The 67,038-nt window shown below is 53.0% G+C and overlaps 7 protein-coding genes across 10 annotated transcripts in view; 2 read left to right on the top strand and 5 right to left on the bottom strand.

Moving 5' to 3' along the window:
• The first annotated feature begins 9,570 nt into the window (after positions 1 to 9,570).
• Positions 9,571 to 12,485, top strand: GSTP1 (glutathione S-transferase pi 1). The gene is given in 7 exon segments (NM_001133999.1): positions 9,571 to 9,603; positions 9,892 to 9,927; positions 10,224 to 10,330; positions 10,445 to 10,532; positions 10,898 to 11,001; positions 11,936 to 12,043; positions 12,221 to 12,485. Coding segments are annotated over 7 exon segments (633 nt in total). The 5' UTR covers positions 9,571 to 9,602; the 3' UTR covers positions 12,410 to 12,485.
• Positions 12,486 to 33,576: 21,091 nt separating this feature from the next.
• LOC100455678 (uncharacterized protein NDUFV1-DT-like) lies at positions 33,577 to 34,515 on the bottom strand. Its single transcript, XM_009246077.4, is given in 2 exon segments — positions 33,577 to 33,685; positions 33,687 to 34,515. Coding segments are annotated over 2 exon segments (816 nt in total). The 5' UTR covers positions 34,407 to 34,515; the 3' UTR covers positions 33,577 to 33,589.
• A 1,614-nt stretch (positions 34,516 to 36,129) lies between these two features.
• Positions 36,130 to 41,843, top strand: NDUFV1 (NADH:ubiquinone oxidoreductase core subunit V1). Of its 2 annotated transcripts, XM_024255999.3 has the most exons (10): positions 36,130 to 36,372; positions 37,702 to 37,784; positions 37,858 to 38,028; positions 38,757 to 38,940; positions 39,681 to 39,870; positions 40,297 to 40,509; positions 40,705 to 40,871; positions 41,199 to 41,280; positions 41,422 to 41,567; positions 41,674 to 41,843. In XM_024255999.3, the coding sequence occupies exons 1-10, from the start codon at positions 36,301 to 36,303 to the stop codon at positions 41,758 to 41,760; spliced, it is 1,395 nt and encodes a 464-aa protein (XP_024111767.2). In that variant the 5' UTR covers positions 36,130 to 36,300; the 3' UTR covers positions 41,761 to 41,843. The 2 variants fall into 2 exon arrangements, with proteins under 2 accessions (XP_024111767.2, XP_024111768.2); XM_024256000.3 differs by lacking the exons at positions 40,705 to 40,871; positions 41,199 to 41,280 and having other exon boundaries at positions 36,194 to 36,372.
• Positions 39,756 to 46,492, bottom strand: LOC100454217 (double C2-like domain-containing protein gamma). Of its 2 annotated transcripts, XM_054525529.2 has the most exons (8): positions 46,416 to 46,492; positions 45,316 to 45,676; positions 44,918 to 45,147; positions 44,589 to 44,698; positions 44,371 to 44,506; positions 42,757 to 42,914; positions 42,578 to 42,659; positions 39,756 to 42,442 (listed from the first exon to the last, which is right to left on the bottom strand). In XM_054525529.2, the coding sequence occupies exons 1-8, from the start codon at positions 46,464 to 46,466 to the stop codon at positions 42,140 to 42,142; spliced, it is 1,431 nt and encodes a 476-aa protein (XP_054381504.1). In that variant the 5' UTR covers positions 46,467 to 46,492; the 3' UTR covers positions 39,756 to 42,139. The 2 variants fall into 2 exon arrangements, with proteins under 2 accessions (XP_054381504.1, XP_054381505.1); XM_054525530.2 differs by lacking the exons at positions 45,316 to 45,676; positions 46,416 to 46,492 and having other exon boundaries at positions 44,918 to 44,990; positions 45,068 to 45,309.
• A 1,040-nt stretch (positions 46,493 to 47,532) lies between these two features.
• NUDT8 (nudix hydrolase 8) lies at positions 47,533 to 51,531 on the bottom strand. 2 transcript variants are annotated; one of them, XM_002821437.4, is made up of 4 exons: positions 50,872 to 51,531; positions 50,049 to 50,181; positions 49,453 to 49,530; positions 47,533 to 49,381 (listed from the first exon to the last, which is right to left on the bottom strand). In XM_002821437.4, exons 1-4 carry the CDS (start codon positions 51,063 to 51,065, stop codon positions 49,076 to 49,078), a joined length of 711 nt encoding a protein of 236 aa, XP_002821483.2. In that variant the 5' UTR covers positions 51,066 to 51,531; the 3' UTR covers positions 47,533 to 49,075. The 2 variants fall into 2 exon arrangements, with proteins under 2 accessions (XP_002821483.2, XP_054381506.1); XM_054525531.2 differs by lacking the exon at positions 49,453 to 49,530 and having other exon boundaries at positions 50,872 to 51,395.
• Positions 51,532 to 52,516: 985 nt separating this feature from the next.
• Positions 52,517 to 56,727, bottom strand: TBX10 (T-box transcription factor 10). Its single transcript, XM_054524979.2, has 8 exons — positions 56,658 to 56,727; positions 56,318 to 56,585; positions 56,138 to 56,239; positions 55,401 to 55,572; positions 54,160 to 54,315; positions 53,815 to 53,882; positions 53,527 to 53,621; positions 52,517 to 53,098 (listed from the first exon to the last, which is right to left on the bottom strand). Exons 1-8 carry the CDS (start codon positions 56,725 to 56,727, stop codon positions 52,809 to 52,811), a joined length of 1,221 nt encoding a protein of 406 aa, XP_054380954.1. The 3' UTR covers positions 52,517 to 52,808.
• A 7,031-nt stretch (positions 56,728 to 63,758) lies between these two features.
• The window catches only part of ACY3 (aminoacylase 3), a 4,505-nt gene continuing 1,225 nt past the window's right edge, over positions 63,759 to 67,038 (bottom strand). The window contains exons 2-6 of the mRNA XM_024255666.2: positions 66,916 to 67,038; positions 66,511 to 66,604; positions 66,269 to 66,376; positions 65,984 to 66,093; positions 63,759 to 64,161 (exon numbers count right to left, since the gene is read on the bottom strand). The exon at positions 66,916 to 67,038 is cut by the window's right edge and continues 73 nt beyond it. Of these exons, the coding sequence (XP_024111434.1) occupies positions 63,946 to 64,161; positions 65,984 to 66,093; positions 66,269 to 66,376; positions 66,511 to 66,604; positions 66,916 to 67,038 (651 nt within the window). The 3' untranslated portion in view covers positions 63,759 to 63,945. The remainder of the gene's footprint in view (positions 64,162 to 65,983; positions 66,094 to 66,268; positions 66,377 to 66,510; positions 66,605 to 66,915) is intronic.

Below are 67,038 nucleotides of genomic sequence, written 5' to 3'. Positions count from 1 at the left end.
AAATCTTGAATTATTTCCTGGCCACAAGCCTCTAAAGAAGGACTGGGTTTTAATTTTCTTCCTGATGTTTTTAGTTGATTCCCTGATGGAATAGGTTTTTGTTGTCATTCTGACATACAAATTCTTTGGTTGTGATTCTTTTTTTGTTTTTGAGATGGAGTTTTGCTCTGTCACCCAGGCTGGAGTGCAGTGCAGTGGTACGATCTCAGCTCACTGCAACCTCCGCTTCCCTGGTTCAAGCGATTCTCCTGCCTCAGCCTCCTGAGTAGCGGGGACTACAGGTGTCCACCACCACACCTGGCTAATTTTTGTACTTTTAGTAGAGATGGAGTTTCACCATGTTGGCCAGGCTGATCTCGAATTCCTGACCTTAGGTGATCTGCCTGCCTCAGCCTCCCAAAGTGCTGGGATTACAGACATGAGCCACCGCGTCTGGCAGGTTGTGATTTTTATATACACCCCTCCTTTTTTATTTATTTTTATTTTTTTTTTAGAGACAGGGTCTGGCTCTGTCACCCAGGCTGGAGTGCAGTGGTGTGATCTTGGCTTACTGTAGCCTCTGCCTCCTGAGCTCAAGGGATCTTCCTACCTCAGCCTCCCAAGTAGCTGAGACTACAGGCACACATCACAACTCCCGGCTAATTTTTGTACTTTTTTTGTAAAGACAGGATTTCACTATGTTGCCCAGGCTGGTCTCGAACTCCTGAGCCCAAACAATCCATCCACCTTGGCCTCCCTAAGTCCTGGGATTACAGGTGTGAGCCACCACACCTGGCCCGTTTTACTCCCGAGAAAACTACGCTCATTGTATTCTGAACACTAGAGACGAAGTGACAGCAGGTATATAAATCAGACGGAGGTCTCATTTTTGCCACCCTGCAATGCCATCCTAATTTGGCTTTTGGTGCTCTTAAAATTCCTCTTTGAGACGTATTCTCCCCTGGCACTCCACGGCGTCAGACGGGATCAGCCAGGGAGGAGCCTTCCTGGAGATACAAGGCTAAGACTAAGGAGTGAAAATGAGTTCACTTGAGATGGTTTTTTTGAAAGATCTTGATGAAAAGGAGGGAGATGAGCAAAGAAAAGTAGCTCAGAGAAGTCTTAGCTGTGTGAAGTCTGAAAAATTCATCAGGCTTAGGGAGATGTGAGCATGAAACTCCAGCGACCTTCCTGCCTGCAGCCACACCCTACCCACGCAATTGTTTAAAGGCATTTCATTCCTGTTTCCTGTCTCACTCATTATGTTCATGTTCCTGGGATTTGTGACACAAAGAACAATATACAGCCAGTTGATAACTTATGTTATTTTATTGTAAATTCTTGGTAAACAACTTAGGAACTGCCTCTGTCTTTTTAACTTAGAAACCTGGGCCTCCTAGCCTGGGCAACACAGCAAGACCCTGTCTCTATGGAAAAGTTTTATTTATTTATTTATTTTTTTTGAGACGGAGTCTCGCTCTGTTGCCCAGACTGAAGTGCAATGGCACAATCTTGGCTCACTGCAACCTCTGCCTCCTGGGTTCAAGCGATTCTCCCGCCTCATCCTCTGGAGTAGCTGGGATTACAGGCACCCGCGATCATGCCTGACTAATTTTTTTTATATTTTTGTAGAGACGGGGTTTCACCATGTTGGCCTGGCTGGTCTTAAACTCCTGACCTCAGGTGATCCAACTGCCTTGGCCTCCCAAAGTGCTGGGATTACAGGCGTGAACCATCCCACCAGGACAAAAAGTTTTAAAAATTAGCCGAATGTGGCTGTGCATGCCTGTGGTCCCAACAACTCAGGAGGCTGAGGTGGGAAGATCACTTGAGCCCGAGAGGTAGAGGCTGCAGTGAGCCGTGATTGTGCCACTGCACCCCATCCTAGGCAACAGAGCAAGATTTTGTCTCCGAAAAGAAATAAACAGGCTGAATGCGGTGGCTCACACCTGTAATCTCAGCATTTTGGGAGGCTGAGGTGTATGGATCACTTAAGGTCCGGAGTTCGAGACCCACCTGGCCAGCATGATGAAACCCTATCTCTACTAAAAATACAAGTTAGCTGGGCATGGTGGCAAGTGTCAGCTACTCAGGAGGCTCAGGCAGGAGAATCGCTTTGAACCCAGGAGGTGGAGGTTGCAGTGAGCTGAGATTGTGCCACTGCACTCCAGCCTGGGTGGCAGAGACTCCGTCTCAAAAAAAAAAGGAAGGAGGAACATCAGGAAGATGGGGCGTGTGGAGACCCCGGGCCTGCCGCCCCCTGACACACCCCGCGCTCTCTGCCCGCCTGGTCTCCAGCCACAGCTGCCACAATCAGCTTCCCACTGGTGACACTTGACAGTCCCTGCCTCAGAGCACTTGTGGCTATCAGTTTCTGCCCTGAGGCCTCTCTAGCACAGATCACCTGCTGGAACCTCCCCGGTGGCCTCAGATGAGACCTGGAGGGCAGGGCGTCAGTGATCATGAGCCCTTGAGTGATGGGGTGGGAGGCAGGACATACAGTCCCCCCTCCTCTGTCCCACCTGGCTCCTCAGAAGTCCCTAGAGGACAGCAGCCCCAGGTGCTGCCGCAGTGCCAGCCCGATGACGCACCTCGGAGGGGCTCATCCTCCTGCCCTGTCCCACTCTCCGTGGTCCTCCACTCCTGTGCCCTGGAACCACTCCCCAAAACAAGCCACTGCATACAAGCCCCGTCTTGGGCTCTGCCTTTTGAGAGACCCAGCCTAAGACAGCAGGGGGTGATTATAGAAATAATTCTGGGTAGTTTTTCCAACACAGAGAGAGGGACTGACACCCTTTTTCCTGTGAACACTTATTGACAGTCTTCCTCCGCATGGAGTAGATAAAACACAAGCTCCAAAGCGTGGGGACTTTGTCTTCTTCCCTCTGCGTCCCCAGTGCCTTCAGCCATGCCTGGCACATAGTAGGTGCCCAGGAAACCTGTGTTCAAGGAGGAAGGTGGGGAGGGGCAGCTCTGCTGCTCTGGGTCCCCTCCAGGCTGGAACTGCGCGTCTCTTTCTTAAGGGGAGCTGTCCTGGCTTCTGCACTCTTTGGTGTTGCCTCAGGAGGGTGCTAGAACCTTGGAGACTGGGTCTGGGACAGGCAGGACTGGGTCTGAGATGGATGATGCCTGGGGCTTAGCCTGGAGGGGAGGGGCGAGGTGGGTAGGGCCCCTGGTGGGTATCCTAAGACACATGTTGGGAGCAGGGAGGAAAAAGCCTCCTCTGGGCCTGAGTCCTGAGGCCGGGTGCTTCTCCCACTCTGGGATGAAGCTCATTGGCCCCTGGTAGGTGTAGGAAGGCTCTCGCGGGTGCTTTGGGATTGAACCCAGAGCATGTCAGGGCCCTCAGTCCCTGGAGCCAGCCTTGGCGGGGGGGGGGGGGGGGGGGGGGCGGAGATCCTGGCAGCAGAACTGGCATTTGGAAATATTCAGGAGAGGACCAGAGGTATGGGGCCTGAGCTCAGCCCAGGGGACTCTGAGCCCCCACCCTCTGCAGAGTCCCCTCAGGCAGGAGGAGGGGAAGCTGAGGGTCTCCTTCGGGAAGGCTCAGCAGGATGGGGCCATGCAGCCCCAGGGGATCAGGCAGGCAGAGTATGAGTGACTGCTGCTGGCACTTACCATGCACTCGCTGTGTGAAGCATCGTCTTGTTGAACCTTCAGCTTGTCCTCACTGCAAGTGAGGAAAGGGAGCATGAGGTTGCAAGTAGCAAGGCCAAGGTTGCAGAGGGTGAGGGAGGAGGCAGGAATTGATCCCAGACCGCCCGGCCTAGAGGATGCGCTCTCGCCCCTGAGGCCATGGATGGAAGATGATATTGTAAGTGTCAAGGGCAGGGCGCTTATCTTCTTTATTGCTTGATTTGTTGAAGAGCTGTTCTGCTAACTGCATCTTTCCAGGCTTTCAGGAAAGCAGGCAGGACACTGGCCGCCAGCCCTCGAGAGTCAGTGCAGAGGTGAGGGTTGGTCTATCTGGATGACAAGGTTACTTTTAGATGCAGTCTGAAGGAATGTGACTGTCAGTGGGGTCCAAGGCTGTCCCCACCATCCCCGAAGCACCATCAACACCAGCTTCCTGGCACCGAGTAGACACACCCTGGAAAAGGCTCACTGCTACCCATGGGCCCTGCTCCAGCAAGGACAGAAGATGAACTGGGCTTCCAGTTACTCTGGGAGGTTTGGGGAGGATGACTATGAGTGCTAAGCCACTAAATGCAGCCCCGGTTAGTCAGGTTTGCCTGGGACACCGCAAATGATGTGGGCAAAGGCCTGGAGCACTGGCCATCCCGCCCCCACGCCGCTAGCTGCCTCTGGAAAAGTGTTGGACTGAAGCCCAAGCCTGCTTCCGTGCCCTGCTGAGCTAGGCGGTCAACCCCGGCTTAGCCTTTGCTGCCCTGATGGAGCCCCAGCCCTTGGTCAGGCTGCACATGGCAGCTTGGTGGGCACAGGGCAGCCGTGGATCAAGACCAAGAAAGAGACAGACGCCAAGGGCTTTCCCAGCTTGAGTCCACCTGCTCAGGACAACTGGTGCTCCAAGCACCACGTAGAGCTCCCAGCTCTGAGATGAGCGTCCTCAACTCCTTTCAGGGAAGCATGAGCCAATGCCTGTGGCTCATCCATCCCTGCACCTGGGCTCAGTGAGGTCACTGGGGCACCTTCCCCTTGGACAAGAGTTCAGAACTTTGAAGATTAAGCTGGACCAGATCTGCTCATCCTCACAGTACATTTCAGGAGCATCTCAATGGCTCCCACCCCGGCCTGGAACCCTCCTGTGCTGCCAAGGTATCAGGGAGGCGCTGGGCACTGCAAGGGGAAGATGGCATTGCTATGGAGCCACTCTTGGTGAAAGTTGAATGGGTGACATTGGAAGTCTAGCTTTTCCTGAGGCTGGGGTCTGGACCTTGGTCTAGATCAGGGGTCAGCAAATTTTTCTTGAAAATGCTGATAGAAAGTATCTTAAGCTTTGAGGACCACATAGTCTCTGTTGCAATCACTCATTTGGGCCATTGTAGGACAAAAACAAACATAGAAAACACACACATGAGTGAGCATGGCTGGGGCCCAATAAAACTTTATTTACACAAGCAGGTGATGAACCAAAGTCCATAGTGTCCCAACCCTTGATTTAGATGGTGAACTATCATGAGCTTTCAGTTCCCTCTCCAGTAGGAATATGGGAGAAATCACAGAGAGAAACAGAGATTTCAGGAAAACAGTAAAATTAAACAAATAAAGTGAGATGTAGCCCCTCCTGGAGGCTGCAGGCTGTGTTGAACCTGTGTGTGTCTGGGTGTACAGGGATGTGAGTAGATGTGCGTGGAGATGTGTGTGGGGGTGGAGGCTGAGCGTGGCTGGAGGTGGCCATCATAGGATGCCAGAAGGAAGGGGTTTGCATTCAGTTCCTTTCTTACTACTCTCTGGAGTTGTTGAGGGGATGTCACTGCTGAACACTGACGCTGGTGCAGGCTAAACCGAAGTTAGCCTCTGCTACCCTCTGCTGGGTGAGGCACTGGGGAGAACAGTGGGACTGAATGGGTGGGCTTTCTCCCTCCCACACTTCTGCTGGAAACACCCAGCACCACCAGCACATTAGAACACGGGGAGCCACCTTCCCCAGCGCTGCTTCCCAAGGTTCGGAAGGGGAATCTCTGACCTCAAGCTCTGTTTGAAGAGCGATAGCAAAGGGGAGACGTTGGCTGTGGTCTGGTGGTGCTTATCTCCTTCCTTTGATACTGGTATATTACCCGAGAGAATGACTGGTCCCACCAGGGGAAGGGCACAAGCTCACCGGTTCCAGGGGAGACATCTCAGGGGACAAGGACATCCCCTGACGCTGAATGAGCGGAGCACACAGAGAATACACACAAGAGAAATCACAAGGACATGAGAAAAGGCACTGGCAATAGCAAGTTACAAAAAACAACAAAAAGAAAGAGTAGATATAAAAACAATAATCGAAGAAAGCCAACAACAGATGGGATGAATCATATGAGGTATGCGGCTCATGGATGAAGAGGTGAGTGACGAGATCAGCTGGTGAACTCTCTCCCAGGAAAGACAAACCAGAAGAAACACAAATGACATCGAAGTAGCCAGGCGCAGTGGTTCACGCCTGTAATCCCAGCACTTTGGGAGCCCGAGGCAGGTGGATACTTGAGGTCAGGAGTTTGAGACCAGCCTGGCCAACATGGTGATACCCTGTCTCTACTAAAAATACAAAAATTAGCCGGGCGTGGTGGCAGGCGCCTGTGATCCCAGCTACTCAGGAGGCTGAGGCAGGAGAATCGCTTGAACTCGGGAAGCAGAGCTTGCAGTGAGCTGAGATGGTGCCAGTGCACTGCAGTCTGGGCAGTAGAGCGACACCCTGTCTAAAAAAATAAGGCAGTAAAGTGATAGGACGATAGATTAGAAGGGCCATTATCCAGATAGTGCAAGTTGAAGAAGAAGAGGAGGAGGAGGAGGAGGAAGAGGAAGAAGACAGAGAAGAGGGAATCTCAGAAGAAACAATGCAGATACATTTCTCAAAACTGAAGAAAGATGACCAACCTCAGACCAAAGGGCCAAGAGGCCAAACCAGAGAGACAGCTTGGCAAGCCAAGAAGAGCACCAAAGCTAGACAATTAGAGTGAAATTAAAGAAAACCCAAGGTGACAAAAATTTAAAAAGCTTCCTTGTGACCTCAGTCCATTGGTGAAAATTAAAAAAAAAAAAAAAAAAGGACAGCCTGGGCAACATGGTGAAACCCCATCTCTACAAAAAATACAAAAATTAGCTGGGTGTGGTGGCACATGCCTGTAGTCCCAGCTATTCGAGAGGCTGAGGCAGGAGGATCACTTGAGGCCAAGAGTTCCAGACCAGCTGGGGCAACATACGTGTTGTGGGAAGTCAGGCACCCCGAATGGAGGGACTGGATGAAGCCATGGCAGAAGAACATAAATTGTGAAGATTTCGTGGATATTTATCACTTCCCCAATCAATACTCTTGTGATTTCCTCTGCCTGTCTTTACTTTAATCTCTTAATCCTGTCATCTTCGTAAACTGAGGATGTATGTCGCCTCAGGACCCTGTGATGATTGCATTAACTGCACAAATTGTTTGTAGAGGACAATTGTTGTGTGTTTGAACAATATGAAATCTGGGTATCTTAAGAACAGGATAACAGCGATTTTCAGAGAACAAGGGAGATATCCTTAAAATCTGGCTGCCTGTGGGCCGGGCAGGACAGAGCCATATTTCTCTTATTACCGAAAACAGGTAAGAGAAATATCGCTGAATTCTTTCCCCAGTAAGGAATATTAATAATTAACAGCCCTGAGAAAAGAATGCATTCCCAGGGCCGGGCCACTGAAATGGCCGCCCCGAGAGTGCCTGCCTTTATGCAGAAGTAGAAAGGGATGAAACACGCCCTAGTCTCCTGCAGCGCCCCCAGACTTGATAGGATTAGGAAATTCCAGCCTGGCAAATTCTAGTCAGACCAGTTCTCTGCTCTTGAACCCTGAAAATGCGTGCACAGTGGGACCTGGAAGTTCATTAGTGATTCTAGTTTCGCCCTGACCTTCTGCCTTGTGATCTTTTGTCGCCCTTGAAGCACATGACCTCTGTGACCGACACCCTATTCGTACACTCCCTCCTCTTTGAAAACTGCTAATAAAAACTTGCTGGCTTTACGGCTCAGGGGGCATCACGGAACCTGCGGACATGTGATGTCTCCCCCAGACACTCAGCTTTAAAATGTCTCTCTTTTGTACTCTGTCCCTTTATTTCTCAGGCCAGCTGACACTTAGGGAAAATAGAAAAGGACCCACGTGAAATATTGGGGGCTGAATTTCCCCCGATAATACGTCTCTTAAAAAAGACTTTTAAATGAAATTTCTTTGTTTTTTTAACTTTTATTTCAGTTTTGGGGGTACATGTGAAGGTTTGCTACATAAGTAAACTCGTGTCATGGGTGTTTGTTGTACAGAATATTTCATCACCCAGGTATTATGCCCAGTACCCAATAGTTCTCTTTTCTGCTCCTCTCCTTCCTCCATCCTGCACCCTAGAGTAAACCACAGCGTCTGTTGTTTCCTTCTTTGTGTTATAAGTTCTCATCATTTAGCTCCCACTTACAAGTGAGAACATGCAGTATTTGGTTTTCTGTTCCTGCATTAGTTTGCTAAGGATAATAGCCTCTAGCTCCATCCATGTTCCCACAAAAGACATGATCTTGTTCTTTTTAATGGCTGCATTAAATGAAGTTTTAAAGGCACAACATAAACACCAACCTCTTCCCCACCACAAAAATCCCTTGCTGAATTTGATTACACTTAAATTAAGGAGTTTTGTTTCATGAAAGACTCCTTGGACAAACTTGACAGTTGATGGAATAGGAGAAGCTGTCTGTCATGTCTAAAGCCAACAAGAGATCGATATCTAGAATAAATGGAGATCTGCAAATCAACAGAAAGTAGGCAGCAAAGCCAAAGAAAATAGCCAAAGAAAATAGCAGAGCCACTAAAAGGAACGTGATCATGTCCTTTGCAGGGACATGGGTGGAGCTGGAAGCCGTTAGCCTCGGCAAACTCACACAGGAACAGAAAACCAGTGAGACCGCATGGTCTCACTCATAAGCGGGAGCTGAACAATGAGAACACATGGTCACATGGCTGGGATCAACACACACTGGTGCCTGTTGAGCGGGGTGCTGGGGAGGGAGACTACCAGGAAGAATAGCTAAGGGATACTGGGCTTAATACCTGGGTGATGGGATGATCTGTACAGCAAACCATCATGGCACACGCTTACCTATGTAACAAACCTGCACATCCTGCACATGTACCCCAGAACTTCAAATAAAAGTTGAAGGAGGGCCAGGCGCGGTGGCTCACGCCTGTAATCCCAGCTTTGGGAAGCCGAGGCGTGCGGATCACCTAAGGTCAGGAGTCCGAGACCAGCCCGGCCAACATGGTGAAACCCTGTCTCTACTAAAAATACAAAAATCAGCCAGATGTGGCGTGCACCTATAATTCCACCTACTCGGGAGGCTGAAGCAGGAGAATTGCTTGAACTCGAGAGGCGGAGGTTGCAGTGAGCCGCCGAGATCGCGCCACTGCACTCCAGCCTGGGCCACAGCGTGAGCCTACGTAATAAAATAAAGTAAATAAAATAAAATAATAAAATAAAATAACACAACAACAAAAAAAAGCCATTTCCTCTCCTCTAAGCGGCCTCCACCCCTCTCCCCTGCCCTGCGAAGCGGGTGTGCAAGCTCCGGGATCGCAGCGGTCTTAGGGAATTTCCCCCCGCGATGTCCCGGCGCGCCAGTAGCTGTGCACACTTCGCTGCGGTCCTCTTCCTGCTGTCGGTTTACTCCCTAGGCCCCGCTGGGGACCTGGGGAAGAGGGAAAGGCTTCCCCGGCCAGCTGCGCGGCGACTCCGGGGGCTCCAGGGCGCCCCTCTGCGGCCGACGCCCGGGGTGCAGCGGCCGCCGGGGCTGGGGCCGGCGGGAGCCCGCGGGACCCTCCAGAAGAGCGGCCGGCGCCGTGACTCAGCACTGGGGCGGGGCGGAGTGGGGTGGGACCACCCTTATAAGGCTCGGAGGCCGCGAGGCCTGCGCTGGAGTTTCGCCGTCGCAGTCTGCGCCACCAGTGAGTCCGCGCGTCTCGCGTCCCCGGGGATGCGGCTCAGAGCTCCCAGCATGGGGCCAACCCGCAGCATCAGGCCCGGGCTCCCGGCAGGGCCCCTCGCCCACATGGAGACCCGGGACGGGGTCCCAGGGGACCCAGGACGTCCGCAGTGCCGTTAGCGGCTCTCAGGGGGCCCGGAGCGCCTCGGGCAGGGATGGGACTCCGGGGGCGGGGAGGGGGGCAGGCTGCGCGCACCGCGCCTTGGCATCCTCCCCCAGGCTCCAGCAAACTTTTCTTTGTTCGCTGCAGTGCCGCCCTACACCGTGGTCTATTTCCCAGTTCGAGGTAGGAGCATGTGTCTGGCAGGGAAGGGAGGCAGGGGCTGGGGCTGCAGCCCACAGCCCCTCGCCAACCCGGCGAGATCCGAACCCCCTTATCCCTCCGTCGTGTGGCTTTTACCCCGGGCCTCCTTCCTGTTCCCCGCCTCTCCCGCCATGCCTGCTCCCCGCCCCAGTGTTGTGTTAAGTCTTCGGAGGAAGCTCTGTTTCCCTGTTCCCTCCCTGCACTCCTGACCCCTCCCCGGGTTGCTGCGAGGCGGAGTCGGCCCGGTCCCCACATCTCGTACTTCTCCCTCCCCGCAGGCCGCTGCGCGGCCCTGCGCATGCTGCTGGCAGACCAGGGCCAGAGCTGGAAGGAGGAGGTGGTGTCCATGGAGACGTGGCAGGAGGGCTCACTCAAAGCCTCCTGCGTAAGTGACCATGCCCGGGCAAGGGGAGGGGGTGCTGGGCCTTAGGGGGCTGTGACTAGGATCGGGGGACGCCCAAGCTCAGTGCCCCTCCCTGAGCCATGCCTCCCCCAACAGCTATACGGGCAGCTCCCCAAGTTCCAGGACGGAGACCTCACCCTGTACCAGTCCAATACCATCCTGCGTCACCTGGGCCGCACCCTTGGTGAGTCTTGAACCTCCAAGTCCAGGGCAGGGATGGGCAAGCCTCTGCCCCCGGAGCCCTTTTATTTAAATCAGCTGCCCCGCAGCCCTCTGGAGTGGAGGAAACTGAGACCCACTGAGGTTATGTAGCTTGCCCAAGGTCAAGCCTGGGTGCCTGCAATCCTTGCCCTGTGCCAGGCTGCCTCTCAGGTGTCAGGTGAGCTCTGAGCACCTGCTGTGTGGCAGTCTCTCATCCTTCCACGCACATCCTCTTCCCCTCCTCCCAGTCTGGGGCTCACAGACAGCCCCCTGGTTGGCCCATCCCCAGTGATTGTGTGTTGATCAGGCGCCCAGTCACGCGGCCTGCTCCCCCCCACCCAACCCCAGGGCTCTATGGGAAGGACCAGCGGGAGGCAGCCCTGGTGGACATGGTGAATGACGGCGTGGAGGACCTCCGCTGCAAATACCTCTCCCTCATCTACACCAACTATGTGAGCATCTGCACCAGGGTTGGGCACTGGGGGCCGAACAAAGAAAGGAGCTTCTTGTGCCCTCACCCCCCCACCCCTCAGGTGGCTCGGGCTGACCCCTCCTTGGGTCAGGGTGCAGGGGCTGGGTCAGCTCTGGGCCAGGGGCCCAGGGGCCTGGGACAAGACACAACCTGCACCCTTATTGCCTGGGACATCAACCAGCCAAGTAACGGGTCATGGGGGAGACTGCAAGGACAGAGACCTCTAGCAACTGGTGGTTTCTGATCTCCTGGGGTGGCGAGGGCTTCCTGGAGTTGCCAGAGGTGGAGGAGGATTTGTCACCAGTTTCTGGATGGAGGTGCTGGCACTTTTAGCTGAGGAAAGTATGCAGACACAGAGCACATTTGGGGACCTGGGACCAGTTTAGCAGAGGCAGCGTGTGTGTGTGCGCGCGTGTGTGTGCACGTGTGTGCGCGCGTGTGTGTGCACGTGTGTGCGCGCGTGTGTGCGCGCGTGTGTGTGCACGTGTGTGCGTGTGTATGTACGCTTGCATGTGTGTCAGGGGTGGGTAAGGAGATAGAGATGGGCGGGCAGTAGGCCCAGGTCCCGAAGGCCTTGAACCCACTGGTTTGGAGTCTCCTAAGGGCAATGGGGGCCATTGAGAAGTCTGAACAGGGCTGTGTCTGAATGTGAGGTCTAGAAGGATCCTCCGGAGAAGCCAGCTCTAAAGCTTTTGCAATCATCTGGTGAGAGATCCCAGCAAGGATGGACAGGCAGAATGGAATAGAGATGAATTGGCAGCTGAAGTGGACAGGATTTGGTACTAGCCTGGTTGTGGGGAGCAAGCAGAGCAGAATCTGGGACTCTGGTGTCTGGCCTGGGGCAGACAGAAGGGGGTGTCTCAGGGGCTGGGAGGGATGAGAGTAGGAGGATGATACATGGTCGTGTCTGGCAGGAGGCGGGCAAGGATGACTATGTGAAGGCATTGCCCGGGCAACTGAAGCCTTTTGAGACCCTGCTGTCCCAGAACCAGGGAGGCAAGACCTTCATTGTGGGAGACCAGGTGAGCATCTGGCCCCATCCTGTTCCTTCCTCGCCACCCTCTGCTTCCACATGGACACAGGTGTGAGCCATTTGTTTAGCAAAGCAGGGCAGACCTATGGGATGGGCTTAGGCCCTCTGCCCGCAATTCCCCTAGCCTGCTTCCGCCAGCTGAGTCCCTGGCCCCCCTGCCCTGCAGATCTCCTTCGCTGACTACAACCTGCTGGATTTGCTGCTGATCCATGAGGTCCTGGCCCCCGGCTGCCTGGATGCGTTCCCCCTGCTCTCAGCGTATGTGGCACGCCTCAGCGCCCGGCCCAAGCTCAAGGCCTTCCTGGCCTCCCCTGAGCACGTGAACCTCCCCATCAATGGCAACGGGAAACAGTGAGGGTTGGGGGGACTCTGAGCGGGAGGCAGGGGCTGTTTGCCTTCCTTTCCCCAGGACCAATAAAATTTCTAAGAGAGCTGCTATGAGCACTGTGTTTCCTGGGAAGGGGCTTAGGGGTTCTCAGCTCTCAGCTTCGAGGTCGGCGGGAGAGCAGAGCAGAGGACTAGAAAACGGTTCCTCTAGCACAGTCGATGGATTCCTGGAGCCCTCAGCCTGGCTGTGTTTACTGAACCTCACAAACTGGAAGAGGAAGAAAAAAAAGAGAGAGAGAAACAAAGAGAAATAACCATGGTCACTGTCCTGGAGCACCACACGGTGTATAGAGAAGGAGAAAAGTCTCTTAGAAACATGCTTTCTAGGCACAGCAGGCGCCTGTCAGATGGACAGACTGCAGGACAGGGAAATGAGGGATTCTGGGAAGGAGGGATGTGAGGAGTTCCCTGTCCTGGGAGATTAGCTGAGTAGCTCCGAGTAGCCCAGGTTGGTGGGAGGGTCATTCTGCTTGGTTGGGGGCTCTCCTGGCTTCCTGCTGACTTGTGAGTTTTGGTGCATCCTAGGCAAGCAATGACACTACTGTATTAGGATTCTCCAGAGAAGCTAAGCCAGTACACTCAGATACTAATACAGTATCTGTATTAGTACTGTAGGGCAGGCAAAATTTTCTCTCTGTCCTTTTAGGGTTTTTTGGCTGGGCCTGAGAACTAAAGACATGAGCAAGAGAAAAGCATTCAAATTTATCTAGGCTGGGCATGGTAGCTCATGCCTGTAATCCCAGCACTTTGGGAGACTGAGGCAGGTGAATCACTTGAGGTCAGGAGTTCAAGACCAGCCTGACCAACATGGTGAAACCCCATCTCTACTAAAAATACAAAAAGTAGCCAGGCATGGTGGCGGGTACCTGTAGTCCCAGCTACTTGGGAGGCTGAGGCAGGAGAATCGCTCTCTCTCTCTCCTGCCACCTTGTAAAGATGTGCCTGCTTCCCCTTCACCTTCCACCCTGATTGTAAGTTTCCTGAGGCTTCCCAGTCATGCTTCCTGTTAAGCCTGCAAAGCTGTGAGTCAGTTAAACCTCTTTTCTTCATAAATTACTCAGTCTCTGATAGTTCTTTATAGCAGTGTGAGAATGGACTAATACACTGTTTTGTTTTGTTTTTGAGATGGAGTCTCACTCTGGTGCCTAGGCTGGAGTACAGTGGTGTAATCTCTGCTCACTGTAACCTCTGCCTCTCAGGCTCAAGCAATTCTCCTGCCTCAGCCCCCTGAGTAGCTGGGATTACAGGTGCCCATGACCATTCCCGGCTAATTTTTGTATTTTTAGTAGAGATGGGCTTTCATCATGTTGGCCAGGCTGGTTTCAGACTTTTAACCTCAGGTGATCCACTCGCCTTGGGCTCCCAAAGTGCTGGGATTACAGGCGTGAGCCACCACACCCAGCCTAATACACTATATTAATCAGAAACTGCCAACTAACCTCTAACTTGGGACTTTTCACTCTAACCAGTCAAAATTGTTTTGTCTGGCTTCCGCAAATACATGATTAAGTTTCACTTCCCCTCTAATAGAAGCACTAGCTGCTTTGGTCTGGTGCTATCTTAATTCATGTGTCACTGAATGCTCAAATAAACTGTTTAAAATGTAAATGGGCTTAAGTTTATCTTTTAGCAGATCTGATGTTAGAAGTGGGATCCTTCAGAAGGACATCAGAAGGATCTGAAGGATTTCTCCCCATCCCGGGCCCAACGATGGCCTCCAGGAGCAATGAGCAAACAGGTGTAGGCATTTCACTGAGCCCCCTGCATGCTGCTTCCCACAGCATATTTGAAGGTCATCACTGGTAAGTCCCACTCAGATACTGTTTAGTCCCTTCTCACACTGCTATAAAGAACTACCTGAGACTGGGTAATTTATAAAGAAAAGAGGCTAAGCCAGGTGTGGTGGCTCATACCTGTAATCCCAACACTTTGGTTTTTTTTTTGGTTGTTGTTGTTGTTTGAATCAGAGTCTCACTCTGTCGCCCAGGCTGGAGTGCAGTGGCACGATCTCAGCTCACTGCAACCTCCACTTTCTGGGTTCAAGTGATTCTCCTGCCTCTGCCTCCCAAGTAGCTAGGATTACAGGCACATGCCCCCACGCCTGGCTAATTTTTGTATTTTTAGTAGAGACAGGGTTTCACCATGTTGGCCTGGCTGGTGTCAAAACTCCTGATCTCAGGTGATCCACTTGCCTCAGCCTCTCAAAGTGCTGGGATTACAGGCATAAGCCACTGCACCCGGCCAATCCCAGCACTTCGGGAGGCCGAGGCGAGCAGATCACTTGAGGTCAGGAGTTGGAGACCGGCCTGGCCAACATGGTGAAACTAAAAATACAAAAAAAATTAGCTGGGCATGGTGGCACGTGCCCGTAATCACAGCTACTCGGGAGGCTGAGGTAGGAGAATCCCTTGAACCCGGGAGGCAGAGGCTGCAGTGAGCTGAGATCACGCCTCTGCACTCCAGCCTGGGTGATAGAGGCTTGATTGACTCACAGTTCTGCATGGCTGGGGAGGCCTCAGGAAACTTACAATCGTGGCAGAAGGTGAATGGGAAGCAAGGCACGTCTTACATGGTGGCAGGGGAGGTAAGGGGGGAAGTTCCACACCCTTTTATACCAACAGAGCACGTGAGAACTCACTGTCACGAGAACAGCAAGGGGGAAATTCGTCCCCATGATCCAACCACCTCCCACTAAGTCCCTCCCTCAACACGTGGAGATTACAATTCAAGATAAGATCTGGGTGGGGACACAGCCAAACCATATCACATACAAACTCCAGAACTTAAATTGAGTTCTCTGAGTTTAGCTGATCTGGACTGGGTTTGGAAGTTGTGATAGAAGTTTAATGAATCCTGTAGGGAGGCTTCAGGTATCTGACTGGGTCAGACAGAAACAGAAATGGTTTTAGTGAAAGACCTCTAATAGGTAAGGTTCCAGGAAAACAAACAATTCTGGGCTCATTTAAATCCGGGGGGTCTGGGACTCCATCGCAGGACTTGTGCTCTTCTAGAGAAATGAGTGAATCTTACCAAAAATAATTTAGAATTTTGGTGGCCACAGTGGGGAAGTTTTAACCTGAATAAAACTGCTCATCTCCAGACTGCATTGGAAAAAAAGAGGGGGGATCCCAAATACCCCAGAAATAATGGGATGTCTTTTTGGTTGGCAAGCCAGACGGTTCTAAGTTCCCCATCTTTCTCACTAGCCTCCTCTGCCTCCTCTGAATCTGCTGACTTCTTTGCTTGGTTACTTTCCCACCTTGACGATGCAATGAAAAAAAACCCAGCTAGATAAGTTATACAAGTTAGGCTGTCAAATCAACCATGTCTGCTTCTTTAGCCTTATGCCATGGTTAAAATCTTAAGCTCAGAGCAATAATGAAAGGTATCCCTGTCCGGCATAGAAAATGCTTTGTCTGCCCTATTTGTTAATGGGTTCCACCCTGACCTCAGTAATCTAGTTACACATATGTTGATAGGACCTGAGGAAGCTCAAAATTGGATGCAAGAGGCAGAATGGTATTGCTCTGAGGACAATATCCAAGGTCCACAAGCCCCTACTTGGTCCATATATAGGCCAGAAAAAACACAAACTCTTGGCTGGGCGCAGTGGCTCACGCCTGTAATCCCAGCACTTTGGGAGGCCGAGGCGGGCAGATCACGAGACCAGGAGATCAAGACCATCCTGGCTAACATGGTGAAACCCCGTCTCTACTAAAAATACAAAAAAATTAGCCAGGTGTGGTGGCGCACACCTGTAGTCCCAGCTACTCGGGAGGCTGAGGCAGGAGAATGGCGTGAACCCTGGAGGTGGAGCTTACAGTGAGCCGAGATCGCACCACTGCACTCCAGCCTGGGCGACAGTGCGAGACTCCGTCTCAGAAAAAAAAAAAAAGACTTTTGAGATCGCGCCACTGCACTCCAGCCTGGGTGACAGAGCAAGACTCCGTCTCAAAAAAAAAAAATTAATGCCTGATAGCATTTTAATTTATCAGTTAGTCTGGAAACTACATGAGAAGAAAGAACAAAATACCCTTAAACAACTACCCCTGGGCAGGGAGACTCATTTTCATGTCTCTCCGGGCCTGATAACATTTTGCACAGCTCGCATTCCTCACACTGCTCTAAGCTACTTTTCTTTCTCATTTCCCCCTTTTGATAGATATTTTTCTCTTCTGAAAGCATTGATGATCGACATTTCATTTATATGTATGATTTTTGTTCACTGTCACATAAGATTCAGGAATCAACGTTTTAGATGCAAATTTGTCCCATGTCACTGGGAAGGCGTATTCCCAGGTCATCTGTCCTACTTCAGAGGGAAAGAGGAGAGGTACCTATGATTTAAGAATTTAGTGAAGGTGCCAGGCACGGTGGCTCATGCCTGTAATCCCAGTACTTTGGGAGGCCGAGGCAGGTGGATCACCTGAAGTCAGGAGTTTGAGACCAGCCCGGCCAACATGGTGAAACCCATCTCTACTAAAAATACAAACATTACCTGGGCGTGGTGGTGCACTCCTGTAATCCCAGCTACTTGGGAGGCTGAGGCAGGAGAATCGCTTGAACCTGGGAAGCAGAGGTTGCAGTGAGCCAAGGTCGCACCATTGCACTCCAGCCTGGGCGACAAGAGCGAGACTTTCTTTCAAAAAAAAAAAGAATTTAGTGAAGTCTCAAGGCCAAATTGATTGGAAACACAGAGGGACAAAGCAATGGGAACTCAGTTGAGCCCTCCTCTTACAAAGGAGCCGTGACATGTGAGAGCATTTCTAAACATCTAGCTATCATGATTTTATTTTTTGTTGTTGACTTAAGACATCTAGAAATGCAAAGCATAATCAATTTAAGAATAAAAAGTACTGGCTGGGAACGGTGGCTCCTGCCTGTAATCCTAGCACTTTGGGAGGCCAAGGTGGGCGGATCACCTGAGGTTAGGAGTTCGAGACCAGCCTGGCCAACATGGTGAAACCTGTCTCTACTAAAAACACAAAAATTAGCCAGGTGTGGTGGCAGATGCCTGTAATCCCAGCTACTCAGGAGGCCGAGGCAGGAGAATCGCTTGAACCCTGGAGGCGGAGGTTGCAGTGAGCTGAGATGGCGCCACTGCACTCCAGCCTAGGCGACAAGAGTGAAACTGTATCAAAAAAAAAAAAAAGAATAAAAAATATGATGCAAATAAAGACAGTTATTAACAAAACAAGTTGAAATCCAGATCTGAAAAGTGTTCTTATTTGTGAAGGTAACGAATCAAATAGATCATGTAATGGGTTTGGCTTTTTGACAGCTTGCAGCCGTTCAGCCTTTTGAGTGATCCTTCCAAACCAAGTTTCCACTTCTCATCCAGGTTTGAAGAACAAGGTGACTGGTTGTGGTCAGCTTCGGTGGGAGATCTCTGGTGATGAAAGATGTCCACTCAGCTGGGGCTCCCTTTTTAAAGTGAAAAAAATGTGAATCCATGAGTCAATGCCCCTGATGTTAGCTGCACAAGGACTGGTTGACAATACGTGACATGATCCCTTCCAACATGGTTGGAGGGAGTACTTTATCTGATGATGTTTCCAATAAACAAAATCTCCAGGTTGGAAGCTGTGATCGTTGATGTCTGTCTCCAGGGAGATTGCTTTTTAAAAGAATTCTTCATTAATTAAAACATTTTTTTAAGTGAGAAGCTTTATAAGGCCCTGGCAATCATGAAGTATAGCATTTTTAAGAAGAGCTGGCTCATAGACTTCTGAATTCAGGCACATGGCCTTCCTGTTATTTCAAAGAAAGAAAGCTGATGTTGTTGAAATGGGGTAGAGTGTGAATTAAGCAATACCAATGGAAGACTCTTAGGCCAGAGAAGTTTCAAGTTTCTATAAGCTTGGCCGGGCACGGTGGCTCACGCGTGTAATCCCAGCACTTTGGGAGGCCGAGGCAGACGGATCACCTGAGGCCAGGAGTTCGAGACCAGCCTGGCCAACATGGTGAAACCCGTCTCTACTAAAAAGTACAAAAATTAGCTGGGCATGGTGGTGGGTGCCTGTAGTCCCAGCTACTCAGGAGGCTGCGGCAGGAGAATTGCTTGAACCTGGGAGGCGGAGGTTGCAGTGAGCTGAGATCGCGCCACTGCACTCTAGCCTGAGCGACAAGAGGGAGACTGTCTCAAAAAAAAAAAAAAAAAAAGTTTCTATAAGCTTTGCCAATTTGATTTTTATTATTTGTGCATTTCACAAGTCTGGAAGACTGAGGGTGGTATGGACAATGGAAATGTTGAAAAATCAGCCATACGTTACAAATAAACTGAATTATTTGACCAGCGAAATGGGTTCCTTAGTTTCCATGAAGATTGGAGGGAGCTCTCCAAGAAGGAATAGGGCAAGATTTAAAGTAGTCATGGTCAAAGATGCAATCGACAAAGAAACTTGGTCATTTTATTTTTCTGTGGCCTACTAAACGGGAGGGGTTCCCTTGTCCCCCTCTCAGGGCGTGTGATGGGGGAGTGGCTCGCTTCTTCAGTGCCCCGCTGCTCAGACCTGCAGGGGAGCACACAGATGGGAAGGTTGTGGGGCTCCAACCCACGGCAGCATCTAGGGGTGGATGTTTACAGCTCCTGAAGCCCCAGTGGGCATGTGTTACAGGGTGCTCTTTTAGTTTTGCCATCTATAGGCAGCTTGTGTTAACCAGAAGCTCAATTAGACCCTCTGCTTTGTCACAAGGACAGAGGGATTTCTGTATCCCAGGTTCTTGCCTTGGTGTACTGGAAGAATAGGATCACACCTGGGCTTGGAGAATGAGTGCAAGGTTTTATTGAGTGGAGGTAACTCTCAGCAGTTGGAGGAAGCCAGAAGGGCATGGAGTGGAAAGGTTTTCCCCTGGAGTCAGGCTGCTCAGCAGCCCGGGCTCTCCTTTGACCGCCCGGCCAAACTCTGCCTCGTTCTGCAGGTGGATGGCCTGCCGGCATGCTGGCGTCTGTCGTGTGCTCTTCCACCAGCGTGCTCCCTTCTGTGGAGGATCCATCAGAGAGGTGGGAAAAACTATAGGGAAAGGACGCAAACCTTCTGAAAGGTGGGAAGGTTCTGCAGAGCCCTGGGGGAGAAGAACTGAAGGCAGCTGTTCTATAACCCTGAGGCAGAGGGCAAGGAGTAGGTACAAGGGAGTATGGAGGGATTTTTGTTAAATAGGCTTGTTTACTTATGTTGACTAGGAACTGACCTTTGATCATCTATAACCACCTATGATCATGTTTCAGGGAACATGAGTTTCCCTGAAAGGGGAACAATAAATATTAATTACCTACAGATTGTGTTGGCTCCAGGTTTTCGACATTGTGCCTGCACTGAATAAAAGCAAAGCAGCTCCAGCTTCTTACACTAGAGCCAGGCAGTCACCTAGCTGCTCTTACACTGCATAGCTGTGTCTGGGTACTCATTTCGTCTGTCGGCCAGGGTCTGCGGGACAGACCTGGCACCCCTCAATGACCTCCCAATGTCCAGCCACTTGTGTCTTCTTCTGCCAATGTGTTCCTCTCCACGTCCAGCTGCTTGCGTGTCTGCTTGCTAGGGTCTCTAATTTTTGTACTTTTTAGTAGAGACGGGTTTCATCATGTTGGCCAGGCTGGTCTCGAACTCCTGGCCTCAGGTGATCCGTCTGCCTCGGCCTCCCAAAGTGCTGGGATTACAGGCGTGAGCCACCGTGCCCGGCCAAGGATAGGGGTGTGGTGGGCCAGGGTGCTTTTGGGAAATGCAATATTTAGGCAGAAAAACAAAAATGCCTTTCTTCACCCAGGTCCACGGGCACAGGCCCGGGGGTGGAGCCCCAGCCAGGGACTACACATTCCTCTACCCAGCACTTCCCTGTCCCTCTTCCGTATCACTATAATTCAACATGATACTTACAATAATGACTGATAATATATACCAACACATATCAGATTTTTAGGAATCTCATACATTTTGGAACACATATTAATAACACATTTCACAAATATAACTCAAAGAAAGTTAAATGTCGTTTCTTTTTTGACAATGCTTGCTGTGTAATTTTTACATGCCAAATAATACCAAGTTCTCTTGAAATTACATGGGTTTTTTTTTTCTTTTTCAAATGTTGAAAAGTTAGTTTGAGGTCAAAACGGCTTAATTTAGAATTTGAATTTTCATTTTTGGAAGTTTGTCAAATACCAAAGCTTTAAAACACTTGATATTAAAATAGAAAAGGTTTAAAAGACTTGTTCAAAATAGAATCATGGGGAACTTCAAAATAATAGTCATTCATTTAGCCAAAGTGATAATTGAAAGATTTCAGAAAAGCTGGGTGTGGTGACTCACACCTGTAATCCCAGCACTTTGGGAAACCAAGGTGGGAGGATCACCTGAAGTCAGGAGTTCGAGACCAGCCTGGCCAACATGGTGAAACGCTGTCTCCCCTAAAAATACAAAATTAGTTGGGCATGGTGGCAGGTACCTGTAATCCCCACTACTCAGGAGGCTAAGGCAGGAGAATCGCTTGAACACGGTGGGGTGGAGGTTGCATTGAGCCAAGTTCACACCATTGCACTCTAGCCTGGGCAAAAAGAGCGAAACTCTATCTAAAAAAAAAAAAGATTTCAGAAAGCAAAAACCTTTATTGTTTGATAGAGAGGAGACTCAGTTTTCCAAACAATCAAAAGACCTAATGAAGGAAGCATAAGGCAAACTCTCTCCTCTTTTTTTATTTTTTTCACTTTGCAGTTTACTCAAAACGCAAACAAAAATCTTTTACTATCTCTTATTACTACTACATGAAAATCTTGTTTAAAAGAGAAAACTAAATTCTACCTTTACATTAGTGTATTATTAATGCTACAGCTAATTATAATAATTATCATAAAATCTTGCAAACAGATCCATCTAATCTCAATCACTTTTGACCACTACTCAAGATAAAGTTTCTATATACCTTTCATACTCTCTTACAATATTTTTCTTTTTCTTTTTTCTTTTCTTTTTTTTTTTTTTTTTGAGATGGAGTCTCGCTCTGTCACCCAGGCTAGAGTGCAGTGGCACAACCTCTACTCACTGCAACCTCCATCTCCCGGGTTCAAGCGATTCTCCTGCCTCAGCCTCTGAAGTAGCTGGGACTACAGGCACCCGCCACCATGCTCAGCCAATTTTTGTATTTTTAGTAGAGACAGGGTTTCACCATATTGGCCAGGCTGGTCTTGAACTCCTGACCTTGTGCTCTGCCCACCTCGGCCTCCCAAAGTGCTGGGATTACAGGTGTGAGCCACCATGCCTGGCCACAGTGTTTTTCATTGTCTTTCTTTCTCCAGCTTTGTTTATTCATTTGGCTTTATCTATTTCATATATATGATATGATAATGATAAATACACACACAGATGCATATATATACACACACATACACGAACATATATAATCATATATATTTCTTAATGGAATATATATATATAATTTTAGAGATGGGGTATTGCTCTATTGTCCAGGCTGAAGTGCAGTGGCAAAATCAGAGCTCCTGGGCTCAAGTAATCCTCCTGCCTCAGCCTCCTGAATAGCTGAGACTACAGGTATGAACCACCATGCCCAGCTAATTTAAAAAAAAAATTTATCAGGCCAGACATGGTGGCTCATGCCTGTAATCCCAGCACTTCAGGAGGCTGAGGCAGGTGGATCACTTGAGCTCAGGAGTTTGAGACCAGCCTGAGCAACATGCTGAAACCTCGTTTCTACAAAAAATACAAAAGTTAGCCAGGTGTGGTGGCACAGGCCTGTAGTCCTAGCTAGTTAGGGGGCTGAGGTGGGAGGATTGCTTGAGCCCAAATTCTTTTTGGCTTCTCCAATTTAAGTGTCTCCCACTTTTCTGACTTGTAATCATTAAGAACAAGGATTGCTTTGTTCCTAAAGCCCTACAAGCAGGATATGGACAACTGGATTAAACTTCAGATAAAACCCCTCATGCCTGATGTAGGAGTTTGCTGAAATGCCTTCTGCCATAAACAGAGATATTAAAACCACAAATCAGGAAAATATGCTTCGAGCTTCAATCTAGGAATCTTGATTAACTGACCCCTGGACTCAGAGACTAAATTTATAATTTGTTCTGGTTATCTCCCTGAGTGAGAACCGAGCCCATTCAACCCAGATTCATATGTTTGCAAGGTGTCCTTGAAAAGGAGAGAGAGAGAGAGAGAGAGAGAGAACAAGGTGAAGACACACTTGTTCCTGGCTGCCCAGGCCTGGAAGTGACACACTTCATTGCCCCATTTGGATGCAAGGAGACTGAGAAACAGTTTAGCTCTTTGTCTGAGAAGGGGAAATGAATTTGTGATATCTAGCTAGTCTCTATCACATACAACCAACCCATGCTTTAAAAATGAAAAATAAAATAAAATAAAAAATAAAACAAATCCATGGCTATCCTGGAACTCAGTATGTACCAGCAGTGGTATCATAAATAAGTTTGAAAAGAAGAGTTATTTAGATAGCATTAGTGAAACTGATTCCACCTATTAAGAAAAATTACTGGATCCTTACCTCACACCATATACAATAAAGTCTAAACAGATCAGTGGTTCTTGATAGGAGGCAATGTTGTCACCCAGAGGATATTTGGTAATATCTGGAGACATTTTTGTTGTCCCAACTTGTGGGGTGCTATTGACACCTAGGGATGCTGCTCAACATCCTCCAATGCACAGGGCAGCTAGCAAATAAAGCCCCAAATGGCCATAGTGTCAAGGTTGAGAAGTCCTGCATTAGGGTTCACCTACACGTGAGAGAGAAAAATAAAATACTAACAGAAAAAAATAATTAAAGAAGGTTTCTTATGACCTTCGGCTAGGGATAGATTTCTTAAACAAGGCCCCTAAATGAATGAATTTAACTATATCAAAACAAAAGATTTCTCTTTTTAAATTTTTAATGGATACATTGTACTTGTACATATTTATGGAGTACAATTTGGTGGTTCCATATACATATATGTGTTTTATAATGATCAAATTAGGTAGGCTGGGCATAGTGGCTCACATCTAGCATCCCAGAACTTTGGGAGGCCCAGGCAGAAGAATTGTTTGAGCCCAGGAGTTCAAGGTCCCCCTGGGCAACATTATGAGACCCCATCTCTATAAAAAATTTAAAAATTAGTGGGGTATGGTGGTTCCTGCCTGTGGTCCCAGCTACTTTGAAGCTGAGGCAGGAGGATTGCTTGAGCCCAAGAGGTCAAGGCTGTAGTGAGCTATATTCTCATCACTGCACTCCAGCCTGGGTAATAGAGATCCTCTCAAAAACAAACAAATTAGGATATTTAGTGTGACCATCACCCATGCATTTATCTGAAGTTTTCTCTTGTAGAATGACCATTATTGTTTATCAGATTATCAGATAGATGATAAAGGAAATATTTGCAACATTTGACAGGAAGAGGGAGGACCTGTGGTTTTTAATGGTGGAGCTGGGATTCCCACTAATCCTTCAGAATACCCCAAAAGCTACAAAGACCATGAAAAACCAAAATACACATTCCATCTAAATACACACTTTATCTCTTATGAAAGTAGGAGACTCCCAGCATTTTGGGAGGCTGAGACAGGCGGATCACCTGAGGTCAGGAGATCAAGACCAGCCTGGCCAACATGGTGAAATCCTGTCTCTATTAAAAATACAAAAATTAGCCGGTCCCAGTGGCATGCACCTGTAATCCCAGCTACTCGGGAAGCAGAGGCATGAGAATCACTTGAACCTGGGAGGAGGAGGTTGCAGTGAGCCAAGATCGTGCCACTGTACTCCAGCCTGGGCAACAAAGCGAGACTTTGTCTCAAAAAAAAAAAAAAAAAAAAAGGAAGAAAGAAAGAAAGTAGGAGACATCTCGAGTGACTACAATTAAGAGCATCTATGCACCAAATAACATATCTGGGCACCTATACAACAAAAGCTCACAGGTAGACAAGGACTCTGGCAGTTTTAAACAATAGATTTCAAACTCTGCCATAGGAAAGCAGAGAGGCACCACCCTTCAACTGCTCTTGGGACATTTACTATAATAATTATGTATTATGCCTTAAAGGAAGTTTTAGAACAATCCAGGGATTAAGAGTGGTGGGGAGACGGAGAGAAATAGTACAGAGGACAGTCTTTCATTATGAGGCAATAAAACGAAAAATAACAAAACCAGGAAGCAAAATCCCCCTAACACCTGTACATTTACAAATCTTCCCTAAAATGACTCCTGTCAAAGAAGAAATCAAAACCAAAATTGCAGAACACCTAGCGAATGATGATAAAGATGCACTATATGTAAGAACTATTGGTCTACTTGACTGGATTGCTATGGCTTTAGAATCAGTCTTGCTATCTGCCGGGGCAAAACCCACCACCCACCCCATCTTCTTCAGAATTGTCTTGGCTATTCTTGGCCCTTTGTTGTTCTATATACATTTTGGTTTCAGCTTTCCCACTTCCATGAAAAGCCTTGGTGGGATTTTGATGGGAATTTGCAGTGAATTTATAGATTAATTTAAAAAGATGTGACACTTTTATGATATTAAGTCATCCACCTTGTGAAAGCGCTGTGAACCAGCCTGGCTCCCCCATCCTCCCAGCAGCTGAGGGGCTGACTGGCGGGGACTGACGATAATGGAAGGAAGCCATAAATACTGGCCATGGCCTCATGACTGGCTGCAGCCACAGAGGTCCCCTTCAATGTGCTTTGTGGCTTTGAGTTTTGCATACAGGGAGGAAATTGTCTTTGCAAGGTGCAAAGTGGCCCCAGGAGGAAGAAAATGTAATAGAAGACAACTGCTCAACCTGTTTCTGATCATAAAAACTCAAGTCTTTTTCTTTTTCTTTTTGCTGGTTTATAAGATGAGGCCTGACATTTCTAAAACCTGAACCACTGAGGAATGAGGAAGACGAGTTTCACATTTCTCACAGCTTAGAAGGGGCGTTGAAGGGGTGCGTAAGCTTTTCCTGGTGTCTGTCATCCCGGATAGCCATCAAGGACTATAAGGAGTGGAAAAGAAGAGACTAGAGCTTTTGTGTTAAGGGACAAGAGCTTTTGTGTTATTAAGGGACAAAGGGGGTGTAGGCAAGACTTCAGGTGACAACAGAGGGATGGGCAAAGGACCAATGCAGAAACAATCATTACCTAGACCTGATCTTCTGGGTTTCCGGATGTGAGTTTGCAGCAGGGAGGCTCCAGCAGGACTGAACCCAGGGGACTGATACCAGTACCTGGGTCTGTGCATGCCCAAGACCTCCCTGGTCCTCCGTGATGGAAACTGCAGACCGTGTCTAACGCGTCAGGATGGTATATGCCAAAGAGGGACCCTGAGACACTGGCAGAGTGATGGAGAGTGGCCACACCAGGACGATGGCGCGGAGGGTTTTCCATGGCCCCCGAGCTGGGCCAGCAGGGAGAGAGGCCTGGGCCTGATGCGTCATTCATTGAGCTGCTTGCCTTAAATATGTTCACCTCATCCTTTGCGTGCCCCACCGGCCGTGACTGATTGACTTTACTCTTTCCAGTTTAAATTCATGGGAAAAAAAAAGATTTCCAGTTCAAGACAGCAGGATACAACCTGAAACCCACTATGTCTTTGTCAAACACATCAAGACCAGAGAATAAAAACTAGAAAAACTTTTTTTTTCCAGACAGAGTCTCGCTCTGTCACCCAGGCTGGAGTGCAATGGCACGATCTCGGCCCACTGCAATCTCTGCCTCCCGGGTTCAATCAATTCTCCTGCCTCAGCCTCCTGAGTAGCTGGGATTACAGGCACCTGCCGCCATGCCCAGTTAATTTTTTGTATTTTTAGCAGAGACGGGGTTTTACCATGTTAGCCAGGATGGTCTCGAATTCCTGGCCTCAAGTGATCCACCCACCTCGGCCTCCTAAAGTGTCAGGATTACAGGCGTGAGCCACTGCACCTGGCCTGTATTTCCTATTTAGCATTCTTTCCCTGTATTTCTTCTTTACTCTGTTTTCTTGTCTTCAGTTGAATTGAGTTTTTTTGTGCTAATCTCTTCTCCCCTACTATTGGAAGTAACACATTTTACTTTTATTTTTAGTGATTACTCTTAAATTTTTATATCATACCTAAATTTCATGTCCAAGCAAAAGCTAATTAATATCTCTATCCCCCTTCCTGAATATGAAGTGAAAACAAAAACAGAGTATATGTCCAGGCGCAGTGGCTCACGCCTGTAATCCCAACTCTTTGGGAGGCCGAGATGGGCGGATCACCTGAGGTCAGGAGTTCGAGACCAGCCTGGCCAACATGGAGAAACCCCGTCTCTACTAAAAAAAAAAATAGCCGGGCGTGGTGGCGCGTGAGTGAGCCGAGAGTTCACGAGTTCGAGAAAAAGTAACAATTTGGCCAGGTTCGGTGGCTTATGCCTGTTATCCCAGCACTTTGGGAAGCCGACGTGGGTGGATCACTTGAGGCCAGGAATTAGAGACCAGCCTGGCTAACATGGCAAAACTCCATCTCTACTAAAAACACAAAAATTAGCCGAGTGTCGTGGCACACACCTGTAATCCCAGCTACTAAGGAGGCTGAGGCACGAGAATCGCTTGAACCCAAGTGGTGGAGGTTGCAATGAGCCAAGATCGCACCACTGCACTCCAGCCTGGGTGACAGAGCAAGACTCTGTCTCAAAAAAATTAATAAAATAAAATAAAACAGAAAAATTAACAATTCATCAAGAAAACTTTCTTTATAAGTGATCAAAATTGGCTCAAGGAAATAGATAAATAACCATAAAAGAAATGGAGGCCAGGCGCGGTGGCTCACGCCTATAATCACAGCACTTTGTGAGGCTGAGGCAGGTGGATCATGAGGTCAGGAAATCGAGACCATCCTGGCTAACACGGTGAAACCCTGTCTCTACCAAAAATACAAAATATTAGCGGGTGTGGTGGCATGTGCCTGTAGTCCCAGCTACTCAGGAGGCTGAGGGAGAATTGCTTGAACCCAGGAGGCGGAGGTTTCAGTGAGCCAAGATCGCACCACTGCACTCCAGCCTGGGTGACAGAGCAAGACTCCATCTCAAAAAAAAAAAAAAAAACAGAAAAGGAAAAAGAAAAAGAAATGGAGATAGTGTTTCAATCACCCCTAAGCAGAGGTCCCAGCTCCAGATAGCTTTACAATAAGTTATAGTCATGCTTCAGGAAATAGATAATTTTTCACCTGAGCAAACTCTTCCAATATGTGGAAAAAGACGGGAAGTGGCCCACCTCATTTTAAGGGGCCAGCATAATCTTGTAGCAAAACTGAACAAGATCCCGCGGAGAAAGTAAAACTAGAGGCTACCCTCTCTTGTGAGCACTGGTGTAGAAACTGAAGAAAATGTTAGCAAAACAAATGCAGCAGGACAATGAAATCATATTACATCATGACCAATTGGGGTTTATACCCAGAATAAGAAAAAATAAGAATAGCAAGCACTTACATGGAGATTAAAACATGTAATCGTCATGACACCACCTTGAGACAGAGAGAAGTCAAGAAAGTTGCTCCATGACACGCAGCTGATTCAGTGGAAGAATCCAAAATTAAGTCCAGAGAGGCCTCCTTCTGTGTTCTCAGCCACTGTGCTCTGCTGCCCCGTTAGGTCAACAAATTAGAAAAATGATTGATGTGATTAACCACAGATTAAAGAAGAAAAACAACACCATCTCAGATGCAGAAAAAGCCTTCCATGAAACTGAGCACACCTTCATGATAGACCTGTGCTCTCAAAGGGAGTTTTCATAACATAATCGTGGTCTCTGCCAAAAGCCTCAGCAAACCTCATACTTACTGGTTGCTATGACAACTGTCACACATACTAATTGTTTTAAGATAAATAGGCCAGAGTTCTCAGCATGTTTTAACTTTCATGCCCCATAGGAGGAGAGGCCTGCTTCCAAGATGCCCCTGAGCAACCAGGCAAGCCACACCCAGATCGGTTAGGGCAAATGGAATTTTATTGCCCTGAACTACAATTACCTACAACTCAGTATTGTTTTTTTGAGACGGAGTCTTGCTCTGTCACCAGCCTGTGGTGCAGTGGTGCAATCTCGGCTCACTGCAACCTCCTACTCCCTGGTTCAAGCGATTCTCCTGCCTCAGCCTCCCGAGTAGCTGAGACTACAGGCACGCGCCACCACGCCCAGGTAATTTTTGTATTTTTAGTAGAGACGGGGTTTCCCCCATGTTGGCCAGGCTGGTCTCAATCTCCTGACCTCGTGATCCGCCCGCCTCGGCCTCCCAAAGTGCTGAGATTACAGGCATGAGCCATCATGCCCAGCCTACACACCCAGTTTTTAAGCAAGCCATTTGGAAGCTAAAGGTACTTTCTTAAGAATGCAGTGGGTGTCATGAAAGAAACCTCTGGGTGATTGGGGAAGAAGACATAGCAGAAGAGGACAGTACAAGATGTCAGAGGCTAGGTATGGTGGCTTACGCCTGTAATCCCAGCACTTTGGGAGGCCAAGGCAGGTGGATCACCTGAGGTCAGGAGTTCGAGACCAGCCTGACCAATATGATGAAACCCTGTCTCTACCAAAAATACAAAATTAGCTGGATATAGTGGTGTGCACCTGTAATCCCAGCTACTTGGGAGGGTGGAAAAAAAAGATGTCAGAGAAGAGAGTAAGCTAGAGACTGGTGAATGTTTCCAACTGCCAGCTTTATCTAATAAGGTTTAAGGTGTTATTGTTGAGAATTTTATCTCCCTTTGCACCTGGATCGACAGTTCTTTTCTGCAGCCACTCTGTCTTTACTTTATTTTTCACAAGTAGCTACTACTAATTAGGGGGAATATAATCAGAAACCCACACACAGGAATTCTGTTTCTGAGCATCCAGCGGAAAACTTCTGGCCTAAGGCATTTGATATGAAAAGATAAAAAAAAATTAACAAATAGAACTGAGGACCTTAATATTGTCAACAAAAAGAATCAAACTCTGTACAATATTTGAAGAGATGTATTCTTTTTTTTTTGGACAGAGTTTTGCTCTGTTGCACAGGCTGGAGTGCAATGGCGTGATCTCGGCCCACTGCAACCTCCGCCTCCGGGTTCAAGCAATTCTCATGCCTCGGCCTCCCCAGTAGCTGAGGTTACAGGCATGCACCACCACGCCTGGCTAATTTTTTGTATTTTTAGTAGAGATGGGGTTTCACCATGTTGGCCAGGCTGGTCTTGAACTCTTGACCTCAGGAGATCTGCCTGCCTCAGCTTCCCAAAGGGCTGGGATTACAGGCGTGAGCCACTGTGCACAGCCGATATTTATTCTACGTTGAATATGAGTGACTGGTGGTCTGTGACACAGCCCCCAGGAGATCCTGAGAACATGTGCCCAAGGTGGTTGGGCCACATGTTCTTAATTTTATACATTTTAGGGAGACATAAGACATCAATCGAGACATGTAAGATTCCAGACAATAGGCAGCAGGTTGGGGGCTGCTTCCAGGTAGTAGGTGGATTCAAAGATTTTTCTGATTGGCAATCAGTTGAAAGAGTGATCAACAGAAAGGAATGTCTAGGTTACAAAGGGGTTGTGGAGACCAAGGTTTTATCACGCAGATAAAGCCTCCAGGTAGCAGGCTTCGGAGAGAATAGATCATCAATGTTCCTTGTCAGATGTCTAAGAGTCTGTTCTATCAGTAATTCCGAAAGACAGGAGTGTGTAATGAGGCATGTCCGGCTCCCCTTTTCATCATGGCCTGAACTAGCTTTTCAGGTTAACTTTGGAAAGCCCTTGCTGAGAGGAGGGGTCTACTTGGATGGGTGGGGGGCTTAGAATTTTCCTTTTGGTTTATAATATCAAACCTTTACACATTCCCATTAAAGTCACACCACAGATAAGGAAGCTTGCTGTCACCACTATTCAGCCTTATCCTGAAGTTTTTAGTTGGTGCAATAATGAAAAGAAACGAGACACCTGATATTACAAAGGAAGAGACACTATCCTTACTATTTCTCAACAGTGTGATCACCAGCAGAGAAAACAGAAAAGCAGGCCGGGCGCAGTGGCTCAGGCCTGTAGTCTCAGCACTTTGGGAGGCTGAGGTGGGAGAATCACCTGAGCCTGGGAGGGCAAGGCTGTGGTCAGCTGTGATCATGCCACTGTACTCCAACCTATGTGATGGAGTGAGACCCTATCTCGAAAAACAACAACTACAGCAAGAACAAAACAAGAAAAGCTTGAAAGGATACAATTTTATTTATTTTATTTTTTACTTCCCACACTACACTGATGTAGCCTTTTAAAAATCATTTATTTAGTTAGTTTTTTTGTTTTGCTTTTGAGACAGGGTCTCGCTCTCTTACCCCAGCTGGAGCGCAGTGGTGCTATCATGGCTCACTGCAGTCTCACCTTCCCCAGCTCAAACCATCTTCCCGCCTTAGCATCCCAAGGAGCTGGGATTATATGTGTGCACCACCATGGCTGGCTAAGTTTTTACTTTTTTTTTTTTTGTAGAGATGGGGTCTCACTCTGTTGCCAGGGCTGGTCTTGTACTCCTGGACTCAAGCAATCCTCCTGCCTCAGCCTCCCAAAGTGCTGGGGTTACAGGCGTGAGCTGCCACACCTGGCCTGAATAAACTTTTATAATAGCAGAGTCCATTAAGTGATCCAGATACAATATCAATAAAGGTAAATCGATAGTATTCCATTCACAAGCAACAACCTATTAGAAATGTAATCAGAAAAGAGATTACAAAAACATAAAACCACAAAATATCACATAAAATTCCTGCACTAAAAAATTATAGAATTAAAAAATAATTCTAAGTCTTTAGTGAAGGAGCTAAAAGATCTGAAACAATGGGAGTGACCACATTCCTGGGTGGGAAGATGCATGATTGTAAAGACATGGTGTTTCTCTGAATTCATTTAGAATTCTGGGCACTAAGTTAAACACTCTTGGGACCCTTGCTGTGTGTCAGGCATGGCTCTGAGCACTTTACAAGCACCTCATTTACTTTCTCAGTAACTCTAACCATCACTCCTTTAGGGTATATGTTATCCTCATTTTCCACTTGAGGAAACTGAGGCAGGGGTCATAAAATCTCATTGGTAGGAAGTGGCAGAAGCAGGATTTTGAATCCAAGCCCTTAACCTTGAAGCTTTGGCATCACTTGCAGATAATCATGTTTCTAAATCTATTTGTGCCAACATAGACTAATCTCAAAAACATTGTGTTGAATGAAAAAAGCAAGGTGTAGACTCATCACATCAAAATACTAGGCTGGGTGCAGCAGCTCACGCCTGTATTCCCAGTACTTTGGGAGGCAAAGACTAGAGGATCGCTTAAGCCCAGGAGTTCGAGACCAGCCTGGGCAACATAGAGAGCCCTTGTATATACAAATTTTAAAAAACTAGCCCGGTATGGTTTCCCACACCTTTGGCTCCAGCTACTCAGGAGGGTGAGGCGGGAGGATCACTTGAGGCTGGGAGGTCAAGGCTGCAGTGAGCCCAGATCATGCCACTGCACTCCAGCCTGGGTGACAGAGCGAGACCTGTCTCAAACCAAACATACAAAACGCCATTACTACAAATAAAAAGCACCAAACGCTCATATTTTTCTGTGGGTAAATATATGCACAAGTAAAATAATTTTTTAAAAGGATTGGAAGATGATATCAGATTCAACAGCATTTGGCTCTAAGATGGTAGGAGGGGACTTTACAGTTCTTTTGTAAAGGTCTAAATTTTTTTTTTTTTTTTTTTTGAGACAGAGTCTCGCTCTGTCGCCCAGGCTGGAGTACAGTGGCGTGATCTCAGCTCACTGCAAGCTGTGCCTCCCGGGTTCACGCCATTCTCCTTCCTCAGCCTCCCGAGTAGATGGGACTACAGGCGCCCGCCACCATGCCCGGCTAATTTTTTATATTTTTAGTAGAGACGGGCTTTCACCGTGTTAGTCAGGATGGTCTCCATCTCCTGACCTCGTGATCCGCCTGCCTTGGCCTCCCAAAGTGCTGGGATTACACGCGTGAGTCACTGCGCCCTGCCTGTAAGGGTCTAAATTTTTAAGAACCAATATATTAATATGCTACTGTGAAGTGTTTTAAAATCAGCTAGAAAACAGGCTGGGCACAGTGGCTCACGCCTATAATCCCAGTACTTTGGGAGGCTGAGGTGGGTGGATCACCTGAGGTCAGGAGTTCGAGACCAGCCTGGTCAACATGGTGAAACTCTGTCTCTACTAAAAATACAAAAATTAGCCAGGTGTGGTGGTGTGCACCTGTAATCCCAGCTACTTGGGAGGCTGAGGCAGGAGAATCGCTTGAACCCAGGAGGCGGAGGTTGCAGCAAGCTGATTGCACCACTACACTCTGGCCTGGGTGGCAAGAGCAAGACTCCATCTCAATAAATAAATATGAAAAAAAAAATCACCTAGAAACAGTAACAGGTATTATCAGGATGGTCATAATATGTTATTACTTTCTTCTTGCTTTTTTGGTATTTCTTCAATTTCAAACACAGGAAAAAATTGATGTTTTTCATTTTTCAAATATAATATTTGATTACAATATTGAGTAAGTCCCTCCTTTGAGAAGCTCTGTGCTGGGGGTTGGGGAAGATCTGATCGTGTCTTACTCACACTGGGCCTGACAATAAGTGCTCAAGATAGTTGTATGGGTTTGTTGTAGGACCAACAGGTTTGTATGCCCATATGTATGCAGTAACAGACCAATTACACTGAGATAGCAGGGTTTGCAGCAGAGAAAGAGTTTAATGACTGCAGGGCACCAAGTTTGGAGATGGGAGGAGACCTTCAAATCCATCTCCCCAAGGAGTTTTGGGCTGGGTTTTTTAAGGAGATTGTGGAGGGCAAGGGGCTGGAAATTTGGGATTGTTGATTGCCTGAGCAAGGGGCATGAAATAATTGGGATTGGAAACCGCATTCTTTGGTGAGCCAGCTCCTCATGGGGACCAGCTGAGTCAGTAGTTTTATCAGCATGCAGGACCTGAAGGAATATTTCAAAAGGAAAATTTAACATTTCATGTTCAAGTTGTTATTTATACAGCAGTTAAGGGCAGCTATAATCTAGGGTCTTTGTGACTCCGGGACAACAGGCACCAACCAGCCATGAGGAAGCAGGTCAGAGAGCCGCTGACCTCATGATGAATGCTGAGTGTGCTGCAGGCTTGGTTTATTTTCATCTTTCCCCCCTACTTCTTCCCTAATTGGTTTTATAAAGTTTATAGGGACAGTTGTAGGGTGGTTGCAGAAAGCTTCCTGGGGGAGGTGACGTCCAAAGGGCTCCTAGGAGGAGTAAGGGCCAAGCTGGGAGGAAGACAGATCCTCTGGTGCAGATCCAGCTTGTATGGGCAAAACCAAAAGAGCTGGAACTGGGGAGGTTGACAGGTGGCAGCACAAAGGACCTTGAGTGCCAGGCCAAAGGGTCTTGAGCTTTGTTCTGAGGGCAGTGGGGAACCACAAAAACTCTCAGGCAGGAAAGGGGCAAAACGGGTCTGAGATTTATAATAATCCCACTGTTCCATGTTTGCAGAGAAGGGACTGGAGGAGCCAAGATATGAGGGTGGGAGGCCCCAAGGATACATTGTTAATTTCAGGTGAGAGATGACAGGGCCACAGCCATCTATCACAGTGCAGGGAATGTTTGGAAGGTAAAGTTGACCAGATAGACACAGTGGATGTGGGGCCAGTAGGACAGGGAGGAGCCCTTGATACCTCTTGGCTTGTGGCCTGGAGGCTGGCTGGGGAGGTTGATACACAGAGTGACACAGGATGGGATGGGTGCTGAGGAGGTGAGAGCCAGGACCTGAGACGCTGCAGAGAAGGCTCCTGGGAGATGACGTTGGAGTGGATCTCCTTCTTTGCTTGACGAGCCTGGCAAGTAGGTGCTCCAGTGGGTGGGGACCAGTGGGGGATTATTTGTTATTAGGAGACCTCAGGCCGAGTTCTGGCAGTTGTGTCATCCTGGGCAGGCCACTCAGCAATGCTGATACCCTGCTTCTGAAAACAGGGCTCATCATTCCTGAGGCTGGAGTTTTGGAGGATTAAGGAGGTAACACATGGCAAGTGCTTGGCCCAGAGCCTGGCACTGAATGAACAGAGGCTCCTTCCCTCACTCTCCGTTTTCCATCCCCCCCATGCCCAGCATCTCCTGTCCCCAGCATCCCCAACCTGCCTCTCCCTCAGCCTGTATTCCTTTGACCCAGTTAGAGAGAGATGAGAAAGGAATCCACCCGCTGGCTCTGACCTGCCCCCCTTCTTTTGCCCCAAAGGGAGGGATCCAAGGACTCAGGTCTGAGCCTGGATTAGCTGTGTAATCCCCAGCTTTGCCTAGGCAACCTCTTTCCCTGACCAAGAGAGGGGGTCTGGGGCTGGCAGCCAGGACTCCTGGGCTCTGGGCCTGATACTACTCTATCTGTCTGGGAAACCTCAGACAGGGAAGAGATCTCTTGGTGCCTCTCTTGGCAATGTCACTGACATCCACAGTGACTGTCACATGCGTGTCAGTTGTTCTGTGGGTTTGCTGTATGTGGGGCACTGTGGAAGGGAAGAAAGGCCTAGATTCTAGTCCAGCTCCACCACTCAGCAGCTTCATGCCCACAGACAAAGGACAAAACCCCCCTGAGCCTCAGTTTTTTCGTGGACAAAATGGAGTGAACACCTTGCGGGGCCGCTGCGGGGTATGTGAGAAAAGAGCTGCAAAGGAGTTTTGTAAACAGCACGTTTTAGAGAGATAAGGAAGGATGGTTACAGCACAAAAGAACAGAGATAGTTCCTCCCCATGAGGACTGGAAAAGAGCTGGGGAGAGCAGGCCAAAAAGGTCACTCTTATCACGAGGACCACAGCAGAGAGTTCCAGGAAACTGAAAAAGACGAGTTCATCAGGCTTCCAAGACCTCCTGGGAAGGCAAAGGACACAGGGACCTCCTCAGGTCAGGGGAAAACCGAGGGAAGGGGACAGCCACACAAACGCCCTAAAGTCTAATGACGGCAGAAAGGGGTCTTGGGGGATGGGGATGGGGTTCACAGCAGTGGCCTGGGCGTGATGACCCTGGCGAAGGACGGGGTCGCAGAGCCCTTAAATCCTGGACCAGTGGCTGATTCCAAAGGCAGCAGGGACCATGCCAGGATTTTGGGCAGAAGCACAAAGTGCTGGACTCTCCTGACAAGAGCTGAGAGAACTCAGCGGCGCCAGCAAGGGGATGCGCCGTGCACTGACCATCTGCATCCTCTCTGCCTCACCCCAGCCTAGGATTCCGTGACAGGCCCTCCGGGAAGACCTCCGCGAACAACCCTCTGCCTTGGAGTCGGCAATCCTTCCTCGAGCACATGGACGCCCGGTGTGGGGAAGCCCACAGTCTGGCAGGGCTCGCACTGGGCAGAATAATTGCAACGTAGTCATGAGGATCGGGCATGACCTGCTTGACTTTTCCCTCCTCCCATGATACACCGATGCATACCGCAGGTGCACACTAAACGCCGAATCTATAGAAAGTGGAACACACCAGGACCCAGCAGAAGGCGACATGCGAGGTTTGTTTACTTGTGGCATCAAAGGCTGGGAGCCGGCGGGCGTAGTCCACGAAGTGAAGCGGGCTAAGGAGGGAGCGAAAGAGCGAGGGGTGGGGACAGCCGCCGGTAAATGCCAGCCCGGCGGAGGGAGGAAGGCAGACCCCAAGCCGGTGGGACCACATCTCCCAGAAGCCCCGGCGCCAAGGCACTGGCCTCTCAGTCCTCCCCCGAGGAGGCGGGGCCGCTGGCGAAGTTGAAGGGGCGCAGCGATACCGGTGGGCGGTGCCGGCGTCGGGCGCGTGACGTCTTTCCTGCGCGCCACCTAGCGTGTCTATCGCGCCAGTTCCTCAGCCTCAGTGCTGTGAAGGTGACAGCGTGAGGTGACCCAGCTGGCCCCCCGCGATGCTGGCAGCACGGCGGCTGCTCGGCTGGTCGCTTCCCGCGCGGGTATCTGTGCGTTTCAGCGGTGACACGGTGAGGCCCGGCCTGGCTGGGGCCACGGGTGTTCGGGGCCGGGTGTCGCGGCCGCCCCTGTGCACGAGCAGTCCCTGGGGTCTGTAGTGGCCTCTGGAGAGCCCTTCTCCCCAGGCCAGGTGGGAAGGCCCTCGCTTCGGCCTGGTTGAAGTAGGGGAACGGGTCCCAACGCGGGGCCGACTCCCTTGGCCCTCTGGCTTGCTGGCTTCCCTTGTTTCACGGTCCTCGGCCTGGCGGAAGTTTTGCGGGTTATGAAGTGCCCTAGTCTTTCATTCCCTCCTTGTCACAGCCTTGTAGGGCGTGAAGGGGTCATTGCCCTATTTAGGGATGCGCACCTCCTGATTTCCCGTCCACTGCTCTGCGCCCTGAAGTGGCTGAAAAGTGCTCTTAAAAGGATGGGAATCCCGTCGCCCTCAGCTGGGGCGCTCTCCACTGGGTCGTGGGGCTCCTCATTTCATCCTCAGTGAGCCCCTCCATCACCTGTGTGTTAAGGAGGCATTTCTTTCCCATCAGTAAACACATTTCGCCTCTTCGGCCGAGTTAGGAATATAAAAGGCCCCCGGCCTACCCAAGTTTTGGTCCAGCAGGGCAGCCGGGCCAGGAAAGGGCCAAGCCGCCACACTCGGCTTGTGGGGCGGTGTGGTGCAGTGATGCAGCTGTGGGCTTTGGCCACCGACAGACCTGGGCTCACATTGGACCTGCTGCTTTTGACTGTGAGACCTTCCATAAGTTCCTTTTGCTCCGAGCCTGAGTTTTCTCCTCTGTGAAATAGAGAAAATAGTTCCTATAGAGTTGTTATGAGGATGAAATGGGATTTTGGATGTAAAATGCTTCCATCCAGTACCTGCTGAACAAAATGCTTACTAATGGCCGGGCGCGGTGGCTCACGCCTGTAATCCCAGCACTTTGGGAGGCTGAGGCAGGCGGATCGCTTGAGGTCAGGAGTTCGAGACCAGCCTGGCCAATATGGTGAAACCCCGTCTCTACTAAAAATACAAAAATTACCCGGGCGTGATGGTGAGTGCCTGTAATCCCAGCTATCCAGAGGCTGAGGCACAAGAATTATTTGAACCTGGGAGGTGGAGGTTGCAGTGAGCTGAGATTACACCACTGCACTCCAGCCTAGGCAACAGAGCAAGAGTCTGTCTCAAAAAAAAAAAAAAAAAAAAAATGCTTACTAAGTGGCAGTGGTAGCTATGATGCTATAGATGCTTCCCTAGCCCTAGCCCAGCCCCTCCTAAATAGGGAGACCCAAGATTCTGTAGCTTCTGGCCCAATCCCTCATGGTCCCAGAGCGCTGCTGGTCCTCCTGACCCTTTGTCTCCCTAGACAGCACCCAAGAAAACCTCATTTGGCTCGCTGAAGGATGAAGACCGGATTTTCACCAACCTGTACGGCCGCCATGACTGGAGGTGAGACAGTGCCCTTAGTGTGTTGGGTCCCGGAGCAAGGCATCCCCTTCACTGCCTTCCCTATTCTGTACAGGCTGAAAGGTGCCCTGAGTCGAGGTGACTGGTACAAGACAAAGGAGATCCTGCTGAAGGGGCCCGACTGGATCCTGGGTGAGATCAAGACATCGGGTTTGCGGGGCCGTGGAGGCGCTGGCTTCCCCACTGGCCTCAAGTGGAGCTTCATGAATAAGCCCTCAGATGGCAGGTGTGTGTGTGGGGGTGGGGCAGATGTGGCTGTGGGAGAGACTTGGGGGTGGCTGGGGTTTCCCTGGGCCTTTGGGCTCTTTCCTTAGAAACTTAGCATGAACGAGGTGGGCACATGTTCCCAGGCCTTAAATGGATGGGACTTACTCTGTGGACTTCCACAGGGGAGACTTATGTAGCAGAATCAACACATGATTTTGACTCAGGCAGACTTAGTTCAAATCCTAGCTCTGCCTCCTAATCATAGAGGTTTGGGCAATTTCCCGGCCTTTGTGAACCTTAGCTTCCTTTTTGTAAACAGGTACGGTGATATCATGCAAGGATTAAAGAGAGAATGTTCATACAGCTTTTGGCCTGTACGCTGGTTGGCACATAAAGCAAATGATAGATGTCACCTGCTTTACCTCCTTTTGATGGTAGAGCTTGAGGAGTGCTCTTTGTCACCAAGAGTAGAATCTGGCTCTCGGGGGCAGACACAAGGAGAGATGTTTGCATGAGCTGAATGAAGACCTTTCTTGTGGTCATAGCCACCCAAAGATAGAATAGGCAGTGAGCTCCCTGTCATTGGTGGTGGGCAAGCAGAGCCCCTGGGACATGTTGGGAGGGCAGTGAAGGATTGGCTGTCAGAGGAGACATCTTTGAGGCCTCCCTGGGTGGAGTGGGGTGGCATGGAGTTGAAGACCCAGTCCTGGTGGCCCTGTAGCCTGTCTGACCTGTGGGCCCCTGCAGGCCCAAGTATCTGGTGGTGAACGCAGACGAGGGGGAGCCGGGCACCTGCAAGGACCGGGAGATCATACGCCATGATCCTCACAAGCTGGTGGAAGGCTGCCTGGTGGGGGGCCGGGCAATGGGCGCCCGTGCCGCCTATATCTACATCCGAGGGGAGTTCTACAATGAGGCCTCCAATCTGCAGGTGGGCAGGGAGAGACGTGGACAGATGAGAAGGTGCTCAGTGTGCACTCACACACCCCTCACCCAGCACAGTCGTTCTGAGGTGTTAGTACCTGGTCTCTCAGTGGTTGAACTGGGGGAGTGGTGGCCAGTCCTGCATGCATCCCAGATGGGACTTGGCTCCCAAAGCCTCCTTCCAGGGCTCCTAATGCTGCTGGTGTAAATTTTTTTGCTTCAAAAATATAGTATTTTTTATAATAACAAGTAGTAAGAAGAAAAAACCTAAGTGGAACTACGTGTTTAGCAAGAGAGCTGAATAATTGTGAATATAAACAATTCTTATTTGGAGAAATTACATTATGTTCATTGCTTGGAACTATGAATTATACTTATATCTGTAGGAAATATAGAAAAATAAAATAGGTTAAGGCAATAGGGATATAGGCAATTACATTTTTATTTTAATTTTATAAAGACTTTTATTTTTCCTCACAGACTAGGGTAGTTAGGAGACCTGATAATAGCTACTTCATTTTTATTTTCCTGGCAGCAAAGCAGCTTACTTACGTATTCCTTCTTGCTTATCTGTTCCAGATCATAGTCAAGTTTTCCAATTCGTTTTACTAAGCTAGAAAAATTTTTTATACCAGGAGCATTAGGAGCTTCACCATGGGAGGCCTTCAAGGGCTTCATGACTCCTGAAATTATAGGCTGACTCCTGGGCTGGGGGTGGGCTGGGAAACTCACACCTTTGTCCTGCAGGTGGCCATCCGAGAGGCCTATGAGGCAGGTCTGATTGGCAAGAATGCCTGTGGCTCTGGCTATGATTTTGACGTGTTTGTGGTGCGCGGGGCTGGGGCCTACATCTGTGGAGAGGAGACAGCGCTCATCGAGTCCATCGAGGGCAAGCAGGGCAAGCCCCGCCTGAAGCCCCCCTTCCCCGCAGACGTGGGTAAGGCCTGGTGTAACCCTGGGTCAGACTGTGTCCTGTGACACCCAGGATCTGGCTAGGCTCCCTTTGGATTGTTCTTAGGGATTTCTGAGTGCCTTCCCGGCTGGGGCCAGATAGAGAGTAGGCTAGCAGCAACACACAGGCTCCCCCAGAGCCGCCTGCAGTCCCTCCTCCTGCCTCCGTCCCCCCCGCACCAGTGCTGCTCTGTGGCTCCACCTTCACAGTGCCTGTGCTGAGGCTAAGGGCATGGTGGTGAACAAGGCAATGAGGCATCTCTGGAGTTCGGGGTCCAGCAGGGATAAGAATGATAAGGGGATATTAGAGCAGGGGCTCTGCCATGGGAGCCAGACCCTGGGACACACCTCCCTGCCAGGAAACTTGCCCCACCCCCTAGCAGCCACCTGTTCTCTTCCCATTTCCCTGAAGGAGTGTTTGGCTGCCCCACAACTGTGGCCAACGTGGAGACAGTGGCAGTGTCCCCCACAATCTGCCGCCGTGGGGGTACCTGGTTTGCTGGCTTTGGCAGAGAACGCAACTCAGGCACCAAACTATTCAACATCTCTGGCCATGTCAACTACCCTTGCACTGTGGAGGAGGAGATGTCTGTGCCCTTGAAAGAACTGATTGAGAAGCATGCTGGTAAGGCCTGGGGCCAGCCAGGTGGTGGGTGGGTGCACAGTAGGGGCAGGTGTCCACGAAGAGAGCCTGGACGGGAGGGCTCAGGAGACGGGGCTGGGTCTAGGGGCTGACTAAGGGCCTGGGCTCAGGACTAGGCAGGTGTGCCGGCCCCAGCCCTGACCATGCATCCCTTTGGGGACCGACTTGGGGCCCCAGGGGGTGTCACGGGCGGCTGGGACAATCTCCTTGCTGTGATCCCTGGCGGCTCGTCTACCCCACTGATCCCCAAGTCTGTGTGTGAGACGGTGCTGATGGACTTCGACGCGCTGGTGCAGGCACAGACAGGCCTGGGCACAGCCGCGGTGATCGTCATGGACCGCTCGGTAAGGGTTCACACACCAGCCCTGGTCCCTGCCCTCCTGGTTGCTGTCTCCCTCCCTGGGCCTCCCAGAAAACCCTCTTGCCAGCACTCAGGTCTCAGTTCCTGCAGCCTGAGATAAAGCAAGGTGGAAGAGGAGGGAGGAAGGCTGCTCTGAGGAGAATACCCCGGAGTCTGGGCAGCACAGGGGGCCCAGGGAGGCTGGAGGAGGCCAGAACGCTGGGTGGGCTGGGAAGAGCTTCTGGAGCTGGGGGAGGGGCTGCTGCTAGGGGGCTGAGGCCCAGGCTTCTGTCTGGCTGTGGGTGCCTGCTAATTGCCCCTCGTCACCCAGACCGACATCGTGAAAGCCATCGCCCGCCTCATTGAGTTCTATAAGCACGAGAGCTGTGGCCAGTGTACCCCATGTCGTGAGGGTGAGCATCGGGCAGGTTGGGGGTCTGCTCGCTGTGGCTTCATTTAACCTCCACCCCACCGCGTGGCCTGTACCCCTCAAGCGCCGCCCCACATCCTGGCTGGGGAGATCATCAGGCCCTCTCTTGTGGCTGTGGCTGCAGGTGTGGACTGGATGAACAAGGTGATGGCACGTTTCGTGAGGGGGGACGCCCAGCCGGCCGAGATCGATTCCCTGTGGGAGATCAGCAAGCAGATAGAAGGCCATACGATTTGTGCTCTGGGTGACGGGGCCGCCTGGCCTGTGCAGGTATTCACCACCCTTCTGCGTAGCACGGAGGGTGGATGGCATCAAGGACCCAGGGTGTTGGGGGATTTTTGGACTCTGTTTCACACGGTCCCCCCACCGACCCCAGGGTCTGATCCGCCACTTTCGGCCGGAGCTCGAGGAGCGGATGCAGCGGTTTGCCCAGCAGCATCAGGCCCAGCAGGCTGTCTCTTAGCCCACCACTCTGGCCTGCTGTCCTGCGTCTATCCGTCTGGAATGCTGGACAATAAAGCGAGTGCTGCCCACCCTCCCACTGCAGCTGCTGTGACTGTGCTCTTTACCCTTTACCCAGCACAAGATCCTCAAGGGTGGGAGGGGAGAACAGGGTCCAGTCTGGCCCATGGCCAGAGAAAGGACAGGGTCTCGTCTGGCTTGAAGGAGATGTTTATTTCGGCTCCATGATTTGGGGTGGGGTGAATATGAAAGCGGGGAGAGAGGAAACACCTCTCTGACTTGGGGCTGGGCATGATGGGTAAGGCAGCCCCAGCCTCCACCATTTTTGTGGGGACGTTTCAGGCAGCTGTAGTGGAGGGGCAGCAGGCAGGGCCCATGGGCTAGTCGCTGAGCTGGACAGGCTTGCTGTCCAGCGGGTGCCACAGCTCCAGGCGGTGGTCACTGTGGCCCAGGCACTCAAGCCAGTGCCGCAGGCGCTCCCCACTGGCATGGCTGCCCAGCTGCACCCCGTCTGCCATGGGGGATGGGTCAGGAACCGCCAGGAGCCTACTGGGCCCCCACCCCAGCTTCTCATGTTCCCACTCACCAATGAAGTCATCAGCCGTGCCTAAGTCATAGTCCCACACGGACACCAGCAGCGTCTTCTGAGCCAGCTCCTCCCGTGGGCCTGAGTAAAAGAATTCCTGCAGGGAGAAGGGCAGAGAGGCAGGAAGGAGGCAGCCTCGGCTCTTCCACAGCTTAAGAAGCAGGCCACGGTAGGGTAGTGGCTCAGCATGTCAGGGCCAGGATTGGCTGGGACCTGCCTGGCCCTGGCTCACCTCATTGAATTCGGGGTTCAGGGTCTTCCTGCGAACACTGGTCTTGAATTTAGATTTCTTCCCTGCATTTGGATGCAGGAAACTGAACGGGGAAGATTGGCGGGTTAGGTGTGGCCCTGGAGAGGTGAGGAGTCACCGTCTTGTCCTCACCTCCCTGCTGCCTACCCCAGTTCACTCACAGGCGCACGAAGGGGTCTGAGTAACCGTTGGCATCCATGGGGGCCAGGTGGGCGCAGCGCAGCACACCCACCAGCAAGCCACCCCACTGAGAGCTGTAGCACAGTGACAGCAGGACACGCCCACGTTCCTCCCAGGCCACCTCTGTCTCCACCTCCTCCTGCAGGTGTAGGCTGAGGTCAGCCCCCATCCAGCCCAAAGCCCACCCCCTTTAGCCTCCGCGCTCTGGGCAGGAAAGCTCAACCTGGCCCCAAAGAAATCGGGGGCAACGACTTCATTTCCAATACAGCCACTTGCCCAGTGCCATGGAAGTGGCCCTGTGGGTCAGCTGTACCCTCTAGGGCCTGACCAAAGGCGAGGCTTGCTGACCACATGACCAGTCAGATACGTCTGTCATGGAGGGGAAGCGAACTGGCTGACATGCCAGTAGCTCCCTAAGTGGCTTCCCATCCAGTGCCCATAGCCACCCCTGTAGGCAAGCGGCTCTGAGAGGATGTTCACTTCCCAAGGAGAAGCAGATCTCTTCAAAACCCCACCGTCTTCGCCCCCTACTTCCCTGGGGACCAGATGCTGAGTGTCGTTTGTCACACTCTGGGCCCTGGTGCTTCTGAACAGGCTCAGGGAGGAAGCCTGGGGAGGATGCACTGCTCTCACCCACAGGGTAGGTTTCCATTTGCAGAAAGCCCCACCACCTTGCTCACAGGCGGTTCTCAGGAATGCGGGAGTGCTCTGTGAGCACCCACCATGCTCCGGGCGCTGTCGTGCTTGGGATCTGGGGCGGAGGGTACACAGGGCTGGCGCTGGGTGAAGTGGCCTGTCCATGCCACCTTGGTCACTTGGGCTAATCGACAGCTGCAGCAACTTGTGGCTCCACCAGGGGGCAGGGCACCCGGCACTTCGGGGAGGAGCTGGTAGGGGGCCCTGCTCTCAGCCTCCCAGCTGCCTCCCCCACCAACCACAGAGGTTCTAACTAGGTCTTTGGTCTCCAGTGGTATCAAAGAAACCCCTGCAGTCACCCTCACTGTCTCCGGACAAGGGCCTGTCTAGGACAGCCTGCCCCAGGAGTGGCCCCCACACTCCCCTCAGGCCAGACCCCAGCCAGGGAGCCCTACCCATCTGTCCTCTCTTCCACCTCGCCCAGCCTCCCATCCCAGGCCATGGACAAATGCCGCCAGTTTCAGCCTCTGCCTCAAGGCAGGTCTCTGCCCAGCTGCGCCCCCAAGGGCTCTGCTTGTCCCAGTGCCCCACAGCTCCTCTGGGCCGCCCTGGCAAGGGAGTCACCCTCACTTTGCCATTAGGTACCTGGCTGTCCCCTGTGACAATGAGGGCTCACGGGGCCTATGAGAGCTGGCCTCAGGTTCCTCCAAGTCCCCTACGCCCCTGCCACCAGGCCTGCCCCCTCATACCTGCTCAGCCCAGCTGTCCTACCCACCTCATAGAGGGACATGCTGCGGGCTGTGTCTAGGCTCTTGGGCCTCTTGGCCTGAAAGGGCAGAGAGCCCGGTCATCCTGGCCAGATGCTGCCCAGGTCCCCCTCCCTGTTCCTCCCCTCTAGCTCCCCCCATCACAAGGTTCCTGGCCTCTGCAGTCCCACCCTGTGCTCCAGCCCCACTCACCAGTCTCCGCTTCTCCAGACAGATGTCGAAGCTCCTGGCTCGGTTTGGCACCAGCTTCCTCAGGGGCACCCGCAGCTCCCCCAGTTGAGGCGCCTGCTGCCATTGCCGCAGCCATGGGTCCTCGCACACACACAGCCTGGTGGCCGCCCAGGTCAGACCTGGCCAGGCCAGCCCCATCCCTCTGCTTCACCCCCAGGTGGCCCAGGCCGGATCCTCACCTAAGGGTCTTGCAGGCAGCATCCTGGCAGGTGAAGCCGTGATAGGTGAGTGTCTCCTCCCAGACAGGTACCCTCGTGCCCCGAACGGTGCGTGTCCGAAGCTGGCTGGCCTAGGGCCCAAGCAGGGTGGGTCAGGGCCTCCTAGGGCTAAGACCGTCCTGTAACCCCCCACCGTACCTCCCTGGTAGGACACCCCCACTATTTGCACATCCCAGCAACTGAGACCTAGGCCTTGCGGGGTGGGGAGGAGCCAAACAGAGCCAAGTGGATGCCCCAGCCTGGGTGTTCCACCAGAGGGCAGCAGTGGGGGGCCTGGGGCTTCCCCTCACCTTGCCTGGCCCCTGGCAGCAGATTGGCTTTGACATAGGCGTCCACGGAGCCTGAGGCCAATGGCTTGAGGCCCTGGGAACAAGACAGTGGGTATGAGACAGGCCCGTGGCCCAGCCCTCTGTCCCAGGAACACCCACCCCCATCCTCACCTTGGCACGATGAGCCATGCAACGCAGGGCACTGTTGTCTGCATCAAAAAGAAGTGTGAACTCCAGGGTGCCCGGGGCAGCTAGAGGCGGGTGGCAGGCAGGGTCACCTCCTACCTCAGCTCAGTCTGCCCCCACCCATGGCACGTGCCTCCTGCCTTGCCCCTCCATGGCCAGATGGTAGGGACACCCCACTCCCTCTCCTGGCTGGGCTGAGCTCAGGGTGTCCCCCTCTTCCTGCCCCTACTCACTGCTGTCGTCTGAGTCTCCTTCTGGCTCTGGGTCGGGCTGCAGCTGGGGTGCAGAGCGGATGGTGGACGCTGCTGCGGGGCGCAGGTCCGGAGGGTGCAGGGCAGGCTCCGCAAAAGGGTAAAAGTGCGGGAAGTAGTGGGAAATCAGGCGGATGGGCCGGATGGGGCCCGGGCTCACATCGACGGCCATGTGCTCCCGCGTGCTAACCCGGGGAGGCTGCCCACCTGCTGCCGCAGTGCCCGCCATGGGACCCAGATGGGGGTGCGGAGACTCAGAGAAATGCCTGAGGACTGGGGCTGGCGGGAATGCACCCGGCCTCGGAAATGGGGTGAAGAAGCATCGCTGATACCATGCAGGGACCTGAGGACAGAGCGCACGGTTGAGGGAAGGGCCGGGGGAGTCCTCAGCCTGGAGAGTCGTGGCAGGCTTTGGAGGGGACTGGGTGTGTCGGGAGTCAGTCCAGCTCCTGGTCCTTACCGCTCTGGGAGCTACTTCACCCAGTGTGAGTTGCTGCTGCTGGCAGTGGGTATGCACTCTTGGGGGGCAGAGCCCGTGACTGCTGTGTCCCCAGTGAGTGAGGGTGACCCAGAGCTCAGAACCCTCTCAGAGCTTCTTCCTAGCGCTGAGGCTCAGCTTCCCTCCTCCCTCTGCCCCCTTCACACTTTGTCAAAGGGAGTTATTTTTACCACCATCATGTGGCCCTGCTCCCAGGTGAGGAGGCTGGAGGGCCGGAGGGCCGGAGGTGACAGAGGGCTGTGGAGGTGATAAGTGGTTTGTGGGAAGGAGGGAGCGCATAGAAGGAGGGGAGGGGGTGCATGGGAAGGCGGGAGGGGAGGGAGGTCTGGGGAGGAGAGGAGGGGAGCCACAGGAGGGGGCCTCTATGATGGAGCCCTGTGGGGGTGGCCAGTTTACACTCTGCAACATGAACCAGATCATCCCACCTCCACCCCTGCTTGGAATAAAATCTGAACCCTTTGGTAAGGCATGGCCCCTTTTCACCTCACCAAGGAGTGTCCCCTTGGCATCTCACAGTAATGGCCCACTCCCCTCCCAAACTGGGCCACCCTCCCTGCCCTTTGACCTGACCACTCCTACTCACCTTTGGTTTCTGGGTCACCCCCTGCAGGGGATCTTGGCTGGTTTTAACCATCCAGCATTCCCTCTCCTCTCTTCTCCCCAGTTATTCTTTTAATTTTTAATCAACATAACTGTAGGTGTGTATGGGGTACAATATGGTGTTCTGATGTGATATGTGTAGAAATGCGATTTCTACAATATGCATTGTAGAAAGAGTCAGACAGGCTAATGAAAAAAAGAACACTTAAAATGTACTCTTCAGTCAACTGTGAAATACACAAGGCGCTATTGTTAGGGATGTTTGCCATGCTGTGCAACAGGGCCTTCAGCTTACTCTTCCTGACTGGAACTTTGTACCCTAAGAGCAATGTCTCCCCTCTCCCCATCCCTAGTCCCCCACTCTCCAGCCCCTGGTGACCACCATTCTCTCTGCTTCTAGGAGTTCAACTTTTTCAGATTCCACATAAAAATCAGACCGTATAGTATTCATCTTTCTGTGCCTAGCTTATTTCACTTAGCATATCGTCCTCCGGGTTGATCCATGTTGTCACAAATGACAGAATGTCCATCTTTGTTAAGGCTGAACAGTGTAGACAGACCATCTTATCCATCCGTCTGATGCTGGGCAGTCAGGTTGCTGCCGTGTCTTAGCTGTTGTGAATGGCACTGCAGTGAACATGGAGGCAGACACCTCTTCAGCATGCTGACTTCAATTCCTGTGGATACTACCCACAAGTGGGGTTGCTGAATCACACAGTAGCTCTATTTTTAGTGTTCTAAGGGACTGCCATATGATTTTCCAAAATGGCTGTGCTCATTTACCTTCCCACCAACAGCACATAAGGCTTCCCTTTCCTCCACATCCTCACGAGCATTTGTTGTCTCCCATGGTTTGGTAGTAGCTTTTTTAACAGGTGTGAGGTGGTATCTCATTGAGATTTTAACTTGTATTTCCTGCACGATTAGCGATGCTGAGGATTTTTTCACGTGTCTTTTGAGAAATGTATGTTCAGGTCCTTTGCCCATGTTTAAATGGGGATATTTGTTTCTTGAGTTCCTTGTTTCCTTTGGATATTAGCCCCCTTATCAGGTGTATGGTTTACAAAGATTTTCTCCCATCCTGTAGTCTCTCTCTTCACTTTGTTGTTTTTTTTTTTTTTTGCTGTGTAGAAGCTTTTTAGTCGGGTGCCATCCCATTTGTCTGTTTTTGCTTTTGATGCCTTTGCTTTTGGGGTCCTATCCAAGAAATCATTGCCCAGACCAATGTCTAGAACTTTCCCCATATGTTTCCTTCAAGTAGTGTTACCATTGCAGGTTTTTGTTTTTTTTGTTTTTTTCCTTTTAGATAGGATCTCACTCTGTCGCCCAGGCTGGAGTGCAGTGGCACAATCTCAGTTCACTGCAGCCTCTGCCTCCTGGGCTCAAGCGATCTTCCCACCTCAGCTTCTTGAGTAGCTGGGATTACAGCGTGCACCACCATGCCTGGCTAATTTTTTTGTATTTCTATACAGATGGGGTTTCACTACATTGGCCAGGCCGGTCTTGAACTCCTGAGTCACGGTGGCCGGCCTTGGCCAACCAAAGTGTTGGGATTACAGGCATGAGCCACGACGTCCGGCTCACTTCAGGTTTTTACAGGCCATTTTGAGTTGATTTTTGTCTAAAGTGGGAACCTCAATTGTTCTTCGGGAACCACTGCTTCTCAGTCCAGGGAGTTCCCCCTCCTACCCAGGCAAGCATCCCAGACTCTATCCATCAATGTATTGTAAATCCAACTGGCCATGTGACAGGCTCAGGGAAGGACATGTGACTCAAGGCAGGCCAGTGAAGTGCACTTCTGGGTTAGACTGGCTGGGAAGGAGCAGCCGTGTTTTCTGTTGATGGACGCTGCTATCCTCTCCTCAACCTCTCACATTCTGCACTAGAGACAACCTCCCCGGGGCTGAGGCCAGCACAGCGCAAAGCACAGCAAGAGGGGAGCCCCTGAGCCCCTGGATCCAGCCATCCTGCCACGGCAAGCTCAGACCACCCGCTCCCTCAACTCTTTCACAGAACCCTGGTCTACCTAGTTGATGTCTTACGTAATTCCACTATTATCTGTGATTAATTAATGTGGAACCACATGATTATCTGTGTGACCTCGTCTGAGGTCTCCCCTAGACTGAGCACTCCTCACTCTGGAGGGCAGGTGAGCATCTGACCGGTCCACAGCTGTGGCCCCCACACAGCAGCTGGCACACACAGGGGCTCTGTGTGTGAGACCCCTGCAGTAACACCCAGGGGCATGGGTGCGCCTTACTCCTCTCTGGGATCCCGGAGCCCAGCACAGGGTCAGCCAGGCACAGCAGACAGAACAGGAGGTGCAGGCTGAGACATGGGCAGTGCAGTGCCTAAGAGTCTGGGCTGTGGAGTCTGAGAGCTCTGGTTCCAATCCCAGCCTGGGGCCCTTAGGCAAGGTGTCTCTCCTCCCTGAAAGCAGTCTCACCAGCCAGAGACAGTGTTGGCCCCGCCTTACGGGCTGTTGTGAGGGTAAGATGAATTGACTCCAAGTACTTGGCACCCAGGAAGTGTCCGCTGCTGTGGGGAATGGCGTGACTGGAAGGAGGAGCCCCAACCAGCGACCTGGAGTGGTCTGCCTAAGGTCAAGGCCCCAGTACAGCAGAAGCAGGAGCTCTAGAGCTGTCAAAGACCTTTATTCAGTCCTGGAGTGGAGCTGGCCTGGCAGGGTGAAGCCAGGGGCTGCTTAGGGTGGGCCAGACCCTCAGCCCCTGAGCAGCTCAGGCCGGCCAGGCGGGGCTGGTAGGTACCAGGTGCCAGCAGCTGCAGGGCAAACTCTGTGATGACAGCTGTGAGGCCCCAGACCCGGTGTGGTCCATGCAGGAAGACGGGTAGTGTGTAGCGGAAGTGGCCACCCCGGCAGAAGTGGGTATAGCCCTGATTCTGCGTCTGCAGCAGGTGGGCCAGCGGCAGTGCAAACACCTCATCTACCTGCAGGCAGGAGGCAGAGAGGGTAGACAGAGGACTGGAACAGCCCAACCTCCTCACATCCCCCAGCTCACCTCCTCCGAGTTGGGCCTGAGGCTCTGGGGATCCAGTGGGCCTACACCAGCAAGCACTGGCACCACGGTGGCCTTTCGCTGGGGAAGATGGCAGGCAGTCAGGGAAGCATGGCCTTGGCTGGGTTTGAAGGCTGGGGAGGGGAGTGTGAGAGGAAGACCCCTTTGCCATGCGTAGGCCTTTGGTAGTCATGTTCGGGTCCACCTGCCTATGTCCTCCAGCCATGCTGACTGACTCAGGTCCCTTCAAATGCACTAGACCTGTTCCCTCTGCTTAGGACAATCTCCCACTTGGCATTCAAGCCTGGGTTCAATCCCTGCCTACCCCATGAAGCTTCCCTGGCCCTAATCCACCAAGCTGAGCGGAGCTGGCCCACCCCATCGCCCTGGGCCACCTCTACTCAGGACACTAGAGCCTTCCCAATCCCTTCCCGAGGGGGTGTGTGGGGTGGTGCATGTGACCAGGCAGATTAGGGGCACCCCTCCACACTTCGTGCCTGTGGGGGTCCACGACCACTCTCCTGGTCCCTGGGAGCCCGGCTCCAGGGCACGCACAGAGTGAGTGAATGGGGTGGGGTGGCCTCAGCCAGGTGGCTCACCGGATCATACACAGGCCGCAGCAGGCCCCACACGTGCTCCTCGGGCACTGCCAGGCCCAGCTCCTCCCGGGTTTCCCGCAGGGCCGTGTGCACCACGTCTTGGTCAGCCGGGTCGCACTTGCCGCCTGGGAAACTAAACAGACAAAAGGAGTCTGGTCCGTGGACTCTTGGGGCCATGGAGAGGTCGGGGTGTCGGCAGTGCGGGGGGGCCAGTGGCCCACCGAAGTATGGCCTGCCTCTGCCCCTAGTTTACTGGGAGGCCCCAGGCAAGCGATGCGACCTCTGGAGGCCAGTTTACCTCCCTGAGCAATGGGGATAAGCAAGAGAGGCCCGGGGCAGCGCAGGATAAGAGGGTCTGCAGCAGAGGCAAGAAGATCCTGGGGCTCAGATACCCAAATTCGGCCTATGGTGGCCCCAGTAACACTGACATTGTCCTCAGGATGTTCTTAATTCCCGCCGGGCAGGGCCCGAACCTCTCCGTAGTCGCCGGCAGGGGGCGGCGTCCGCCCTCTTAGCGGGAAACAGCTCAAAGGGGTGTCCCGGGCCCAGGCGTGCGCGAAAGGACGCGCACGAGGGGAGCACGAGGGGGCGCACGAGGGGGCCCACGCGGCTAGGACGTCGCGCCCGGGCAGGTGCACCGGGGCCGACGGACACGGATCGCTGACCTCTCGCCGCAGCCCTTGGGCGGAGGGACTCTCCCCAGACTCATTTTACGGAGGCGGAAACCGAGGCTCGAAGGGGCTAAGTGCCCTGCCCGAGGTCCCTGCCAGCCCCGGGCTCCTGTGGCCTCCGGCAAAGGGCGAGGAGTTCCCGGCCGCTGTACCTGACGTCGCCCTTGTGCCTCCCGGTCAGGCGACTGGACCGCAGCGTGTACAGCAGCGCCGGGACCCCACGCACTGAGCAGAGCGGCACGAGCACTGCGGCCGACGCGGGCCGCGCGCGGAGCCGGGCCGTGGCCCCGGCCAGCAGCCGGCGGCAGCGCAGCTCGCCCTCGGCCGACAGGCAGTCGGGCAGCATGTCGAGTCCTGCGCGGCCGGGACACTGAGAGCGCGGGGTTGGGCGAGGGAAGAGGCGGGGCGGGGCGGGGCACTCAGCCCCGGTCCCTCAGCCCCGGTCCCTCCGGAAGCTGAGAGGGAGAAGGGGCAGCTCGCCCGACGCGTCCCGCCGGGGGAGCTGCTGAGCGGCAATGGTGTCGGGGGACCTCGGTGGGGTGGGTCTGTTCGTGGGCGGGGTTGGGTCTGTTCGTGGGCGGGGTTGGGTCTGTTCGTGGGCGGGGCCTGCCCGGAGACTGGGCCTCGGTGGTACTGGGTCTGTTCGGGGGCGGGGCCTGTTTGAAGGCGGGGCCTCGGTGGGACGGAGTCTGCTAGGGGGCGGGGCCTGTTTGAAGGCGGGGCCTCTGTGGGACGCGTTGAATCCCCCGGATGGGAGGGAGGGAGGGAGGGAGGGTGGCGGGGCGGGGCCTGCGCGGGAGCCGGACCCGAACGTTACTGCGAGAGGGCGGCGGGGCCTAGTAGGCAATCGAGGCTGGGGCGGGCTGGGGGCGGGGCCTGGACCGGAACTTTGGTACGAATGACTGGGGGGCGTGGCCAGGCGGACTGTGCTTCCGGCAGGGCCGGGCCAGGGTCGGGGGCGTGGCCGCGGGGAGGGAGATGGGCGCGGAGCTGGAGGACCTGGCGGTGGTACCCTCAGAGATCCTGGAACCGCGCGGACCGTGAAGCGCCCGGCGACCGTCCTCGGTCCCGTTGGGTCCTGGCGTTGGGGTGTCTGATGAGGCCCTGCCGGCTCCCGTTGGTCCGTCCCTCCCTTAGGGGCTCCAGGATGTACGGAGCCGGGATCCCACGGGGATGCCCCTCTAGGAGCCCGAGGTCGATCCGTGCGCGAGAGGAGCGTCCGGCCCAGCCTTCCCTCCGGTCCTCCCTCCCGATGCCGCTGGGTGGCGCGCGCCTCCCCCAGTCTTGTCTTCCCCTCTGGCTCCGTCGGAATCCAGCCCCAGGCCTTTGACCTCCTTGTCCCAGCGTCCAGAGCTCTTCTCCCTTCCTGCCTTGAGTGTTGACCGGATTCCCAAATCCCTCCCCCGTTCCTACCTCGGCTCCTGTGGTCATTGACCACCGTGGTTCTGCGCCCTTTCACCAGACCCTGGGCTTGGGGACCAGATGACCCCAGCCTTGCACACAGCATTTAAACGTGGGGTGGCGGGTGTCCGCCATGCTCTGCTGTGTGACCTTGAGCAGGTCCCGCGCCTCTCTGAGCGCCAGTTTCGATCCTCATCTGGGCAAGTGCAGCCCTGCCACTGGGCTGGAGTCACCACTTTTAATATTACTGTGTGCTCCCAGGGATGCGGACGGCACTGGGCAGAGCTTCGGGATGCCTACAGGGCTGATGTGGGGACTGTGATGGGTCTGGGAGTTCCTGAGGCCCCCACCCACCGTGACCACGAGGACAGAAGTGCTCTGACCACTCATGCCAAATAGTTTAATGTTAGGGGGAAGGGAGAGGTAAGGCAGGGTTTTCAGGAGTTACCCCCAAAGCAAGAGGGCACAGTATTCAGGCTGCTGGGGTTGGGAGGTAGAAGGCCTGGTTCCAAGCTTGTCATGGTCCCAGCCTTGCTGTGACCCTGGACAGGTAGCCTCTTTCTCTAGACTTTCACCTACCCTGCTCTTCTTGAGACAGAGGTGGAGCTGGAGGGGGCGGGGCAGAGGCTGATTCCCATACCCGTTGTAAGGTCCAGGGTAGCAGGGCTTCCCCACAGGGCTTCTGCCATCACTGGAAGTCCTGGCCAGGCCCCAGACACACCACAGTGGGGGACAGGAGCCCCAGCCCAGCTGGGAGATGCAGGCCTCCTTGATCCCTATCAGCCCGGATGTTGGGGAGGGGGTATGGTGCTGGTCGGGTCCTTGGGATCCCTAGGTGGCTCGGGGCTCCAGAGTACAGGCTCTGATAGGTGACAGGCCTGTAGGTGGCCGGGGCCAGCAGGGCCTCAGGTGGGGGCAGCAGCTGATGATGGAGCTGAGCAGGGGTCTTGGAGGTGGAAGCTGAAGCTTTGTTGGGGTCTGAGGGAGGAAATGGTCTGAGTGGACTCTGGGCCTCCCATCGCATCCTCATCCCTCATCCCAGGCCTACCCTGGTCCCTTCCTGCTCCTTCTTCCCAAGTTACCTACCTCTCAGCCTTTGCCTTTGCTTTTCCCTCTGCCTGGAATTTCTTCTTCACCTTCTCCCTCTGTCCAAACCCTTCCCAGTCCTCCAAGGCCCAGCTTGAGAGCCACCTCCTGCAGGAAGCCTGCCTGGCACCCCCTGCCTGTGCTCTCTGTCCTGAGCCCCATATTGTCTTACGCATGTCTGCTTCCCCCTCTGTGTGTCCACACAGGGGCCCTGTGGATTTGCTGAGCTGCTGAAGCCCCTTCCTGGAGGTCCTGTCCCTTTGCCTCCTGCCCACCGTGTACACCTTAGTCCCACTATGTCTGCAGGCCTGGGGCCTTACCTTTCTCCCTGTCTGTGGTGCCCTTCAGCACACAGGGACTGAGGCTGCTGTGACTCCGGGCTGGGACACTGAGCAGGGGCCGTGGGGCCACAGGCCTGAAGATAGAACAAGCAAGAACGGGGGGAGGGGATCAAGGGGAAGAACCCGGGCCAGGGATCATGGCCAGATTCAGATGGTGGGGCCCCAGGATGGGTCAGAGGGTGTGACCCTGAAACAAGGGTCGGAAACTGAGGCCTTAGGATATGCCTGGGGTGGGGGCGAGGGGCTAGGATCAGGGTCAGACAGTACCAGGAGTCCAGGTCACTCTCTCTAAAGCCCTTGGCAAAAGGGTTGCTGGCGATTTTCAGCTGGGTGATCTGCAGGAGACAAAGTGCAGTCGTGGGCTGGCCATGAGCCAGGCTCAGCCACCTTGTCCTCCCGGGAACCCGCAGTCAGGAGGCCCTGGCACCCGGGCCCCTTGGCCCAGGAACTCTGAGCTGATAGGAGTACGGGCAGGGCCTTGACTGACGGCAGATACTCAGGGCAAGTTGGGAGGGCAGTAGTCTGTGCCAGTGAGGGCTGCAAGCCTCAGGGCTCAGTCTCCACCCCTGTGAAATGGGCGTGCAGCGGGTGCTCCCGAGCTGGTTCACCCACCCTGTGGTTCTGATAGGCTGTCACAGCTGTGAACTGGGTCTCTGTGAAGATGAAGGACTTGAAGTTCTCCTGGGCATAGCGCTCACTGTCCTTGCGTGGGTCCACGAAGACCACGTGGAAACGGGGCTGGTAGCGGTGCATGGAGTTGAGAATGATCTGTGGAAGGGACAGAGCAGGGGTACAGGGGTGAGGCGGACTACAGTGGACTCCCTGAGGCTGGAGTCCTTCCCTCCAAGCCAGGAGCCTGCCCCGGGCCTGCCACCCTGTTCCTTTCATGGCAGCGCAGGGTCTGAGCTGGAGAGGCTGCGGTTCCGTGTCAAAGGCCCCTTTGGATCATGGATCCTTGCCTCCATGTCCTCTCACACCCCACATCCCAGCTGCCACCCACTGCCTGTGTGCCGGCCCGCCACTGTCACGTTCAGCGGTTTCCTCGGTTGCCTCCCGGCCTGTCCGCTGTCCCCGCCTTACCCCTCTGTTGCTTCTCTACACAGCTGCCCAGGAAGCCACATCACATAGCCCCCGCTCCTAACCTTCCAGCGACTTCCACCCCACACGGTAAAAGCCAGAGCCCCCCGAAGTCAGCCCGGCCCCTCAGGCATTTGCCTCCTTGGCTTCCCCTCCTGGCTCCACTCCGGCCCCATGGATGCGTCTTGCAATTCTGCCGGCCCAGGATTCTCTGGCCTCAGGGCCTTTGCACCTGCTGTCCCCTCTGACGGGCATGGGCCCCTCCATCCCCCACCTCCTTCAGGTCTTCAGCTCCCTGCATCCCCTGAGAGCAGTGGCACCCTTTCTCCGCCCCCTTTCCGTACCTCTGCTTTCTCTTTGGCATTTGTCCCTATCTGAGACGCTGGACACAGTGTCTTCTGGACCCTGCCTCTGCCCCAGGAAGTGACCTCTGTGAGGGCAGGGATCGTTGGCTGTTTGACCAAGTGTCAATGATGCTGTGTCCGCACATAAAGCGGGCCTGGCCTAGGCTGGGCGTTCCATACCTTGTCCTCCCTCTCTTTGCGGGGCACAATGTATGCTGGAACATTCCCCCACCCCCACCCCCTTTTCCACCTGCCTGGACAGCCCTCTCTGCTGTGCCACCCCCAGCCAGGTGAGCTCGCCACCCCAGCTCCCCGCCCCGCCTTGGCCATCAGCAGCAGGCAGAGGTGCTGGGCATCAAGGCCATTGGACACCAAAGTCCCTACCAGCCCTAACCCCAGGCCCTTCCGTCCCCGCCGTGGCCCGGGCCTCACATGGCCATTGTCATCCAGCAGGTTGTTGGTCAGCTTGAGCTTATCGAAGGACACAATCTGGCGCATCCACTGGGCACCCTTGGCCGGTGAGTCGGGGTGGAAGTGTACGCGGCCAGGTGTGGCTGGGTCTGCCTTGCCCGCCACCAGCCAGGCCGAGCTGTGGAAGGCATACCTGGGGAGCACAGCGAGGTGGTGAGGGCTGCCCCAACCAGAGTCGCACCTGAACAATACAGGTGGGATGAAGGGGCTGCTGCTGACTCCAACACTGCTCACCCCACCTGGCGGGCACCTTGCTAAGGAACCCAAGGCTCAGAGAATCCTGTTGAGACCTGAGCTCCCTGTGGCTGCACCTGGCTGGTGGATGACAGGATAACCCCTGCTGCCCTGGGCTAGACCTCTCAGCTGCCTGCCCGAGGCTAGCCCACTGCCCATGGAAAGCTGCCTGCCCGAGGCTAGCCCACTGCCCATGAAAAGCTGCCTGCCCGAGGCTAGCCCACTGCCCATGGAAAGCTGCCTGCCCGAGGCTAGCCCACTGCCCATGGAAGTCTGCTGGGTACCCTGAGCTGGGCTCCCTCCTGCCCTCAGGCTGTTGTTGCCTGTCTGTCATCCTGCCCTTAGGCTGCACCTCCCTGGCATTGTTTGGACAGGCCCCTGCCTCACCTTGGGGTGCAGGAAGGGTCTAATTCCTGGTCTCAGCACCTGAGACCTGAGCCTGTGCCCCAGGCCGGTCCCCGCACCTGTATCTCTTGTCGTCCAGGGGGATGAAGTCCATCAGCAGGGCGTAGTCGGCCAGGGAGTCCATGCCCAGGATCTTCACCTGGAAGGGGGGGAACATCCTCCTGCGGGAGGGAGGTGCTCAGCAGCCGGATGTGGCTCCAGCCCTGGCCCCTGCCCCACCCCGCCCCCGCTGCTCACACCTGCCTGCCTTGGTGACGATCATCTCAGTGCCCAGCTGGTTGAATTCTTCCCACAGGGGCTTCATCTCCAGCTGAACCGTCACGCTGGACACACGTGGGTTCTTGGGGCCCTGCCCAGTGGGCTCGGCCACAGCTTGGGCCCCAGTAGAGCTGGTGCAAGGGCCTGATGGGAATGGCGACCCCAGCCGGGGCTCCCAGCCAGAGCTGGTTGTGGGTAGGGAGTAGGTCTCTGAGGGTGCAAGTATGCCGAGGCCAGCAGACAGGAAGGCTGTGGAGAGAGGACGGAAGTGTGGGCCCCACGCATCACCCAGCCAGCTCTTATCCTTCAGGCTGCACCTACATGCCTCTTCCTCCAGGAAGCCCTCCCTGACTGCCAGGGCTGTGTTCTCACAGGATCCCCCACTCAGCATCACTCTGTGAGGTAAATGCTCACTTAAAGTCTTTTTTGCCAGCAAGCTCCTTGAGGGTAGCGTCAGGGCCTGTCTTGCTCCCCAGAGAATGTTTGGGCCATCTTGTGTCTATGTGGCCTCAAGCAAATTGTTTCACCTCCTGGAGCCTCAGTTTCCACATCTGTCGGAAGGGGTTCTTAATACCTGCCTCACAAGGCCGATGTGAGGATTAGTGACCACGCACAGGGGCTGGTGCACAGGGGGGCCCTTCACAAACAGCACCTGTTCTAAATGATATGTGTGTGTGGGGGGGGGAGGGGGCAGGGGTCTTCCCCAGCTCTGTGGGACCCTGCCTCCCGGTGCTGCTGAAGGAGAGCTGAGACAAGAAGAGCCCCCCATTCAGCACCAATTACCCATCCCTGACCTTGACAACCCGCCCAGAGCCTGCCTCCAGAAACCCATCCTACCGTCTTTTTCTCAGGTCTCTGCACTCTTCTAAACTCTTGTCTTTTGATCTGCAATCCCGGCACAAGTCTTGGCCAAATGCTTTGTCACCCTTCACCCCTCCAATTAAAAAAAATCTTAGCTAAATAAGATACCATTTTATACCCATTAAGATGGCTATTAGAAAAGAAACCAGAAAATAAAGTGTTGGTAAGGAGATGGAAAAATTAGAACTCCCTTTTTTTTTTTTTTTTTTGAGGCAGGATCTTACTCTGTTGCCCAGGCTGGAGTGCAGCGGCAGCTCTGTCATAGCTCAATGCAGCCTCGACCTCTTGGCCTCAAGTGATCCTCCCATATCAGCCTTACAAGTAGCTGGGACTATAGGTGCACACCACCACACATGGCTCCTTTTTTTTTTTTTTTTTTTTTTTTTTTGTAGAGATGGGATCTCCCTATGTTGCCCAGGCTGGTCTTGAATTCCTGAGCTCAAGTGATCCTCCCACCTTGGCCTCCTAAAGTGTTGGGATTACAGGCGTGAGCCACTATGCCTGGCCTCAAGAAATTGGAACTCTTGTGCACTGCTGGTGGGAATGTAAAATGGTGCAGCTGCTGGGGAAAACAGCATGGTAGCCTCCTCAAAAAATTAAAACTAGAATTACTATATATATATATATATATTTTTTTTTTTTTTTTTTTTGAGACGGAGTCTTGCTCTGTCACCCAGGCTGGATGGACATGATCTCGGCTCACTGCAACCTCCGCCTCCCTGGTTCAAAAGATTCTCCTGCCTCAGCCTCCCGAGTAGCTGGGATTACAGGTGTGCATCATCATGCCTGGCTAATTTTTATATTTTTATTAGAGACGGGGTTTCACCATGTTGTCTAGGCTGGTCTCGAACTCCTGACCTCAGGTGATTTGCCCACCTCAGCCTCCCAAAGTGCTGGGGTTACAGGCGTGAGCCACCGTGCCCAGCCTAGAATTACCATATGATCCAGCAATTCCACTTCTGGGTCTATACCAGAAAGAATTGAAAGAAGGAACTCAAACAGACATTTGCACACCCATGTTCATATGAGCGTTATTCACAATAGCCAAGAAGTGGAAGCACCCCAGTGTCCATCGGAGAATGAATGGATGAACGAAATGGGGTCCATCCGTGCAAGGGAATAGTATCCAGCCTTAACAGGGAAGAACATTCTGACACATGCTACAACATGGATGAGTCCTGAAGACACTGTTACGTGACATGAGCCAGACACCAAAGGAAAAATACCATATGATTCTACTCATAGGCGGTACCTGGTGAGGCCAAATCATAGAAACAGAAGGTAGAATGGTGGTTGCCAGGGGCTGTGGAGGAGGAAATGGAGAGTTGTTGTTTCATAAGGACAGAATATCAGTTCTGCAAGATGCAAAATGTTCTAGAGATGGATGCTAACGATGGTTGCACAGCAATGTTGTTAGAAATGCTTGTTTTCCGGTGCCGTAAAGAAATAGCACTTGAACATAAATTTAATTTCCTCAGCAAGGCCATTTTTTTTTACTTTTTGCAGAAAGGGTATACTCGCCAGCAGTTTTGCCACGAGAGTACACCGAACAAAGGAGACAGGGTCATTTATAACCTGACGTGTCCACCCTACTGCCGTGTCCGGTTCCCATTGGCTGGAACGGGACCTCACATTCTGTATTTGTCCTGATTGGCTAATAACTTAGAACTTTTAAAAAAGGCAAAGGCAGAGGAGAACAAAGGAAGGAGGAAGTAACATGTAGAATGCTGAGAAAGGTAAAAACACCTTCAAATAAGGAAGAGGAACAGGCTATGACATAATGTTTGCTTGGACCAGTATAAGCATCCCAGGGCAAATATTTAAGCTAAATTGTGGGAGCTAAGAACATAAAGTATATTGATTTTTTTTTATTATTGCTAGCAGATATTTAAGAATGTTAGTACAGGTCTTTGAATAAATTTTGCTTCTAAGAGAAGTTATATTTATTCCTAATTAGATGGCAGGAAAGTCTTTGAAGAGGAACCTCTACTTTACTTTTTACAATGTGAATGTAATTAATGCTACAAAACTGTGCATTTAAAAATGGTTAAGGTGGGCCGGGTGCAGTGGCTCATGCCTGTAATCCCAGCACTTTGGGAGGCCGAGGCGGGTGGGTCACTTGAGGTCAGGAGTTTGAGACCAGCCTGGCCATCATGGCAAACCCCATCTCTACTAAAAATACAAAAATTAGCCAGGAGTGCTGGCGGGCGCCTGTAATCCAAGCTATTCGGGAGGCTGAGACACAAGTGTGGCTTGAACCCAAGGGGGTGGAGGTTGCAGTGAGCCAAGATAGCACCACTGCACTCCAGCCTGGGTGACAGAGCGAGACTCTGTCTCAAAACATAACTAACTAACTAACTAACTAAATAAATAAATAAATAAATAAGTTAAGATGGTAAATTGTGTTATGTATATTTTACAATTAAAATGTTTTAAATGGAAAAAAATCCTGAAAAACAGAACTATAATTTTATAGCAGCCCCATAAGGGGCTGAGAAGCTGGAAGGCCCATGGAAGCCACAGTGGCTGGGAGTCAGGGGACAAGGTTTTATTCCCAGCTGTTTCCCCATCCTAGTGGCTTTGGGATATTTACATGACTGTAAGACTATGGGATGCCTGGAGCAGAGGGGGGATGCTGGGTGTTGGAGAGATGGATGAACTGGCAGGCGGGTAACAGAGGCCCCCAGAGTGGCATAGCAGGTGGGTGACGGAGGCCCCCAGGGTGGCATAGCATCTGCTGAGGTACCAGGTGGACAGCACCTGGCCAGGGTGAGCTCTTAGTAGGTGCCTGGGGAGAATGTGGAGCGCAGGGCCATGGCCACGTTCTCAGCAGCCCTGAGAGCTGTGTGCAAAGGCCCTGGGATTTCTGCAGCCTCACGGGGGAGGAGGCATCTTTGTGACAGCGATGGGTCACATCAGGTTTGAGGACCCTGGGCAGGATGGATAGATGGGCTGATGTCCCCCTGCGCCTGTGGCCAGTCCATCAGAAGGGTAACTGCTTGTCACCCGGCTGCCCTGCTGGAGTGGGTACGTCATCCAGGCGATGCCAGCCCGCCCTGGGTCCATGGCGATGGGTCCCAAGGCGGGGGGCGGCTCATGATTTCACTGGGCCTGGAGGCTTTGCCGGTGGTCACTGGCTCCCAAGTCCTCTAGGGGCTCACCCGCTGCCCATCGCAGCCAATGTGCTGCCCCTCAACACTTTCAGGGACTCTGAGGGGGGAGCCTGTCCTTTGCTCAGTCCCTCTAGAAGCCAGCACTCCTCAGGGCCCAGAGATGACAGCTTGCCGGAAGCATCGAGTGTCAAATCTGGAAGGGAAGCTAAGGGCTTCTTGTCCAGCCCCCAACTTTGATGCTCAAGGAGCTGGGGCTCAGGGAGAGGCCCGAGGTCACACGCGCCCAGTGAGGCGCTCATCTCCTGGAACAGCCTGGTCACTGGCATCTCCCATAATTGCACTTGGGCAGCCGTGAGCCCTGTCCCGTCGGGATCTCAGATCTTAGCCTGGGGTGCCCCTGCCCCACCCTCTTGCGAAGGACCTGGGTTCAGCGGGACTGCCTTAGTTCCCACCCTGCTCACCCACCCTGGAACCTCAGCCTGACCCATGAGGCCACCTCTGCTTCAGAACATAGCCTACCTGCCATGGAGACAGAGCGGCTGTCCGGCTCCTGGAGAAACTCTGCTTGGCTGGGGCTGGGCTGCGGCTGCCACCCAAGGGGACCCTGCCCGCTGGAAGGGGTGGTCGCCACTCGTCCACTCGGCACCTCAGCTCAGCCCTCAGGTGCTCACACAGGCTGTAGTCTCTCAGCAGGACTGTCCTTGCCTCCTCGATTGCCCTTCGTCCACGCTTCCCACTCGAGCTGGACCCCGGTCTCCGAAGGTGAGGTGCAGGCTCTGGGGCGCGCAGCGGCCCTTCTCCAAGCCACTCTCGGGCTGTGCTGTCCAAGGCTGTGTGGGAGGAGGGCAGGTGGGAAGGTTCTGACGTTGCAGAGCCCCCCTTCCTCCCTCCTTGTCCTCCCTCTTCAGGTCCCTCCCTTCCCCAGCTAAGAGCCCCCTAGCCATTCCTGATCGATGGGCCCAGGCATGGCAGGGGTGAGGGGGTGGGAGGGTGGTTCTTGAGGATGGCTGGGCATCTGCAGGGGTCCAGGCCTGGCTGACTGCAGGGGCTGGGGCCCCGGGGGTTGGGAGGCACAGTGGGAGCAGCAGATCGCGGGCTGAATGGCGGAGGAGGTGCCCTCCCACCAAGACCCAGACCCCTGACCTGAGGCTGGCCCCAGCCGGCCGGCAGATGCTCAACTGTCAGGAGCAGTGTGAGCAGGAAACGCAAGGGGGCAGCAGCAATGAGTGCAGTCAGCATAGAGCCCCAGACTGGGTGGCGGGAAGCCCAGGTCCTGTGGCACGTGAACCCACATGCACAGACACATGGATGAACTCAGGGAGCTGCGCAACGCTGGCAGGTCTGACAGTCTCTGTGCCTCAGTCTCCCCAGTTAACCTAAGCACATAATCTCTTCCACCTGTGATGGTCTAGCCCAGCCTGCAGAGTGGTAAGCCCATCCCACCTGGAACTGGGGGCGCTGCCCTGGCTGATGGTGGCCACGGAGCCCCCATCTGGGCATGAGTGGAAACAGTGAGGCTGACCCAGGTGAGAAGTGGGCATCCGCTCTGCCTGTGGGTCTGTCTGTTCTCTCTGGCCTGAGTGGGCACCCTCTCCAGGCTGTCTGCAGCCCGTGCTCGGCATTCAGGGGACACATGGATCACTCTGCAGGGAGGCAGAACCCGGAGGTCCCCCTGAGCTGCTGCCAGTTCCTTGGTTGACAGTGCTCTTTGGCCTTTTGACTCTTGCCGAATGGCACAGAGTGGTTGTCTGGCTGGAGCGCCCCCATACCTCCTCCAGAATCCTGTCTTGGGGATGCTGGGTTGGCAGTGGCCTTGACTCCTAAGAGGGGGCACGGAGGGGCTGGGGGTGGCAGGGCTGCTTCTCCCTGAGCGCTATGTTCTGGGCGCTCCTCCCTGCAGCTGTGTGAGAGAAGGCTGCCAGCACTCTGGAGCTGCTGCCAGGCAAGATGGGAGTGCTCTGTGTGAATTGGAGGGTCCCAGCAGCCCTTTGGGGCTATAAACAAGATGTAGTCATCTGCCCTGGCCATGGCATGGTGGGTGGGAAGTGGGGAGATGATGGAGGGAGTTGGGGGATCCATTCCAGTACTGGTGGCTCCTCTTCACCGAGATACCCAGGGGAGGGTCAGGCTGGGATTGTAGTGGCCCCTGATACGTATGTGTGTGTGTGATTTTGATCTGTGTGATGGGAAACAACCCCCTCACACACACACACACAAGCACACTGACATGCTAACCCACACGCACGCAGACACACAGATGAACTCAGAGCCTGCTGACTCGCCACACGGTGCACACACATACAGCTTCTGTGCACGTGGACTTACCACACAGCACACGCTCACACACAGGCAGGCCTCCCTGCACACCCCTCCCCGGCTGGCCCGCCCTGCCTGCCCGAGGCGCCTGCTGGCCCCCTGCCCCCTCATCCATCTTGCCTGCCAGCCTGTCCCTGGTGCCCCCGTATCCTTCACACCTTCTCATCTCACTGCTCAATACCAGGAGGTGGCGTGGCAGCCGTGGCCGCAGGGAAATGGATGGGCCGGGCGGGGGTGTAGAGGGCTGGGGGAGTGGCACTGCGAGGGGACTCTGGACTCCAGCAGCCCCAGCTGTCCAACAAGAGTCCATTAGGCTCAGGCAGGTGCGGGCAGTGAGGCTGCAGCCAGGTCGCATGTAGCCCTGCCTATTTGTCCTGCCGTGACACCCTGAAGGGTGCCAGCATCAGGACAGTGGGGCCCTCAGCAGCGGGCCTCGTGCCGTCTCGCCTGACATCAGTGCGCGGTGTCCTGGGGATGGCAGAAATGGTGGCTTCCCAATTAGAGCTGGGAAGTCCCTCTGCCCCAACCCAAGCCACCTCCTCCCTGCATCTCTGCAGTTGGACAGGCTGTCCCGCATGGGGACAGCCTTGTCCTGCTGTGGCCCTTCCCCCAGCCCTGACTCCCTGCTTGAGCCAACATGGGCACCGGGCTCATTACACACTTGAAAATGCACATCTGGCCACGTAGAGATCCCCTTAGAACGCCCAAGGAACTGAGGCTCTTGGAAACACGTGTGTGTGTGAAACGCACAGACATGCACGCCGAAGAGTACACGGGGCAGGCGCATGGACAAACACACACGTGTGCACAGACATGGGCCCGGCTCTGCGCTCCCCACACTCACCCTCTGACCCCAGGACTGTAGGAGGGTTGGGGGGGCCCCCTCTGGGTCGTGGCCTCCTCTGGAAGCCCCTCTGCTGGATCTAGAGCAATCCTTCTTCAGGTTCTCCTCCCACACTCTGGAATCCTCTGCCGGGCATGGATGGACAGCTGCGGGCACAGAGGCAGCCACCACTGGCCCCAAGACACTTGTGTGTCCAAGGCTGCACTGGCCAGACCTCCCCCAGATCCTGTGGTCAACCTCCCTTCCTCCATCCACTTCCCCAGCCAGAGACGAGCAGTGCAGGACAGAGGACACAAACCATGGACCTCTGGACATCTTCCATTTTATAGAATGGGAAACTGAGGCCAGGGGTTGGGGAGGCCTAGCAAAGAACATGGTGCATGGTAGGTGGCAAAAGGGACCTCTGTGCTCAGAGCTGTGCCTCAGGACCCATCGTTCAGATGGGAAGACTGAGGTTGGGGAGGTGTGGCTTGGGTTAGGAAGCTGGGCTCGGGGCAGGGATTGGCGCAGGCATGGCAGGCACGGTGAATGTGAACTTCTCAGTCTGGACAAAGGCAACGCCCTTCTCATAGTAGGCAGCCTCATTAATGAACACAGGGTACACCGTGGACTCCCCCTCATAGAGCAGATCCTCCCCACTGAACATCTGGAAGATGGGAGCACCAGGCTGCAGTGGCTGGAAGTCTCGGTCCTGGGAGGAGAGCCAAAGGCCAAGATTGCTGGGGCCACCTCTGCCCTGGCCCCAGAAGGGGGTGACCCCAGCTTGGCACCCAAAAGATGCCCCTCATTCATGGCCTTTCCCACCCACACTTCACTTCCTCAATCCATATGACAGCAGGTCTGGTGAGACACCAGTCTGCTCTGTGTCTAGAAATGAAGACACAGGTCACCTTGGGGAGGCATGTTCCCATGTGGAAGTAGACCCTCATGGAAACGAGCACAGGTATTGAAGCTGGAGTTCAAATCCTTCCTAGCCGTGTGACTGTTAGCAAGTCACTTAGCCTCTGTTTCTCAGCTTTCTTGTCTGTAAAATAAGGATTACAATATCTCCTCCTATCATTCTGAAGTTTAGACTAAACAGGTTAATAGTGCTTAAAGCAGTGTCTGGCACACGTAAGTACAATATAACTCTTTATTAAATAAATTTTGGCTGGGCGCAGTGGCTCACGCCTGTAATCTCAGCACTTTGGGAGGCCAAGGTGAGTGGATCATGAGGTCAGGAGTTCAAAACCATCCTGTCCAACATGGTGAAATTTTGTCTCTACTAAAAATACAAAAATTAGCCAGGTGTGGTGGTGAGTGCCTGTAATCCCAGCTACTCGGGAAGCTGAGGCAGGAGAATCACTTGAACTCAGGAGGCAGAGGTTGCAGTGAGCCGATATTATGCCACTGCACTCCAGCCTGGGCAACAGAGTGAGACTCTGTCTCAAATAAATAAATAAATAAATAAATAAATTTTAAGGCCAGGCACAGTGGCTCATAATCTCAGTGGCCTGTAATCTCAGCACTTTGGGAGGCCGAGGCGGGCAGATCACTTGAGGTCAGGAGTTCGAGACCAGCCTGGCCAACATGGTGAAACCCTGTCTGTACTAAAAAGACAAAAATTAGCTGGGTGTGGTGGTGAGTGCCTGTAATCCCAGCTACTGGGGAGGCTGAGGCAGAAGAATCGCTTGAACCCAGGAGGCAGAGGTCACAGTGAGTTGAGATTGCACCACTGCACTCCAGCCTGGGCAATGAAGCAAGATTCTGTCTCAAAAAATAACAATAAAAAATAAAAAATAAAATAAATTTTAAAATTGTAGGAGGAGCCACCCAAATTGACTGTTATGAGTTAACATCTGCAAGGTAGCTGGGCACGGCTGGATTAAGACCGTCTAGCCCTAAACATGGACAGGATGGTGCTGCCTCCATTTGTAAGAAGGTAACTCCTCAAAATGAAACTTCAGGGCACAAAAGGCCACAAGACTGCACCAGACCCTATTCAACAATGACCCCTTGTGGCAGCAAGCAAAGCAGCAGCCAGTGGGTTCTTCCCAGGCACCCAAGGGAAAGGTGTGGAAGCAGGATTGCCCAATCCTGGAACATTCAGGAAGGGAAGGCCTGCGGAGAGACGTACTGCCAACAGGCATGGGGATGCTCGAGGAACCAATTGAAAATCAGAAGAGAGTTTTGTATTTGCACCTCCAAGCAGGTGAATTGAGTCATGCCTGCTCCACGTCCCCTCTCTCTGCCTTTTACAGCCAGGGTAGGGTTGTCTCCATCATGCCCTCCACAGGAGCTATGGGGATCACTGTGGCCTCTTGTGCTAGGCCTGAGTGTGGGGTTCCAGGGAAGGCAGCAGGGCCAGGGGAAGTGGGACAGTGGAGCCCAGCCTCCCATCCTGCTCCTCAACCCGAGATGCTGGTGAGCTCGTGGGAGGCTTGGCTGCACCCTCTGGGTCTCAGTTTTCCTTGACAATCCTCCTCCCCAAAGCTGTGGCCCCAGCAATCACCCCCCACCACACACACACACACCTGCAGCTGAGGATGCACAGTGCCTGCCAGGTTCCCGGCCTCGGTGCGGGGGAAGTCCACGACGCCCACAGGTCTATAGGCTTCCATCTCAAAGGCAGGAAAGGCCGTACCTGTGTGGGAGGCTGGGTATGTGAGCCCATCCCTCCCTCCAGGCCGGGGGACAGACTGGGCCGTGGGGGGACCTCAGGGCTAGATCCCAGCCTGCCTGTGAGCCTGGCTCCCCAACCCCTGAGCCAGGCCTGCTCTTCCCCAGACCTGTTTCCTGAAAGTCCCCTGGGGTCTCACCCTGGTTGAAGAGTTCGATGAAGTCCAGAACTGTGGCCACCAGGGTCCTCATCCTAGAGAAAATGTCAGCCCGAAGCACACCCTGTGGCTGGGGGCCCAGCTCCAGACCTGGGGACCAGGAAGCAAGGGGTTAGGCAAGTGCAGGACCCATATACTCCTTGAAGAGGCCCCGCCCCTTGGTGCCTGGCCCCGCCCCTCCAGCCCTCCTGGCCCCGCCCACTTCTCGGGAGGCTGCGACCCACCCAATCCATTTTTGGCCACGGAGTCCAGGTTGTAGCTCTCCTCCCCAGACCGCTGGTACAGGAAGACCTGGCAGGACAGCTCGGGGTACTGCAGCTGGGGGCGAGAGAGGCAAGTTAGGGGCCCAGGCCTACTTGGGAAGGGAAACTGAGGTCGGAAGGCGTTGCATGGAGGAAACACAGGGCACCACCCTCCTTGGCCAGGTCTCCCTCTACCCTCTGGCAGGGTGGGGGAGGGGGTACCGGGGGCCTGGAGTGCTGGCGAGTGGCAGACCCCAGGGACTGGAGCCCAGGGGAAACTAGGCCCGGGGAAGAGGGGCTAAGCAAAGGAGGTTCCAGCATTGTCCCGCCTGCCCTCCCTCCCTCCCACTCCCCTCTGGGGAGCTGTGTGCTGTGGGCCGGGGCCACCTGCAGATGGCGGCACAGGTGCATGGCAAAGACTTCGTGGGAGGACTTTGAGATTAAGCAGGTGCCCACGTTGGCCGTGGTGTTGTGCAGGTCGAGGACAAAGTCAAAGGCCCGGCCCGAGGC

Source organism: Pongo abelii, chromosome 9 (genome assembly GCF_028885655.2).
Source record: "Pongo abelii isolate AG06213 chromosome 9, NHGRI_mPonAbe1-v2.0_pri, whole genome shotgun sequence".
In the NCBI taxonomy this organism is placed as follows: Eukaryota; Metazoa; Chordata; class Mammalia; order Primates; family Hominidae; genus Pongo; species Pongo abelii.
This window is presented reverse-complemented; position numbering and strand designations above follow the sequence as displayed.

Excerpts from the sequence above, each read along its gene's own strand:
- LOC100454217 (XM_054525529.2), bottom strand. The coding sequence starts at position 46,466 with ATGGTTAAAACCAGCCAAGATCCCCTGCAGGGGGTGACCCAGAAACCA. Across the intron at positions 42,915-44,370 it reads GTCTGGAGAAGCGGAGACTG|GAGGAGGTGGAGACAGAGGT; the intron begins GTGAGTGGGGCT and ends CTACACCTGCAG. Across the intron at positions 42,660-42,756 it reads TCAGACCCCTTCGTGCGCCT|TTTCCTGCATCCAAATGCAG; the intron begins GTGAGTGAACTG and ends TTCCCCGTTCAG.
- NDUFV1 (XM_024255999.3), top strand. The coding sequence starts at position 36,301 with ATGCTGGCAGCACGGCGGCTGCTCGGCTGGTCGCTTCCCGCGCGGGTA. Across the intron at positions 36,373-37,701 it reads TGCGTTTCAGCGGTGACACG|ACAGCACCCAAGAAAACCTC; the intron begins GTGAGGCCCGGC and ends TTGTCTCCCTAG. Across the intron at positions 41,281-41,421 it reads GTGTACCCCATGTCGTGAGG|GTGTGGACTGGATGAACAAG; the intron begins GTGAGCATCGGG and ends CTGTGGCTGCAG.
- TBX10 (XM_054524979.2), bottom strand. The coding sequence starts at position 56,727 with ATGCTGAGTGGGGGATCCTGTGAGAACACAGCCCTGGCAGTCAGGGAG. Across the intron at positions 53,883-54,159 it reads CAGCCTATCAGAACCACAGG|ATCACCCAGCTGAAAATCGC; the intron begins GTGGGTGAACCA and ends TGTCTCCTGCAG. Across the intron at positions 53,622-53,814 it reads GAGAGTGACCTGGACTCCTG|GCCTGTGGCCCCACGGCCCC; the intron begins GTACTGTCTGAC and ends TTCTATCTTCAG.
- NUDT8 (XM_002821437.4), bottom strand. The coding sequence starts at position 51,065 with ATGCTGCCCGACTGCCTGTCGGCCGAGGGCGAGCTGCGCTGCCGCCGG. Across the intron at positions 49,531-50,048 it reads TGCGGCCTGTGTATGATCCG|CGAAAGGCCACCGTGGTGCC; the intron begins GTGAGCCACCTG and ends CATCTTCCCCAG. Across the intron at positions 49,382-49,452 it reads TCAGGCCCAACTCGGAGGAG|GTAGATGAGGTGTTTGCACT; the intron begins GTGAGCTGGGGG and ends TCCTGCCTGCAG.